The sequence below is a fragment of the Suncus etruscus genome, chromosome 14 (assembly GCF_024139225.1).
Source record: "Suncus etruscus isolate mSunEtr1 chromosome 14, mSunEtr1.pri.cur, whole genome shotgun sequence".
NCBI lineage: Eukaryota > Metazoa > Chordata > Mammalia > Eulipotyphla > Soricidae > Suncus > Suncus etruscus.
Window position 1 is genome coordinate 31,510,393 of NC_064861.1, and position 70,691 is coordinate 31,581,083.

The 70,691-nt window shown below is 45.9% G+C and overlaps 2 protein-coding genes and 1 non-coding gene across 4 annotated transcripts; 2 read left to right on the forward strand and 1 right to left on the reverse strand.

Annotated features, from left to right (window-relative positions):
- The first annotated feature begins 6,429 nt into the window (after positions 1–6,429).
- On the forward strand, positions 6,430–42,558 carry VDAC1 (voltage dependent anion channel 1). Of its 2 annotated transcripts, none has more exons than XM_049786784.1 (9): positions 6,430–6,548; positions 19,130–19,202; positions 19,849–19,898; positions 21,035–21,187; positions 21,292–21,344; positions 31,776–32,003; positions 37,024–37,174; positions 38,996–39,053; positions 41,566–42,558. In XM_049786784.1, exons 2-9 carry the CDS (start codon positions 19,136–19,138, stop codon positions 41,655–41,657), a joined length of 852 nt encoding a protein of 283 aa, XP_049642741.1. In that variant the 5' UTR covers positions 6,430–6,548; positions 19,130–19,135; the 3' UTR covers positions 41,658–42,558. The 2 variants fall into 2 exon arrangements, with proteins under 2 accessions (XP_049642741.1, XP_049642740.1); XM_049786783.1 differs by lacking the exon at positions 6,430–6,548 and adding an exon at positions 6,664–6,779.
- LOC126029071 (U6 spliceosomal RNA) lies at positions 27,338–27,444 on the reverse strand. Its single transcript, XR_007502727.1, has one exon. It is a non-coding gene; the product is annotated as a U6 spliceosomal RNA (small nuclear RNA).
- Positions 42,559–47,865: 5,307 nt separating the features above from the next.
- On the forward strand, positions 47,866–58,875 carry C14H5orf15 (chromosome 14 C5orf15 homolog). Its single transcript, XM_049786828.1, has 3 exons — positions 47,866–48,046; positions 55,178–55,701; positions 58,596–58,875. Exons 1-3 carry the CDS (start codon positions 47,905–47,907, stop codon positions 58,725–58,727), a joined length of 798 nt encoding a protein of 265 aa, XP_049642785.1. The 5' UTR covers positions 47,866–47,904; the 3' UTR covers positions 58,728–58,875.
- Positions 58,876–70,691: the final 11,816 nt, after the last annotated feature.

Below are 70,691 nucleotides of genomic sequence, written 5' to 3' on the forward strand. Positions count from 1 at the left end.
GTATCATATGAAGTGCTGGGGATCAAACTGTGTTTGCCACATGCCAGGCAAGAACCTTACCCAATGTACTGTCTCTTCGATCCAAGTCTATTTTTAAATGTGGTTGCAGTGATCCTGTGTATATTGTGTCTTTAATTAGCATCGCCACAGAGATTTCCCCCACCCCCCACAGGAAGTCCCTGTGACTTTTCTCAAAGCGATGCATACTCCATAGAGGGACTGGACTTCAATTTGCTACAGCTGGAAGACAGACTATATTCCGTTTAGGACTATTAGATAACTTCCGAAGCTCCCATTTCCCGCTGCCAATGATTGTCTGAACATGTTTCCAGGAATTGGGCAAAGGGAGTGGAATAGGTTTCTAGTTCTTACACATATTGCCTAATTGCTTTCCAGAATTGTATCCATTTATACAGTCTCTGCTGAGTAACATAATTTAGCTGTCTTTATTTCTTTGGCTGGTGATGGGGTGAACAGTGTTAAATCGTGTACAAGGATCACTCCTGGCAGCGCTCTAAGAAGTGTATGGGCTTGGGCCGGAGAGATAGCATGGAGGTAGAGTGTTTGCCTTGCATGCAGAAGGACAGTGGTTTGAATCCCGGCATCCCATATGGTCCCCCTAGCCTGCCAGGAGCGATTTCTGAGCTTAGAGTGCTGAGCGCTGCCAGGTGTAAAACCCCCCCCCCACCCCCCAAGAAAGAAAGACGTATATGGGCTGATGGAACCAGGGTCAATCACTTGCAAAGCAATTGCTTTTACCATTATACTATATTTCTGGTCAAACTTTGTTTTTGTGGGGAATGAGGGGAGTACACCTGGCAGTACAGGGTTTTTTCTTGGCTCTGTGTCAGGGGTCTTGGTGGGCCTCAGGGGACTATATGGTACCTGGAATCAAACTCTAGGTTGGCTACACATGAGGCAATTCCCTTTCTGCTGTACTACCTCCCCAGCACTCCTCACTTTCTTGAATAAAACAGTAGTTCTTTTTATAGCAAAGGCATTATATTCTCATTCAAAAATATTTGGGAAACATAACACCAAATGAGGGGGATTACACCTAATCCATTAACTGAAGTACAATTTCCACTAACATATAGTGTATTTCTTTCTAATCTTCTCTCTGTAAGTACATATAAATTTAAAATAATAGATATAATGTTGGGACTTCTTGAAACAACTTTACATCTAAGGTAATTTATTGTTTTGAATATGAAAAAGGACATTTTTAATACTCTTGTCTTGGTGGTTTTCTTATACTCCACCTAAATCAGAACTTGGAGGCCAGGCCAGGACCTTGCTTGGAGAATGAGTATCAGGGCACAGTGTGGGCAGAGGGGCTAGAGATTGTGACTCAAATCCTCAATCCAGAGTTTTCTGGAAAAGAGTTAGAAAGATTAGATTTTATAATTCAGCTTTATTATCTCATTCATTATGCTGGTTATGAGGAGATTGCTTTTTCTTTAAAAATATTGGGGGGGGCATAGAGATAACACAGGGATTGTATGTGGCCAACTTGGGTTCCATCCCTGGCACTGCATTGTCTCCTGAAGACTACTAGGAGTAACTCTAGCCACAGAATTGGGAGCAGTTCTTGAGCTCGGCTGGGTGTGGCCCGGAAACCAAAAAGAATGGACCCACAAAATGACTCAGATTAAGCGTAAAATCTTGAGTTTATTCCAGATGCTTAAATCCAGGCTTTAAAACCAGACCTGGATTAAAAACAAAATAAAAGAAAACAAAAAAAAACTCAAGTCAGGGGAAAAACAAATTCATATAATACATTTATCCTTCCGTAGGGATCATCTTCAAGTTGTGGTTGCTTCAAAAAGTCACTATTAAGAAATCAGGTTGTAGTATAGAAACATCTGACCCTGGAAAGAGAAAACTGGGGAAAGTTTCAACATGGTTTCTTTTGGAAGGTGATTGGCTGTTTTGTATCTTGGTAAATATTTGTCGTAGAAGCCCTATGGCTCTAGGTAAAATAAAGGAAACAAAATGAAAAGGAGAGTGAGTGAGAGAGAGAGTGAGTGAGAGAGAGAGAGAGAGAGAGAGAGAGAGAGAGAGAGAAAGAAAGAGAGAGAGGAGAGCAATATAATCAAATATATATTTATATATATGTAATATATATATATTCAAATATAATCAAATATATATATGGATATAATGAAATATTCTTAATTCTCACACTTTAATGTGGAGTGTTTTTTTTTGTGGGGGGGAGGGTGCCACATCCAGCGGTGCTCAGGGGTTACTACTGGCTCTGTGCTTAGAATTTAACTTCTAGCAGGCTTGGGGGGACCATATTGGAAGCTGAGGTCGGACTTGGGTCGACCACGTGCAAGGCAAACGCCCTAACCGCTGTGCTACTGCTCCAGCCCCTAGTGGGGGAGATTTGTTTTTCTTCTCTTTTCTGGATGTTGTGTCCTGTTCTTCTAGAATAAATAGAGTTTAGATCTGGAAGAACCCCAATCCAAACTGAATTAAACAGAAGGAAAATTTCTTGGCCCAGATACCAGGAAGGGCCAGGGGTGGTCCGAGACACAGAGACATAGGTCAGTTCCAGAGCACGCTGTCCCCTGAGTGGGCCTCTGGATCTCTGCGGGCTGGCTTCATTTGCACGGCAATGGCTGCACTTAAAGAGCAGCAAGAGTGATATGCTGCGCTCTGATTGGTCAGCTTGGAAGCCACGGTCACGCAAAGGCCAGATCTGGAATCACAGAGAGGAATAAGGACCCAGAAACTGTCAGACTAGAACTGAGCGTCCGATTCAAATTTTCAAGGGAGGAGCTGATTGGCCCAGTGTTGCCCAATCAGTTGCTGCAATCGGATGGGGGGGTGGGGTGTAGGGGTGAGGTGGGCCTGGTCTGCCTCAGAGACAGTCAAGCCTCTCAGGCCTCAGGCTCGCACATCCTAGCCCATTTTTTCACTGCCCAGTATTTACCTGGGACTTGTTCCTTACATGTGGTTTTCATATTTATATTTTGTATTTTGGGCCACATTTGATGGTGATCAGAGCTTGCTCCTGGCTCAGCCAGGGATTATTCCTGGTCTGAAGTTTCTCATCTGATTCCTCAGGTGTTAGGTAGCCAACCTAGGTTTGGTCATGCAAGGCAAGTGTCCTGCTTATCTCTTGGGCCACCTGTGGATTTTAGTTTATTTATTTATTTATTTATTTATTTATTTATTTATTTATTTATTTATTTAGTTTTTGGGTCACACCCGGCAGTGCTCAAGGGTTACTCCTGGATCCACGCTCAGAAACCGCTCCTGGCTGGCTGGGGGGACCATATGGGATGCCGGGATTCAAACCACCAACCTTCTGCATGAAAGGCAAACGCCTTGCCTCCATGCTATCTCTCTGGCCCTGGTTTGTTTATTTATTATTTATTTATTTTGGTTTCCTGGTGGTGCTCAGGAATGCTGGGTATCCAACCCAGGTCAGCTTCATGCAAGGCAAGCACCCTATGTGCCTTACTCTCTTTCCCATACCCATGTATTTGAAACTCACAACAGAGAAGCTGAAAGGTGGGGCCTATTGCCCAGGGGTACAAAATCTTTAAGAGGATTCAAAAGGTACTACTAGGGTGATTCACCTGTAATCTGGGGAGCCCCAGAAGGGCTGTGGAGCTGGAGGGACTGAGTCAACTCTCCCCTGGGTGAAGATGTTCAAAGGAAGCTTGACAAGGAGTCCCTGGGGTGGGGAGTAGCACTTTGGTCCTGTAGTCCTACCTCCTTCTACCTGGAGTCCCTCACCCAGGGCATGCTCTCTGGGCAGCTTGAGATTTTGGTCAAAGCACCCCTGAGTGACTTAGTGGCTTTCTCTCCTGGACCTTCTGAGAGTGGTCTTTATATGAGGGGGTCAGGAAGCTTGCAGACCCCAGCCTGCCCTGAGTTCTAGCATGAACCTCCATTTTCCTGTATCCCAAAGAGTTTAGGGTTGAGGCCAGAGCAATAGCACAGTGGGTTGGGCATTTGCCTTGCACGTGGTAGACTCAGGCTTGATCCCCAGCACTCCATATGGTCCCCCAAGCCTGCCAGGAGTGATGTTTTTTTTTGGGGGGCCACACCTGGCGGTTCTTAGTTGTTATTCCTGGTTCTGCATCAGGGGTCATTCCTGGCAGTGCTCACGAGAGTCAGCTGCATGGAAGGAAAGTGCCCTATACAGCTCCGGCCCAAGGAGTAATTTTTGAGCACAGATCCAGGATGGATGGTGGTTTGAATCCTGGCATCCCATATGGTTTCCTGTACCTGCTAGGAGTGATTTCTGAGTACAGAGCCTGGAGTAACCTTTGAGCGCAGCCAGGTGAAACCCCAAAACCAAACCAAACCAAACAACAACAAAAAACATGTTCTCACCTTTTTCTTTCTTTTTTTGGGGGGGGGTGTTGAGTCATACCCGGCATCACTCAGGGGTTATTCCTGGCTCTGCACTCAGAAATGGCTCCTGGCAGGCACAGGGGACTATATGGAATGCCTGGATTTGAACTACCCTCTGTCCTGGGTCGGCTGCCTGCAAGGTAAATGCCCTACCGCTGTGCTATTGCTCTGGTCCCTCCTCACATTTTTCATCCAAAATGGTCCTCCACAACTAACTTTTTACTACTGTGGCCCCTCTTTGGCCTTGTTTTCTTCCTTTTGACCTTGTGCAGCACAAGACCTATTGTTTGGTTCTCTGATTTTTTGCTGTGTCACCCATTGATGATATTCACTGTGACCCCTTTGGAATATCGTTAGGCCTAGAGTGGCCCTATGGCCTCCAAGTGAGAAACACTACCCAGTTGGACCCATGACTCTGTCCCTCTGCCTGCTGCCCCTCACCCCCACGACTCCCTTCAACAGCCCACAGTCACCGGCTCAGCAGTGTACAAGATGAGCAAGCACCTTACCCGCTATACTATCTCTCAGGAATCTTACTGGAGCCTCTTTCCAGCACCTGTTCTCATGGCCAAGTCACACCCTCCAGTTCATGCCACAGTTGTTTGTGAGCGATGGAGGTGCAGATTTTGCAGCCCAAGACATTTCAAGGGTAGGGCATGAGTTGGCCAAAGGCAAAGGGTGTGGCAGAACCTTCAGCCACCCACAAATCCATTCCTTTGACTAGAGCCCTTCTTTGGATGCCTGAGTTAGTGGTGAATGAGAGACCACCTGTTTAGGGACTGCTGGCTCCTGAGACAGGGCTCCGACGCTTACTCTACACACGTTTACGTGGCTGGATGCCATTTCCTGGGGCAAAGGATTGTGTGTGGGGTGAGTGTGTGTGCGGTGGCACTGGCTGACCATAACCACGCCGCACCATCTCCCCTGACTCAGTAGAGGACACAAAGGATATTCATGTAAATCTTGCTTTACTAGAGCCAGCAGACTCTTGCCTTACATGCTGACAACTTGGGTTTGATCCCCGACATCCCATATGGTCCCCAGAGCATCGCCATGCTTAATATTTGAGTGCGGAGCCAGGAGTAACCCCTGGCATTGCCAGATGTAAAGCCCCCAACCAAAAAACCAAAACAACCCCCTCCAAAATAAACCTTCAGAACATCACTTTAGTTTTTCACTTTTTTTGGTTTTTGGGCCACACCCGGTGACGCTGTGTGTGTGTGTGTGTGTGTGTGTGTGTGTGTGTGTGTTTACTCCTGGCTATGCGCTCAGAAATCGCTCCTGAGCGTCCTAGGCTAGTGCGTACAAGGCAGACGCCTTACGCCCTGCGCCACAGCTCCGACCTCAGACTTTTTCACTTTTTTTTTTCTTTTTTTTCTTTCTTTTTTTTTTTTTTTTTGGTTTTTGGGCCACACCTGGTGATGCTCAGGGGTTACTCCTGGCTATGCGCTCAGAAGTTACTCCTGGCTTGGGGGACCATATGGGACGCCGGGGGGATCGAACCGCGGTCCGTCCTAGGCTAGCGCAGGCAAGGCAAGGCACCTTACCTCTAGCGCCACCGCCCGGCCCCACTTTTTCACTTTTAAAGGTGCTAAAAATGACTGCTTAGCAGCTGGATATAGGTAAAACACCAATGACTGGCATCCTAAACTGGGAACTTTTCCCAAGGGCCACCGCCGGGAGGTCCTGGACGCAGGAAACATTGTGTCACTAGCAGGAAGCGGAGCAACAACAATGTATTCGTGCTGCCTACATCTCCAAGTCTTCCAGCCAGCCCAGGCACCCCGCACGGTGTCTGGACCACCCTGACCCCCCACCCCCCCCATTGCATCAACTCCTGGGGCTGGGGTGGGCTGGAGAGTGAAGTCTTTGCGTTCAGCCAGAGGCACAAGAACCCCGTGCGCCTTTGCCTCCAGGGTCCCCAGCGCAGTGACCCGAAAGCGCAACCCCCTTCATCCCTGAAGGCTAAGCGACCACGCCGGGCGGGAGGTGTCCAGCAGAGGCTGCGGGAGAGGGCGGTGGACACGCGTGTCCTTGTGCACGCACACCGGGCGCACACGTCAGCAACACGCCACTCCGCGCTAGGGCGCACGCGGGCACCCCACGTGGTGTCCGCATTCGCCCCCGGCACACGCGTCCGTGGCGGGCACCGAGGGGCGCAGCGCAGTAAGGTAAGAGGGCAGGGCGCGCAGAGCGGGCCGCTGCGGTGCCCTCGGGCCGGGGCGGTGTCCGGGCGGGCTGCAGGGGCGGAGCTCGGCGGGCCCGGCGCGCCCGGGTCGGGGCGGGTCCGCGCCGCCGCCGTCCGCGCCGCTCCGCTCCGCCCTTGGCCCCGCCGCGCGCTCCGTTCCTCCCGCTGCAGCCCCCGCCGTAGCTGCTGCGGAGCCCGCGCCACCACCTCCGAGGTAGGCGCCGCGGGCCGGGGTCCGGGCTCGGCGTGCGCCCCAGGTTGCACGCGGGATTCCGGGAGAGCAGGCGGGGAGGACCTGGGAGAGGGCGTGGGGCCCGGGATCCGGCGCGGCCCGGCCCAGCGGGGCAGCAGTAGCGCAGGCCTCGTTGCTTCTCCGCTGCGGACAGGGCAGGCCGCGCGGGCCGGCGCCGAGCGGGCTGGGCGGGGAGCTGGAGGCCGGACATCCGGAGGCGCCCGCGACTGGCAGCCAGACCCGCGGGGACACGCGGAGTGAAGGGTGGCGGCCGGCTGCGGGTCTAGGTGACCTTCCCGGCGGCGCCCTCTGGCCTTGGAGCCAGGGATCTGCCGCCACCCCCGCAGCGCGCGCCATGCGGTGGCCGCTTGTCACCGCCGAGGCCAGCAACCCCAGGCCCGGCCGGTGCGCGCCTGGCACTGTCCGCGCGGGCAGTGCCTGCCGGGGCGGAATAGGAACCTGGGAGTCGACTTATAGGCCGCAGGGCCTCACGCTCCGGCCTCGGCCTGGGGTTCTGCGAGGGGGGAAAAGGAGCCTAGCGGGGAACGACGTGGCTTTCTGGGCTCTAGGAGGGATCCCTGGTTCGCTCGGTCATTCATTCACCAAAAGCTCCAGTGCGTCTTGGGAAATGGGCTCCGAGGCCCCGGGAACTTGTCCAAGGTCATACCACTGCCGGGAGCCCAGGCCTCGGTTTTCTCATCTGTGGAGTGGGAGCAGTGTTTTTCTCTCCCTCGCTGAAGCATTGCGAGCATCTGTGAGCCACGTTTTGGGCCACTTTCAGGATATTTCGGGAGCAGGAGGGAAGGCCTTTTTTTAAGTTTGCAAAAGACAAGGTCAAGACTGCAGTAGCAGATCTGAACTAAGAGCTGGTTTGAGGGCCCAACTGTAGACCCCTCTCGGATCCAGGACTCCTTCATTCCCCTGCATGCTGTTGACCAGACCAGGTCAGACTAACCAGGCGCGTCTCCATTCTCCGCTTCAGCTCTGGAACGAATTCCTACAGGGTCAGGCCCAAGCCCTTGACGTTTTGCGTTGGCTGCACCCCCGTTAGGCATTTGAGAAGGGGCCGCGTGGGTGACCGCTCTCTGGCTTTTTATGGACAGGCCGCTCACCCTTTTGCCAGAGAGATAGTTTTACCATGTGGCCTGTCCCCAGCGCTCGAGTACTTGTGGGATTAATGAGTGGGAAGGAGGGGGTGGCTGCAGGCTCAGACCATTGTCCTTCTGTCCTGGATATCCGCTTTGAGGGACCCACACTGCACATCCGCTTCCTGAAAACAGGCATGCCCAACTGACCCACAGATCTTCAGTGAGTCAGGCACACTGCAGCCGGAGGCAGAGCTGCTGGAGTTTGGAGTCACAGCTTGACATGTGCTATTTGCCTTCTTGCCTTTTTCGCACTGCCAGCCTGAGCCTCAGGGGGAACTCGTAGAACTGGTGTTTCTGGGCTTGAAGGCTTGGCGATCTGGGAGGAGGATTCTCCACACCTAGATTTCTTTCCACTGTGATGGTGGTTGGGTCTCTTATTCTCTGCGAAAAAGGAGCCCTGAATGGGAAAGTGCTCAGCTGTTGGTAGGGTGGGAAGGGCCTACCCTGAGGTTTTCTTTTTTCTTTTTTTGGGTTTTTGGGCCCAGAGATTACTCCTAGCTCTGCAATCAGAAATCGCTTCTGGTAGGCTCAGGGAACCATATGGAATGTCAGGGATTGAACTTAGGTCTGGCCCCATCATCCACGTGCGAGGCAAATGCCTTATCATTGTGCTATTGCTCCGGCCTTCTACCCTGAGTTTTTTCTTCGTCTCTTTTCTGCTTCTCTATAGGTTGCATACACGGTCTGTAGACACAGCCCAGGGGGGTATTACAGGAGGGAGTTGGGCTTCTGTTCCTGTTGGATTTATGGGGGATTTTCACCTCTACTGATGGTGGTCAGACCCCTGGGGTGCTGAAGTCCATCTTGGCCTTGATGGAGTTTTCTCTGTGCCCCATGTTGCGTGGGAGGGACTCAGACGCCTTTGTGGGGTGACCTCCTTAGGGTGCTTATGCCTCAGTGATAAGGGGCTAGGGATACGATTCAGAGATCTAGCACAAACCTCACAGAGATCCTGAGATTCTGAGGTTTATCGTTGACACTTCCAGAAAAAAAAGGGCCAAACTTCAATGGTCTGACTGCATGCTCTGCATATGGGAGGCCTGGGTTCCATTCACTATATCCTCTGCCCCTCTGAGTATGGTCCAACAACAACAATGGCAGAGTTGGCATTTCTCATTTAATTTTGTTATTGTGGGAGTCACACCTACAGGTGTACAGAGGACCAGGGCTACTTCAGACTGGTGTCCGTCAGGGTGCTGGGGTACCCTTGCCCCTGCTAGCGTTTACCTGGTCTCTGAGTCCCTGTATATGTGTGGTTGTAAGTGATCATTCATTGTTGAGAGTGTTCATTCCCTCTCGGGGCTTCATCTGTGTTGAGGCCCTGTGCCTACCATCCCAGCTCTGTATGAGAGGTCTGCACCCTCCCGGTTCACAGGTCAGGGGTGGAGCTGTCGGGCCACCCTACGTTCCTCTCCCACTCACAGTTGTAGTCACTGCAGGGAGCTCCTGGGTGCGGATGTCCGTGGGGAGTAGAGAGGGGAGGGGGTGCATGGCTGGCTGCAGGCTGGCTTGCTCTTGGACATGGTGGTCTGGGGAGTCGCGCATGTCTGTTGTGTGGTTAGTGGCACGGGCTCTCTTTGGGAAGGGTCCACTCTCCAGGGTTGTGGTGGGAGGTGTCCTCTCAGGCCCTGGCTGGGCAGTGGTGCTGAACAATGCCTCATTGTGGCTGGGGAGGACTTTGGACCCTGGGACTCAGGGTGACCTTTCGGTACCCTGCACAGCAGCCATGACTGTAGCGAGAATTAGATTCCACATAGCTATCCTCTATCTTGCCCCCACGTGGTCCCTGCCCTTGTGCTAAGCGGTCCGCCCTACAGTCTCATTCCATGCTCAGCCACGAGCTGTAGGGAAACGAGATTCAGACAGGTGGGGACTTGCCCAAGGTCACACCCAGAAATCGGTGGTGTTGGATCTATTTGGCTGGTGAGTCTACCTGCCTATGCACTGTTTGTACCCCATGGGGTTGAACCTGGCAGCAGGTTCTGGGAAACTTGTGCCCGAGGTCAAACAGGAGCCTTGGCAGTGCTTCTGGGACCCGGACCCAGACCCAAACCTGCTGCCCCCTCAACCCAGGCCTTCTCCCCTGGGTAGGGGACAGGCTGCCCCATCAGCAGCATTCTCTTGAGCCATAAAGAAGGTGTGCTGGCAGCAGCCCAGTCACAGGGAGTTTAAAATAGAAGTGACGCCTGGAAAGCTCTGTGTGTGTGTGTGTGTGTGTGTGTGCGTGCGTGCGTGTGAAGGACAAGTGCTGAGGGAGAGACAGACAGAGATAGAGATAGAGAGTATGCTGACCCAGGAGCAGTGCAGAGGAACTACAGGTTTGTGTGTGTGTATGGTGACCCAGGAGGGGACAGAGGAAGAGGACAGAGGGATAGAGGAAGGGAGGGAGGGGGAGAGAGAGACAGACAGAGATAGAGAGAACACGCAGTTCTGCCAGTATCTGGAGGGCACAGCAGGCTGTTCCTGGCTGCCTCCTTCTGCTGAGAAGTGCAGGTGTGAAGCTCCTGGAGGGATGGGCCCCATACCCTGTTTGCAGAGGCTGACTGGCCTCTGGCAGGGGCAGTGTTACTTTTAGTACAGGTGCTTCTGTGCTCAGTTCTGGCTGTCCTGATGTTCCTCCCGTGTCACAGCTGTTACAGCTCTTGTAGAAGATCGAAAGTATTCTACAGATCTCCCTTGATAAGGGGGAACCAAGGGACTCATGTATTTGTGTGTGTGTGTGTGTGTGCGTGTGTGTGTGTGTGTCTGCACTGTGGGTTGTGTCTTGGCAGAATCAGGTGCACATTCCCACAGGCCATCAAAGCTATTGCAGAGGGAATCGTGTCCAGATTGGACAGAGTGTCGGTTCCTGAGTCCTTACTCCCTTGGGCCTATGTGTGGACACCTGGGGAGATCTGGGAAGGACCCTCCTGGTAGAAGCTGGAACTTGAGTAGTCACTTAAGAAGCCCAGCAGCAAGGGCCCGCCAAGTCCTGTCAGTGCCTCTCTTTGGCTGACTCCTACCTTAAGATGAATAGATAACAAGCTGATCTGCTTTTGGGGTACAGAATGGATTGGAGGAAGAATGGGGTACAGAAGGGCTAGACAGAAGTTGACACCCTCCTCTGGGCAGTGCTCCTGGTGTCCATGCTGTGTGATGCCATGCAGAAGGTGCTGTCATTATCCACTGCTCAGAGGAGCAGAATGAGGCTGTGAGAGGGAGTGAGTGCAGAAGAGGCCACAGTCCCATGACTGACCTCTTCACTCCCTATTCTTAGTTGTTTTATTTATTTATTTATTTAGTTATCTATTTGTTTATTTATTTTTTGGTTTTTTGGACCACCCCCAGCAGCGTTCAGGGGTTACTCCTGGCTCTGCACTCAGAAATCACTCCTGGCTTGGGGAACCATATGGGATGCTGGGGATTGAACCCACATCCATCCTGGATTAGCAGCATGCAAGGCAAATGCCCTACTGCTGTGCTATCACTCAGGCCCCTCCCTACTCTTCTAGAAGGGGCCTGGGCTCCTTCCATTCTTTGTCTTCGGTCACTTTGGGTATTACTTTGTGTGGGCACTTCTGAGGGAGCATTTGTGGATGTGAATACTGGACTGGTGACTTATGTGTCTTGAGATGACAGGATGTGGCTTTTGAACAGGTGCCTTAGGTGGTCTTCTGTACATTAGGCACAGAAATGTTGGTGCGGGAGTTACCTGGAGTGAATGTACCTCCCCAAGGCCCTGTTACCTGTGTGTTTGAACCTGAGAATCATTACACAAAGCTGCTCCCTCAGCTCTTACAGTGTGACTTGTTGCAATAAGGGCACTATATAGCTATAACTATATATATATATATATATATATATATAAACTATATAACAGATATAATGGGTGCATTAACATCCCCCCCTTTTTTTGTGTGTGTGCGTGTGTACTTGTGTGTGTGTGTGTGGGGGGCTTTGGGGCACACTGATGGTGCTCAGGGCTTACTCCTGGCTCCATCTGGTGATGCTCAGAGGTTACTCCTGGACCTGTGCTCAGAAATTATTCCTGGCAGGCTCTGGAGACCATATGGGATGTCAGGAATTGAACCTAGGTTGGTTGCTTGTAGGCAAACGCCCCTACCTGCTAGCTATCTCTCTGGCCCCCTAATTTTTTTCATTCTTTTTATTTTATTTATTTATTTTTTTGGTTTTTGTTTTTGGGTCACACCCGGCAGCGCTCAGGGGTTACTCCTGGTTCTACGCTCAGAAATCGCTCCTTGAGGCTTGGGGGACCATATGGGATGCCTGGATTCAAACCACCATCCTTCTGCATACAAGGCAAATGCCCTACCTCCATGCTATCTCTCCGGCTTAGAATGCCCTATCTTAACCTCCTTTACTTTCCCCAAACAACCCTGAAACTGCCATAATTGATTTATTGGACTTTCTTCTCTCTAGCCATTAAGTTCTATGAATGTGTAGATGTAGAAGTTAAAAGGTTTCCTTCTAATTCCAGGCATCACAGATTTTCTTGACTTGCTTTTTTGTCTTACTGTGTCTTTTTTTTTTTTAATGCCACCATATAAAAATCACCACACTTTCTTTTGCCTAACACCAGGGTCCCTCCTCATGATGTTTGGGGAGACATGTATGCAATGCCAGGTGTTAAATATGAGGGCTAGTACATATAAGGCAGTTGCTCTACTTATATTGCTTTTTAACTCCCTTATCCCCCATTTATGTTACTTTTTGATGAGGGCCATATCTGGTGGTACTCAGGAGTTATTCCTGTTTTTAGGAATGACTCTACCCTTATATGTGGTGTCAGGGCTTTCAGCTAGAGTCAACATCCCCTTCTGTACTAGGTCTCTGGCTGGTACTTTAGTTTTTTTTTTGTTTTTGTTTTTGGGTCACACTCAGCAGTTCTCAGGGGTTTCTCCTGGCTTTACGCTCAGAAATTGCTCCTGGCAGGCTCGGGGGACCATATGGGATGCCGGGATGCGAACCACTGTCCTTCTGCATTCAAGGCATGCCTTGCCTTACCTCCATGCTATCTCTTGGCCCCTTTACTTTAGTTTTTATCCCTATTGGTGGACGTTGAGGGTGTGTCTGGAACTTGTGTTACCACCCACACCGTTGAGCACCCTGTGAGGCCCTGTTTGGTTGACTTGGGAAGTGCCACAAAAGTGGGTCTGAGCTGAGGAATTGCCGTGGGGTTGTACCCACTCAGCTTTGCCTGGATCTTTCTCCAGAAGGATAGTGCTATACGTAGCTCTTGTTTGGTGTGAGGTAGCTCACCCCACCTTTTTCTTTTTTCTGTTTTTGCATTTGAGCCACACTCAGTGATGCTCAGGACTTACTCTAGGCTATGTTCTCAGGGCTTAACTCTTGGTAGGGCATTGAATCCAGGTTGACCCTGTGCCCTCCTGTTGTCGTGTTTCTCCAGCCTGTTTTACTTCTTTTTCTTTTTCTTTTTTTTTGGTTTTTAGTTTTTGGGTCACACCTGGCAGCAATCTTGGGTACTCCTGGCTCTGCACTTAGAAATCACTCCTGGCAGGTGTGGATGACCATATGGGATGCAGGGGATCGAGCCCTGGTCTGTCCCAGATTGTATGCATGCAAGGCAAATGCCCTGCTGCTGTTATCGCTCCACCCCTACTTCTCCTTCCCAAGTGAGACATACCAGTCACCATTGAGGGATTTTTCTGAGCTCTTTGAGCAAAGTTCACGCTCAGCTCTGAGTCAGCAGTGGCATAGCTCATTTCCAGGGTGTTTGGTCTCAGGACTACGCCCCTGAATTCAGCTATCTTTAGGCCAAAGTGGGTTTGGGGGTGCACATGGTGGGGTTCCCCACCTCCACCCGGCTGATGCTGCAACTTCCCTGCAGAGGGAGCATCTACTTCTCCCAGGTCTGTCATCTTTCCTGTACTTAGTCATCGTCAGATCCCATGTTTCTGTTTGTTTTTTTCTCTTAGAAAACCATTCATATCCCTAGAAGATGGTCTGTCCTTATGGGATATTCACCCTGCTTGGCCTTGGCATCCGCACACTGAGCCTTTCCCAGGCTTTGGGGGTGTGTGTGCCTGATGGGCCCTGGGATGCTTTGAATTCAAGGGCGTGGTTTTGGGGGTGCCTGTGTGTTGGTGGCAGGGAGGCTGCAGTGAATGGAGCAGCTGTCACTGCCATGTAGCTGATGAGTCAAGGCAGCTCTGTCCCACCCTGACAGGCTTCGCTGCATACAGTTATGTAAGTGTTACCTAGTGCTGAGCCTGGTCCACTGTTCCCTCCTAGTTTCCAGCCAGCACTGGCTCCTCATAGCTCAGCTAGACTGGAACTTGCATAATCTGCTCAAGGACAGCCCTGGGGTGGGGGTGGTAGTGGTGGTTGGCGGGAGTTGGGGGGAAACCAGGTCTCCCCTCTGCTTGTGTGAGTGTTGGATTGATCCTTTTCAAGTCTGTCCCTGCCCTACATTCCCCTCCTCCTGGTGGGGAGTGTTCGGTTCTCTTCCTGCCTGGTGCCCACGAAGCTGTCAGAGGGCACAGGGTTGGCTGTTCTGAGACAGGTGAGCAGTTTGGAGCACATCCCGGTGGAGGGAGTGGCCAAGGCCAGGGTTTAGCCTCCAGAGGATTGTAGGCCTGATGGTGTGGAGAGAGAAGCTAGGTACCTGATTATCCTTCCAATTTTGGATTGAGAAAACACCAAACACCGGGAAAATTATTGTTGTTTTGTTTTGAGGCCACACCTGGTAGTGTTCAGGGCTTATGCCTGGGTGTGCACTCAGGAATCACTCCTGGTGAACTTGGGAGACCACTTGGAGGCTACGCAAGTGCCCTACCTGCTGTACTATTGTTCTGGCCCTGACAAATTGTTGTTTTGACTATTCAGTTGTTTGGGAAGCAAGTCCCAAAACTGGCCATTTTTTTTTTTTTTTATGAGTAGTGCTAGGAATTAAACTTCTACAAAGCTGAGACACTTCCGTGGCTTGAGCTTGTGAAGTTGCAGGATCCGGAGTGGCTGGGATGGATAGTGCTGCCTTGGTTCTTTGCTCTGTCCTGTCAGACAAAGGCAGCAGGAGGGGAGAAGGGGAACTGAAAGAGGAAGATGCACAAAAGCCGAAGCAATTGGAGGAGGGGGTCTGTGACGAAAAGAGGTTGATTCCGGGTTGGTGGGTACACTGGCTGGGCCCCCTGAGCCCCATCTGAGCTTCATCTGAGCTTTGTGCAGTGAGGCTTAGTGTCATGGATTTGGGGTGAGGTTTGCTGCGGGAGGAGTGTCTGATAGAGGCTTTGCTTCTTTAGATTTGGGGAGCCATGAAATGATGCGCATATCAGCCTACATATACAAGCTGGGGGTTCTGGGAGGTGCGACCTGGAGCTGAGATGGGCCTTCCTGTGGAGGATCGTTGGGTCTTGTGGTCCAGCTCTTACTTCTGAGGATGGGGTGATGGGTGTGATGGGGTTGGCATAGCTCAGACTTTGTGCCAGAGTGGCTGGAGCTCCTGCTGTCAGGATTCCTGTTCTGTGACTGGGACTGCTGCAGGGTTTGTTTGGAGAGGAAGAAACATTGAAGGAGGAAGCCCCCAGACTTGTGGGAACAGCATTTCCCTGGGACAGTGATCACCTTCCTTCCAGTCAGGGTTCTCAAACTCGAGGCCCACGGGCCGTAAATGGCCCTCTACAACATTTTGTGTCCCTGTCCTAGAGGAATCTTTTTGTTTTGTTTTGTTTTGTTTTAGTTGTTTGGGTCACACCCCCCAATGTTCAAGGCTTACTACTGACTTTACACTCAAGGATCACCCCGACTTTGCCTCCTGCGGCCCCCAGGTAAATTGAGTTTGAGATCCCTGCTTCCAGTGGACCCCATCCCGTTGCTTAATCCCAAGGTCTTGTACTCTAATCGCCATTTACATGATTTTCACCTGTAGCCCGTTGGCATATTCTGGATCACCACAGAGGTTCATAGGGCCCCCAGTTGAGAAACACTGGACTAAAGGACTCAAACCCCCCCCCCCAGGGACTCCAGGCTTGTGACACTAACAGGACTAAGCTCTCTGCAGCTCCCATCATTTGCAGGAAATGACAATAGCAACAAAACTAGGGCATTGTAAACAGCTTCTGGGCAGCTTGCATGCTCAGGCGATTAGTAAAATCTCTCTCTCTTTTTTTTTTTTTTTTTGGTTTTTGGGCCACACCCGGCGGTGCTCAGGGGTTACTCCTGGCTGTCTGCTCAGAAATAGCTCCCGGCAGGCACGGAGGACCATATGGGACACCGGGATTTGAACCAACCACCTTTGGTCCTGGATCGGCTGCTTGCAAGGCAAACGCCGCTGTGCTATCTCTCCAGGCCCCTAGTACAATCTCTTGAGAAAAGCAAAATAGGGCCTGGTCTATGACTTTAAAGCCATGTGCATTGATAGCAGCTTCTTTCTCTGTGAGTTCGCTTACTTGTTGGGTTTCTGCCTTGTCTTTGAAGTGGAAACTGTTATCAGGAATATAGCTTTTAGGAGCTATATTTTATGTATAAAATATTTATTTATTTTATATTTTTTTAGAGAGATAGCACAGCGGTAGGGTGTCTGCCTTGCATGGGGCTGATCCAGGATGGACCTGGTTTGATCCCTGGCATTTCAAATGTTTCCCCGAGCCAGAGGTGATTTCTGAACACAGAGAGCCAGAACCCCTGAGTGCAACTGGGTATGGCCCACCCCCTCCCCAAATAAATAAAAGGAATACCACTTTTAGCCTGCGGTCCCAAGGACCATTTTGTGGCATAGGGAACTGAGTTGTAAAGTCATGTATGTGCATATCACTGTGCTGGTCAGGGACTTGCCAGGTGCTGCTTTGTTAGTACACATATGTGATCTGGGAGCAATGGGATCCATTTAGGAAGAATGTAGTTAGAGTGGATGCAAAGGTACTCACGTATATTGGGTTTCTGGCTATTGGAGGATAATGACTGCAGAAATGGGGAATATGAAAGAAGGGGCTTCTCATAATCGGTGCTTCCTGCATAGGTGTACCACCTTGTGCCCTGCAGGCTGATGCTCTTAGTTCTGTGCACCCAATAATGAAGGCCAGGGCAGTTTGATTTATTTACAACTTCCTTGAATGTTGAGGTATTTTCTTTTTTGGGGGTCTGTTGGGGATCTGTATGGGGTGTGGGCCAGAATTGAACTATGCTCAGGGGCTGTTCCCAGGAGTGAACCCCGGGATGCTTATGGAACTATGTGTAGGGCTGAGATTTGAACGAGGGCAAGAGCTTTAACCCTTGTGCTGCTCTCCACATTGAGCTGTTTACAACATTCTGCTTGACAGGCTTAATGCTGTGCAGTAATCCCGAGTAGTACTTGATTGTTGATTTAAGAACATAAAGGTAAAAGAAAAAAGAAAAAAGAACATAAAGGTGTTGGGGCTGGAGTGATAGCACAGTGGGTAGGGTGTTCTCCTTGCACACTGCCAACCCGGACTTGATTCCCAGTATCCTGTATGGTCCCCTAAGCCTGCCAGGAGTAATATCTGAGTACAGAGTCAGGAGTAATCTCTGAGTGCTGTTGGATGTGGCCCTAAAACAAACAAAACAAACAAACAAAAAAAGAAAATAAAGGTTCATACATGCCACTCTACTATCCTGTATCTCCCAGTTTGGTGTGTGATTTCTCTGCTCTGTCACGTGTCCCAGATAAAATTATTACAGTATTTTTTCGGCGTATAAGACGACTTTTGAAACAAAAAAATAAAGTCAGCCGAAAATCGGGGGTCGTCTTATACGCTGAGTATATCCTGAAAAATGTTTCAATATGCCACTAAACGAAAATTGTCTGAATAGTGCCACAAAACGAATTTTTCAGCTCGATCCTGCACCAATCACTGCCAGGCTGCTCGGACCGCCTCTCTAGATCAGCCAATCCGAGCAGGCTTTTGATGCATGCAGATTATACAGTGTTCTATATCCGAATCTACACTGTAAAAAGCCTGCTCAGATTGGCCAGAGTCAGAGAGGACATCTATTATAGTATAACCTTTGAACCTTTGCTTGTTGTGATTGGCTCACTGTGGTACATGAGCACAGGAACACATGTAGCACATGCAGCACAGAAACGTTCTGTTTGGTACAGCGAATATAGGCCTAAACCTATGTTTTAACTGCAAAATTAGGGGGTCATCTTATATATATAAGCCTGGTTGTCTTATACGCCGGAAAATACGGTACTTCATTAAAAAGAAAATCAAGTCACACTGGCATTCAAAAACAGTTTGAGTTAATTTGGGAAGTAGACATGGATTTTTGTTTGTTTGTTTCTTGGGTCACACCTGGCAGTGCTCCGGGATTACTCCTGGCTCTGTGATCAGAAATCACTCCTGGCAGGCTCAGGGGACCATATGGGATGCCGGGATTCGAACCACCATCCTTCTGCATGCAAGGCAAATGCCCTACGTCCATGCTATCTCTAAGGCCCTCGACATGGATTTTTTTTTTTGTCCATGTGAAGGAAGAGTTATTGCCTAATGAATCAGGCTTCCCTGTATCTCTTGGAGAAACATGATGCTCAAAAAGTGCATGCCCCTATAGTTTAAAAGGGGGGCTCTCTCCTACAGGTACTAGATAGGCACTCCATGCATATGGAAAACCTGAAAAGCTCTGGGTTTTGTTTAGTGCATTTAATGTCTTCATGCTAGACATTTTGAAAGGAGATACCAGGTATTGGCCAGACTCCTGTAATCCAGTCAAGTAGCTGGCTCATGGGAATGTGTCTTTGACAGTTAATTCATTCGGCAAACATTTACTGACTCCTACTATCTTCCAAGTCTGTGCTGTTGCAGGTTGGCCAAGAGTTCAGGTTGAGCTACTGTCAACAAAGACTTAGGGGTGGGGCCGGGAAGGTGGCGCTAGAGGTAAGGTGTCTGCCTTGCAAGCGCTAGCCAAGGATCAAGACCGCGGTTCGATCCCCTGGCGTCCCATATGGTCCCCCAAGCCAGGGGCGATTTCTGAGCGCATGGCCAGGAGTAACCCCTGAGCGTCAAATGGGTGTGGCCCAAAAAACAAAAAACAAACAAAGACTTAGGGGTGTCAGGGAAAGGAACCTCCTTGCCTGGCAGGGTGAAGTGCCTGGAGCTCATTGCTAGTGATTTTATGAGTCGCTAATTACATATAACCACCTTTATTGAAAGAAAAGCAATTTCCCTCATTACCAAAACATTTATTCTAAGGGTTCTTTTGTTGCAGCAGAAGATGGCTGTGCCTCCCACGTATGTCGATCTTGGCAAACCTGCCCGGGATGTCTTCACCAAGGGCTATGGTGAGTGCTGCCCCTGGGGTCTGCCAAGCATAGCACTGGCATGCGGAGTGGGAGGATTACCAACTACAGTGATTGTGGCTTTGGTCAGTCAGCTCTCAGCACTTTCAGAGAAAGAGCTGAGCTCACTGTGTTGGGTAGAGCACATGAGTGATATGCCCAGAGCTGTTGGCTCCTGATTTGTCCATGCTGCCTCTGCGGTGCTCTGGCAGCTCTGTGCAATGCACTGCGAAGGAGCCCATGTTCTAAATTTAGCCGGCCCTTGGGTGGGTGCCCGACTGTCAGGCACTTCCATCGCAGACCCCCTGGGAATTCATGTGGGGCTCATATGGGGCCCGGGCCCTTTTCATCTGCCACTGTTCCCCAGCAACCGTGCTGTGCACATAGGCAGGTCAGCAGTGGCAAAGAGGCAGCCCACACCTTTGATGGCATTTTTTGTTTGATTTGTTTGGAAGCCATACGTGGTGGTGCTGGGTCCCCTCTTAGTGATGCCAGGGATCAAACTGGGCTCCAGTTTGCATAGTGGGAGCACTAGTCCTTTGAGCTGCCCCATGGCTTCCATTGGAGACAGTTGTCAGGAGCCAGCTGCAACACTTGCTGATGTAGTAATAGTTGTTGTCTTTTTTTCTTTTTCTGATTTTTTTTTTAGGGTTTGGCTTAATCAAACTTGATCTGAAAACAAAATCTGAGAATGGACTGGTAAGTTGTCTGAGCCATGCAAAGCAATGCTGATTCCATGAAGAACTGCTGTTTTCTGTATGGTTGGGTCCCACAGAGGATCTTTCTTGATTCATGGCAGTTTTGGGCTGTCACCTTTATTGTATATCTGTGAGATGGGTGGGCTGAGGGGACCATGCCCTGTGGCCTCCAAAACAGCAGCTGTGAGTGACTAGGGCAGGCTGCAGGGTTTGTTTTCTTTGTGTTTCTGATTTCACACTTGGCCTGTGTTCAATAATGCCACATAGTTGTTAGGCAGAAAAAAAAGTGGTGCCCTTTAAATTGTGCCTGTGGTTATTGTTGGAAGAGGCTTGGGGGTGGATTTCCTGCTAAGTGGCCTTTGCTAGAGGCTTTGCTCTGGCTGGGCTGGAAGTAGGATGGAAGCAGGGGAGCCTCCTCTAGGTCCAGCATAAATTGCTCCACAGGAGGAGAAGAGAAGGCACCTCCACATTCACTAAAGATGCCTTTAACCAGCAGCCAGCTTGAACTGCTTCTGCACTCACATATCTTTTGTTTGTTTGTTTGTTTGTGGTGCTTGGAGTTATTGTTGGCTCTGCACTCAGGAATCACTCCTAGTGGTACGTGGGGGACTATGGATGCCAGGGATCTATTCAGGTTCGCTTCATGCAAAGCAAGCACCCTACCCACTGTGCTGTCTCTCCAGCCTCTCACTCACATATCTTTTTTCTTTTTGGTTTTTTTTTTTTGGGTCACACCCAGTGGTGTTCAGGGGTTACTCCTAGCTCTGTGCTCAGAAATTGCCCTGGCAGGCACTGGGGACCAGGATGTGAACCATCGTCTGTCATGTAACACTCACATATCTTATAGGCACATATGGGCACGTACTCTTCTGTCAAGGGCTGGAGAGATAGCGCAGCGTTAGGGTGTTTTCGGTGCATGTGGCCAACCCAGGACCAATAGTGGTTTGATTCCCGGCATCCCATTTGGTCTTTTGCCAGGGACAACTTCTGTGCGCAGAGCCAGGAGTAATCCCTGAGCATGGCCGGGTGTGATCCAAAAACCAAAAAACAAAAGGAACCAGATGGTCCGTTTGGGGTTGGCTTTATGCCAAGTGGGGAGTGGCCTGCAGGCCCCGTGACTTTCCGTCTCCTTTCTAGGAATTTACAAGCTCAGGTTCAGCCAACACAGAGACCACCAAGGTGACAGGCAGCCTGGAAACCAAGTACCGATGGACCGAGTATGGGCTCACATTCACCGAGAAGTGGAACACGGACAACACACTAGGCACTGAAATCACTGTGGAGGATCAGGTACGAGGTTTTGGGGGTGCCTGGGAGAAGACCCCACCTTGACCCAGCACCTGCAGACCGGCCCCAAAACTAACCCTGCCGGCAAATGTTCTCTTTCTGTTCAGCTCGCACGTGGCCTGAAGCTGACCTTTGACTCCTCCTTCTCTCCAAACACTGGGTAAGCATCTGCTTTGCCAGGATACTTTGTGGAATTTTATGCTATGATTTGCTGTTCTCTTGGTTTCTGCTTTCATCCTGAAGATTGTGGGGTTTCTGGTTCAGTGACACCCCATTTCCTGGGAGTATGGTTGCTGGAGAGGCGGGTGACTGGGTCTGTAAGACATTTGGAGTGAAGGTGGGAAGCAGGGCCAGCCGGCTGTCAGCTCCATTTTTCAGGCTTGGAGCATCCTTCCTACAGCTTCCTGTTCAGGGACACTCCAGACCTGAGGATTCCAAGGATTTGCTTATTACTGCCTTGGGACTCCAGCCATGGGCATTTAAAGCTTGAGGTTACATCCTCGTGTTGGGAGGCACGAAGTGTGTTGACATGTCCAGATCCTGGTTTTTTCACAGTGGCTGTGATGAATCATCTGTTTCTAGGGCTTGGGAGATGGTTCAAAGGGTTGAGAGTGAGCATGTAGGATCCCTAGGCTTGTTGTCTCGCGCTGCATGATGCCCTGAGCCCCTCAAAAAGAAAAAAAAAATAAAGAATTCTTCTAAAATATACTCTTACTTTATTGCCAGAGTAGTGGTCTTATAAGCCTGGGAAAGTTGGGTTTTTGTTTATTTGCTTTTGGTTTTGCCTGTGATTCAATTTCTCTTGGCTCTGCACTCAGGAATCACTTCTAGTAGGCCTGGGGTGATGGGTGCCAAATAGGATGCTGGGGATAGAATTTGGACCACTATTTGGACCACTAGCAAGATATGTATCCTACGCATATTATTGCTATACTCTTATACGTATATATAATATATTAATATATTATATGTATATGATATGTATACTATTGTATACTATTGCTCTAGCCACTGAAAGTTGTCTTTCAGTGACAGGCTCAAAAGCATATACTGACCATTTTGCAGTTTTTTTTCTTTCACACCCAACTGTGCTCAGGGATCATATTTGGTGCCAGGTGTTTGTTTTTTGGGCCACACCCAGCAGTGGGATTACACCTGGCTCTTCATTCAGATATTGCTCCTGGCAAGTTCAGGAGACCATATGGGATGCCAGGGATCGAACCTGGGTCCATCCCGGGTTAGCAGCGTACAAGGCAAATGCTCTACCACTGTGCTATTGCTCCAGCCTCTGGTGGTTGTATGCATGGCAGGTGTCCTATCTGCTGTAATCTCAGTTAATTTTGTGGGGGATGGAGGCTTATACTTAGCAGTAGTATTGAATCCAGCAGCACCTACAAAAAAGAAAAAAAACACAAGCGTCTTGATCCCTGGTTCCTCACTTTTTATTTTATTTTTTTGCATTGGGTAAAATACACATATAAAATATAACCTTCCTTAAAAACTTAGTTTTCGGGCCCGGAGAGATAGCACAGCGGTGTTTGCCTTGCAAGCAGCCGATCCAGGACCAAAGGTGGTTGGTTCGAATCCCGGTGTCCCATATGGTCCCCCGTGCCTGCCAGGAGCTATTTCTGAGCAGACAGCCAGGAGTAACCCCTGAGCACTGCCGGGTGTGGCCCAAAAACCAAAAACAAAAACAAAAAAAAAAAACTTAGTTTTCATCAAAAGTATCTTTTGTAGAAGTCAATAGTGTGGGCGGCATATGGGGATAGGAACATTGGTAGAGGGAAGGGCTCGGTTTTGAAGCATTGTATACCTGAAACCCACTCGTGAATAACTTTGTAATTTCTCCGTGGAGGCAGGAGAGAACAACAGGTAGGGCACTTACCTTGTACAACCTGACTGCAGTTTGATCTCTAGTACCTGCCTATAGGATTCCCAAGAATGATCCTGGAGGGGCTGGGGTGATGACGCAGCAGTAGGGCATTTGCCTTGCACGAGCTGACCTAGGACTTATCTTGGTTTGATACACCCACGTCCCATATGGTCCCCCGAGCAAGGAGCGATTTCTGAGCACTATCCAGGAGTAACCCCTGAGCGCCACTGGTATGGCCCAAAAAGCAGAAACCAAAAAAAAAAAAAAAAAAGAATGATTCTGGAATGATCCCAGAGTACAGAGCCAGGAGTAAACAACCCCTGAGCATCACTGGGTGTGGGCCTCCCTCCCCCGCAAAAACAAAACAAAACAAAACAAACAAAAACCCTTTCTGGACACATTCAAGTGTATGGTTTAGTAGTTTTATAAATTTCATTTTTCACCATTGTGTTAATTTATTTTTTCCCCCACCCTACCCTCAAAAAGTATTTAAGAGAGGGAGAGAACCTGAGTTTAGACTCTCTACTGGGTTGCAGTGTGACTACAGGACTCTGGACTTCTGTCCTAGGCAGACGTAGGCTTTTTTGTAAGTTGGGTAAGTTGGTAATGGGTGGTCAGAATGCTGTTGCTGGGTGTCTTCAGACTTTCAGGTATCCTCCAGGTTAAGAAAAGCTGCCACAGATCTTCTGATAGAATGGGGGGCCTGGGTATGTGCCTGCATCCTTGAGTTTGCTGCTCTGATAAGGCATCCTTGGAATTTGTGTTTTTTTGGTTTTTGGGTCACACCGGCACCACCCAGGGGTTACTCCTGGCTCCACACTCAGAAATAGCTCCTGTCAGGCTTGGGAAACCATATGGGATGCCAGGATATGAACCAACGTCCTTCTGCATGGAAGGCAGATGCCTTACCTCCAGGCTATCTCTTCGGCCCCATCCTTGGAATTTTTAAAGGATTTCGCACACTCCTGGGAAGGCTTTCAGAGACATTCTCAAGGCCCTGTAGGGATATCCATAAAAGAATATTTTTGTATATTTGTTTTTGGTTTGTTTTTGGTCATACCCACTAGGGAGCTCAGGGATTTCTTGTCTTTGCTCAGGGGTCACTCCTGGCAATACTGTGGGGACCGTATGTGATGTAGGGGATCAAACCTACTCGACCCATTTTATATCTTTACTTTTTTTTTTTTTTTTTTTTGGGCCACACTTGGTGGTGCTCAGGGGTTACTCTGGCTATCTTCTCAGAAATAGCTCCTGGCAGGCACGGGGGACCATATGGGATGCCAGGATTCGAACCAACCACCTTAGGTCCTGGGTCTGCTGCTTGCAAGGCAAATGCCGCTGTGCTATCTCTCTGGCCCCATCTTTACTTCTTTAATTTTACTTTTTGTTTTATTTAGTTTATTTTCTTGGGCCACAGCTGACTGCTCAAGGACTGATGGGTGACTTCCCTGGATGTAGGGTTAAGGTTTGGTTATTCCACAGTTCCCAAAAGGGAAAAGGAAGGATAGGGGAAACTGTTCTAGATATATTCATCTGCAGTAAATAATTCACACAGATATGAGGGTAATAGGAGGCAAAAAACTAGTATTCAAGCAACTCACCAACAAGCCAGCTGCTCCAATCCATGAACGAACCCACAAGCCTGCAGGAAAAAAAAATGCTCTCTCCCTCAGCTCCCTGCTTCCCATTTATTTAGATCCAAAAACGTAACCCTCCCTTCAGGGGAGGAGAAAAAGCTGGCACTGAGAACAGGTACAAAAGAGAACTATTAAAGACTTCTGTATACCTAACAAAGGACCACTCCTGTTAGTACTGAGAGACCATATGGGTCAATGGTGATCAAACCTGGGTTGGTCACTTTTAAGACAAACCCTACTGTGTGCAGTTTCTCTGGTCCCTTAATTTACTTTTTATATATTTATTTTTGGATTTTGGGCCACACCCAGTAGTGCTCTGGTCTTACTTCTGGCTTTGCACTCAGGAATCATTCCAGACAGTGCTCAGGGGATCATATGAGGTGGTGGGGTTAAAACCCAGGTTGTTGGTAAGCCCTCTGTATTATGGCTCTGACCTACTATTTGGAAATTATTGTATAATTATCATGTTATAAGCAGTGTTGTTCAAATAGCACGTGTGGTTCTCTTATGCCCTTGACCTGGCTTCCCCTAATGTGCACATGTTACATAACTATAACCTGATCACAAGCAGCGGATTAAGGCTGATGTCATGTTGATAGTAACTAGTCTGTGGTCCTTCTGGTGCCTTATTTCTAGTCTACACTTAAGTCCAAGAAACTGCCTTGCATTTTATACTGTTACCTTTATTTCCTGTGGTCTGGGATATTGTCTTAGTCTTGCTTTGTCTTTCATGAGCTTTGTACTTTTGTGGGGCACACTTAGCAATGCTCAGGGCTTATTTCTAGCTCTACACTTAGGGATCACTTCTGGTGATGCTCAGGGAACCAGGTATAATGACAGGGATCAAACCTGGGTTGACTGCTTGCAAGGCAAGTACTCTACCTGCTGTATTGTCTCTTGCCCAGACCTTTGCACTTTTTTTTTTTTTTTTTATTAACTAGTTACTTTGTAGAATCTTTCAGTGTGTTCCTCATACTGGCAGACTTGGGGGACCATATGGGGTGCCAAGGATCAAACCTGGGTCAGCTGTATTACAAGGCAAGCATCCTACCCGCTGATACTATTGCTTCTGCCCCAGGACTCACAAGTTTGACTGTACTAGAAGTGGTGTGTTATGTTCTTAATGCATGATGTCAGGAGGTGTCAACAATAAGGAAAAGCTCTTTCTTTTCCTCTATTCATATTGTTGTGGATTCATGGACATTTGTAGGTTGTTCATTATTAAAGTTTGATACTTATTGTCCCAAATCTAGCCATTGGGTGTGTCTTTAAGTTGACATCCTGAGTGCTTTGTCATGCCCAGACTACCAGCTTTTTGAGTACCTCTTTAAAGCTGATCTTGGCTCATTTTCTAATTTCTCTTGCCCATTTGTATGGTTATTCAAGGAGTCCTGAAACATTTTACTGAAGAAAGATGTTTAGAAACCAAGTTTGTAGTTCCAAGATGCACACATTTTGGGAAGCTTCTGGAAAAAAAGTTTTGAACATTTGATGGAAATTGAAAACAAAGCAGTTTTCCAAGTGACTGAGGACATTGGCTTGAGCATGCACCCTGACATCTGGAAGGAGTGAGCATAGACCACATCTGGATGATGTTCTAGGGCTCATCTCAGGACCAGCAGCTGCACTTGGTAACTACCACAGATAAAGCCAGCTAGTTAACCACAAATCAAGGTCATTCCTTTCTAACTTAGCACCATCATTTTAATAGCAATAAAAAGCCTCACTGGTAAGTGAAAAAAGAAAAACGCCAAAGGTGGGAAATGTTGTACTAGAGCAGAAATCTGGTGCAGACCTGAAACTTTGCTCCAGCTCTGTCCATTTGCCTAGAACCTTGAGCCCTTGGCCAGGTACCAATGGAGAATTGTATATGGGTTTACCATGTACCATGGTGCACACCACTGCTCACATTTTGTTGTCGTCAGCAACTTTGTATCTGTTAGTTCAGAGAGACCTGATTTGGGCGTGGGGTGGGGTTGTATGTATTTGTGGACTACATTCAATAGTGTTTAGGGGTTAGTCCTGGCTCTGTACTTAGGGATCACTCCTGGCAGGCTCGGGGGGGACCATCCGGAGTATTGTGGGTTGAACCCAGGTCGGCTGCATACAATAGATGTGCCCTACCTGCTGTGCTATTGCTCTGGCCCCATTTTTTCCTATTCTGGTCTCCCTTTCCTTTCCAGTGTCAGCCACTGAGGAGATGTCTTTTTATTACTCAGTACATGCAACATAGAACTTTTGGATACTTGGCCAGAACCCAGGTTTGGAGCAGGCAGATCACGATAGGTTTATTCTGAGTTTTCTTTTTTGCCAGGGAATTTGTTTGGCTCTTCATTGCTCAGAGTTTGTGAGAATGCATAGAAGCATTTTGAGCAAAAGGTGCAAATGGTCACTTAGGAAGGTAGGTTTGTGGGTTTTTTTTTTTTTTTTTTTTTTTTTGATTTTTGGGTCACACCCGGCAGCGCTCAGGGTTTACTCCTGGCTCTACGCTCAGAAATTGCTCCTGGCAGGCTCGGGGGACCATTTGGGATGCCGGGATTCGAACCACGGACCCTCTGCACTTGAGGCAAACACCTTACTTCCATGCTATCTCTCCAGCCCCTAGGAAGCTAGGTTTTTTTTTTGTTTTGTTTTGTTTTGTTTTTAAATATGGAACGCTTCACGAATTTGCATGTCATCCTTGCGCAGGGGCCATGATAATCTTCTCTGTATCGTTCCAATTTTGGTATATGTGCTGCCGAAGTGAGCACGAAGCTAGGGGTTTTTGTTTTCAACTGTGGCCTCTATTATTTCACCTAAACTGTGAGTTCAGTACCTGAACTGTCTAGCCTTTACATTTCTTACAAGGGAAAATTTTATCTTTTGTGTATGTGTGTGTGTAATTTTAGACTTGGAAAAGAATGCTTTGAAAAGCGTACTAAGTACAGTCCTAGTTCTTGTTTCTCAGCTTCAGTAATTATCACTTATGGCTAATCACATATTATTTGTAAGTCTATAATCACTGCCTGTCCACTTTAGATTATTTTATATGATTTATTGTGAATAAATTGTAAATAAATTGTGGATAACAGAGGTTTTTTTATTCTTTTTTTTTTTTTTTTTTTTTTTTTTTTTTTGGTCACACCCGGCGATGCTCAGGGGTTACTCCTGGCTGTGTGCTCAGAAATAGCTCCTGGCAGGCACGGGGGACCATATGGGACACTGGGATTCGAACCAACCACCTTTGGTCCTGGATGGGCTGCTTGCAAGGCAAACACCGCTGTGCTATCTCTCCGGGCCCGGTTTTTTTTATTCTTTAGTGAAGTAATATTGCCTGGCCACTCCTCCAGTCTGGCTGTGCAGGCCTGAGGGGTCCATTCATTGCTCAGGCCTAGCTGGTGTCAAGGCTGCTAGAACCCAATGATACTTGGGAACAAATCCAGGGCCAAACCTACAAGGTATTTTCTCTACCAGTGGGCCACTTTCCTGGCCCAGTACTTTTTTTTTTTTTTTTTTTTGAGATCAAAGATGCAAAGAAAGAAGACAAGGTAAAGTTACAGTGGGAAGACAACCACCCATAAACAGAATTCTCAGAAGAAATCCCCTTGCTGACACCTTAATTTTGAACTGTTTTTTTTTTTTTTTGGTTTTTGGGCCACACCCAGCGGTGCTCAGGGGTTACTCCTGGCTGTCTGCTCAGAAATAGCTCCTGGCAGGCACGGGGGACCATATGGGACACTGGGATTCGAACCAACCACCTTTGGTCCTGGATGGGCTGCTTGCAAGGCAAACACCGCTGTGCTATCTCTCTGGGCCCCCAATTTTGAACTTTCAGCCAAAGAGCCTTAAGAAAAATGAAAACCCATGCACAATTACTTTGTCCCTCAAGTCCTCAGATTGTAGTACATTATAACATTTCTTAGCAGCAGTACACAAAGCAAACTAAAGCCACAAAGTTTATGTAACTCCTTTAACATTGAAGGCATAGTGTTTTTTTTTAACCTCTATAGTTTAAGTGGTTTTCTAAGGATTAGAGTCAAAGGAGCACAGCTAAAATGATGTTAGAGTGGCAATTTATTGTTTGCATAGGTCCAGCAAAATATGGGGGCATGGAAAGGAAAAGCCTTGGCCTAAATACAGGAGGCCTTACCCCTGAAGTTTTCTGGCAAACTCTGGGCTCCAGGCATACTAGGTTGTCCAACCCAAGTCATTGTCTGTAGTGCCAATACACTTTTCTTTTTCACATAGTCACTGTTGTTGGTGTCCAGTTTCTGTAAAGATCCTGGAATCTGTGCATATTCTACATCAAAGTCAGGATGTTGTGGAGCGTCCTCTAGCTTCACATCGCAATTAGAGGGCAATGCAGAAAGCCCTGACCTGAAAGCAGGTCTTTGTTGTTGTTAAGTCTTCTGGGTGTTAAGGGAAGTCTCTTTTGAGTAGGTTGATGTGAGAGCAGTGGTAGTGTCTTCCCTGGTAGAGGATTGCTTCCAGGTTATGTTATAGACAACCTTGGTTGTTTTGTAGATCTGGCCCAGTATTATTAAAAACAATTTTTTTAGGGGTCTGAACAACAGGAGTTTGCTTTGCAATGGCTGACCTGAGTTTGATCCCTGGCATCTCATGTGGTTCCCTGAGCCTGCCAGGAGTGATTTCTGACTGCAGAAACAGGAGTAACACCTGAGCTTTGCTAAGTGTGACCCAAAAACCAAAAAATAATTTTTTTTCTTTTTAAATTTTATGTATTTACCTTTTTCTGAGCCACACCTGATAATGCTCAGGGATTACTTTTGGCTTTGTGTTCAGGAATCACTCCTGGTGGTACTCCGGGGTACCATATGGGATGCTAGGGATCAAACCGAAGTCCTCATGTGCAAGACAAGTGCCCTACCTGCTGTATTATCACTCTAGTCCTTATTTATTTACTGGTTTTTGGGCCACACCTAGTAGTTCTCAGGGTTTTTTATTTTCTGGTTTTGTGCTCAGAAATTACTTCTGGCTCTGGGGACCACAGAGGATGCAGGGGATTGAACCTGGGTTGGCTATGTGCAAAGCAAGTACCCTACCTGTTGTGCTATTGCTCCAGTCCTTTGGTACTAGTTTAAGGTTTTTTTAGGGTTTTGAATCATACCTGGCTGTTCTCGTGAATTTTTTTTTCTAGTTCTGAGATTGGGGTTATTCATAGTAGGGCTCAGGGAACCAAATGGGGTGTCAGGGATTGAACCTACTCAAGGTAAGCACCCTTCCCATGTATATGATTACACTCCCAGACCCAGTATTATTATCAATGCTCACGTTTTCACACAGATTCTCTTCTGGTTAGTAGTCTTGGTAGACTTTTGATGGCCTTGAAATATGTCTCACCATGTATATTTCATGTCCTACTCTGTTATCAGCTATTTTTCAGCAGGGATTTGGGGGCTACATCTGGTGATGCTCAGCACCTACTCTGTGATTAATTTCTGGCAGTGCTTGGGGAACCATATGCAATGCCTGGGATTGAACCGGGGTCAGCCCCATGCAAGGTAGCAAACACTTTATTCCTTGTGACCTGCACTGATTTCCACTAGAAGGAAATGGTGTTTTGAGCCCTCAATACTGGGAAGAAGAAAACTGGAATCTCAGTGTGAGTGAAGTGGGCTGGAATGAAAGAATGCAGCTTGCTTGTGGGAGCTATCTATTGAATAATTGAATGACAGAGCAGAAAGGAAAAAAAAAGTCTTGTGTTTTATTTGATTGTATAATTTTGTTCTGCATTATTTTATTTTATTTTTTTGGTTTTTGGGTCACACCTGGCACAGCTCAGGGGTACTCCTGGCTCTATGCTCAGAAATTGCTCCTGGCTGGCTCAGGGGACCATATAGGATGCCAGGATTCAAACCAATGACCATCTGCATGAAAGGCAAAGGCCTTACCTCCATGCTATCTCTCTGGTCCCTGTTCTGCATTGTTGACACTCAGTGTTTACAGCTGATTCCACTCTTTTATTTTGTTTGTTTGTTTTTGGTTTTTGGGTCACACCCGGTAGTGCTCAGGATTTACTCCTGGCCATATGCTCAGAAATCGCTCCTGGCAGGCTCGGGGGACCATATGAGTTGCTGGGATTCGAACCACCGACCTTCTGCATGCAAGGCAAATGCCTTACCTCCATGCTATCTCTCTGGCCCCAGGTTCCACTCTTTTGATCTTTTTTTTGTTTTATTTGCTTTTTGTTTTTGGGCCACACCCAGCTGTGCTCAGGGGTTAGTTCTCCTGGCTCTGCGCTCAGGGTTAATTCATGGTGGTGTTTAGGAGGACCATATAGGAGGCTGGGGAATCAAACCTGGGTTAGCTGCATGCAAGGCAAACACCCTACCTGCTGTGCTGCTCCAGGACCTCTCTCGCTCTTCTTTTTTTTTTTTTTTTGGTTTTTGGGCCACACCCGGCGGTGCTCAGGGGTTATTCCTGGCTGTCTGCTCAGAAATAGCTCCTGGCAGGCACGGGGGACCATATGGGACACCGGGATTCGAACCAACCGCCTTTGGTCCTAGATCGGCTGCTTGCAAGGCAAACGCCGCTGTACGCCGCTGTGCTATCTCTCCGGGCCCTCTCGCTCTTCTTAAGACAGACAGGTCAGGGAAGCATCCCTGGTCAACCCTGCAAATCAGTCTGGCGTCTTCAGATTCAACTGAGTGCTTGTTGGATTCACAAAGCCTTCTGTGTGGGGCTGGGGATTGATCCTGAGTCAGTTGCTTACAAGAAGAGCACTTTATTCACTGTATCTCTCTGTCTTCATTGAGCCCCCTAATCCCCTCCTTTTTTGGGGCCACATCTGGTGGGTTCTGGGGACCATATGGGATGCCGGGGATCAAACCTGGATTGGCTGCATGTAAGGCAAGTGCCATACCACTGTACTATCACTCCAGCCCCCAGTATTCCCTTTTATTATTTGTTTTTAAAATATCATTTTTTTTTATTTTCTTTCTTTTGCCACACCCAGTGATGCTCAGAGTTTATTCCTGGTTCTGTGCAGGGCAGATACACTTTATACCATCACTCTAACCCTAACTTGCATTCCTTGGCTATGCACCACTTCTGATTTTAATCATAATCTCTTTTCTTTCAGGAAAAAAAATGCTAAAATCAAGACAGGATACAAGCGGGAGCACATCAACCTGGGCTGCGACGTGGATTTCGACATTGCTGGGCCTTCCATCCGGGGTGCTTTAGTGCTGGGGTATGAGGGCTGGCTGGCTGGCTACCAGATGAACTTTGAGACTGCCAAGTCGAGAGTGACCCAGAGCAACTTTGCGGTGGGCTACAAGACTGATGAGTTCCAGCTTCATACGAACGTGTAAGTATGTATGGATGTGGTTATGCATAGGGGCGCGGTAGGGGTAGAGGCAGTGGTGGATCGCCTTCTTTTTGTTTTCTAGGCTCTTTTTAGTCCCTGTGAGTGTGTGGGAATCAGAGAACACAGTGGCCTGCTAGTCTTGTCCCATTTTCTGAAGAGACTTTCTTAGGTGCTTTCTTTCTTTCTTTTTTTTTTTTTTTTTTTGGTTTTTGGGCCATACCTTGCAGTGCTCAGGGGTCACTCCTGACTGTCTGCTCAGAAATAGCTCCTGGTAGGCACGGGGGACCATATGGGACACCGGGATTCGAACCAACCACCTTTGGTCCTGGATCGGCTACTTGCTGGGCAAACGCTGCTGTGCTATCTCTCCGGGCCCTATTAGGTGCTTTCTTTTAAGGAATAGTCACTGGCCACCCTCTTTGACTGTTGAGCTAGAGCAGGGCATGCTTTTGGTTAGCTGTGGTTTCTGGTTTTAGCTAAAGAAACAAGGGAACTGGAGAGATAGATAGTACAGCAGGTAGGGCTCTTGCCTTGCACACTGCTGACCTTAGTTCGAACACTCCAATCCCATATGGTCCCCTGAAAAACTGTCAGGAGTGATCCCTGCTCGAAGAGCCAGGAGTGAATCCTGAGCACTGCTGGGAGTAGCTCTCCTCCGCCCCCCAAAGAAAAGAAATGAAAGGAGAGAGGGACCCAGGGAAAAGGCTCGAAGGGTTGAGTGTGTGCAGGAAGCTCAGGTTAAATTCCTGGCACCACAGAGTCTGCTGAGCAGCTCCAGAAATGACCCCCGAACAACATATTGAAAGTAGTTTCCTGGAAACCACTGAATGTCACCCCGAAATAGCAAAATGAAAGAAATTGGGGAAAGATGCATTGCTCTGTTGCTGCAGGGTTCCCAAGGATCAGCACCTACAGACGGGAAACAGATTAGGAGAGAGTCCTCAAGGTGCACAACTTTTATTTGTTTTTGTTTTGGGGCCACAGCCGGCGGTGCTCAGAAGTTACTCCTGACTCTGTACTCCGAAATCGTTCCTGGCAGGCTCTGGGAACCATATGGGATGCTGAGAATCAAACCTGGTTCCATCTCATGTTGGCCGAGTGCAAGGCATATGCCCTACTATTGTGCTATCGCTTCGGCCCCACAACTTCTCTTTTCTCAGCAGTATGGAGCTTTATTAACCAGTGGGCAGTAGAGTGAAGGGAAGAGAAAATTACAGGGTAGGTTAGCAAGAGTCTTTGTCATTTCACTGGAAAATGGAAGTTGAGTGGTGATTTTGGGTGAGGGTGACAATTTCCTCTATACAATCCCTTTAGATTCAAGAAACTGACTTGTCACACAACCTGGAAACATCTTACTAACCTTCTTTCCTTCCACTAGAGGTCACCAAAGAGGCGGTTTAGTAAACCAAAAGGTTTTGGTGTCTTGTAGCATTTCATTAATACTTTTTGCAGAGAATGTTTGTAATTATGAAAAAAGAGTGCTGAATTTTTTAGGAAGTCACAGAAAACCTTTGAGGTGGAAGGTTCAATGGTTTTGTATAGGACTGGGAAGTGGGAACTAACTTCCCAGTGTCCTGGAAACTTTTTTTTTTAATTAATAATTTTTATTTTGACCAAAGTGGCTTACAAATTATTCACAGTAGTATTTTAGGTACATAGTGACATTGAATCAGGGGCATTCCCACTGGGAACGTTTTTATTGGGCATTTTTCTATATCCTATTCTATATTCTGGATGTGATGGGCCCACAAATTTCTGCATGTGTTTAACTGTATAACTAGACAAGGTCAAAAGAGATCATGTAAATTTACCAAAGGTGAAATATGAGCAAGTCATTGCAAAGATACCACAAGCATGATTTTTTTTTTTTCTTTATAATTATGATCAAAGAGCTAGAGTGATAGTGCAGCTGGTAGGTTGCTTCCTTGCATGTAACCAACCTGGATTCAGTCTCTGACACTTCATGGTCTCCTGAGCCCTTCTGGGAGTGATCCCTGAGTGCAGAACCAGGATTAAAAATGAAACAAGGTACCATATGGGATGCTAGGGATTGGCAAAGGGCAAGGCCTACCACTGTGCTATCTCTGCGGCCCAAAATAGAACAAAATTCTAAGGACAGGAGCATTATTATCACAGTGCGTAGGGTATTTGCCTTGTATGCAATTGACCCGAGTTTGATCCCTGGCATTCCCATATGGTTCCCGTAGCATTTTGATGGATGATCCCTGAATGCAGAGTCAGGAGTAACCCTTGAGCACTGCTGGGTATGGTCCTCCAAAAACATTCTAAACTGAATTCTAAAGCTCATGGGCTCTGCCTTGCTAGTGATGGTATTTCTACAGCGAATTCCCCATGTGATGAGGCAGGACTTGTTATTACTTTATGTCAGACATAGACATACAAACAAGAAGAAGGAGGCTAGAACCATTTTGGTGTGTTTGGGGGAATGGAAGGCATTTGCTTAATTGAGTTTCATTTCTTATTTACTCCATGCTCCCCCCCTCCCCCGTGGTGCCAGGAGTGGACTCAAGGCCTCAACATACAAAGCATACACTTAGCCATTGAAGTACATCCAGGCTCTCATTTCTCCTTTTTATTTTATTTATTTATTTATTTATTTATTTATTTATTTATTTATTTATTTATTTATTTTGGGGCCATACATCTGGTGGTGCTCTCAGGGGTTACTCCTGGCTCTATGCTCAAAATTGCGCCTGGCAGGCTCGGGGTCTCTGACACTTCATGATCTCGTGAGCGCTTCTGGGAGTGATTCCTGTACAGAGCCAGGATTAAAAATAAAACAAGTGCTATCATTTCTCCTTTTTAAAAAATAATTTTCTCCCCACCCCCCTTCTCTTTATTGTTGTTGCCATGCCCATGTGGTTGCACACACACCTGGTGGTTTCACTGGGGTTAGCACATTGAGTTGTGGTACCTGCTCACTTGACCACATTGCCCACTGAACCTTGTACTCTTTTAGTTATGATGCTTGCCAGGGCTTAGACTTCTTACTGTGGTACTGAGCAAAAGACTCCTGTGGTGCCAGGATCTCAGGGAGCATAGCTTGTGGGACCTATGGGCTTTGAACTCATTCGAAAAGCCTTTGTGCTCTTCTTCTTGGCCCCCACTCCTTCAATTTTTGGAAGCTAGAGACATTCTTTTTTTTTTTCTTTCTCTCGATTTTTTGGTTTTTTGGGTCACAGCCGGCATGCTCAGGGGTTACTTCTGGCTCTACACTCAGAAATAGCTCCTGGCAGGCTCGGGGGACCATATAAGATGCTGGGATTAGAACCACCGTCCTTCTGTGTCTAAGGCAAATCCTCTACCACTGTGCTATCTCTCTGGCCCAGCTAGAGACATTCATTTTTTTGTTTAGGGACCATACCTGACAATACTCTGGGGTTACTCCTGACTCTGCACTCAGAAATTACTCCTGGCAGGGCTCAGGAGACCAAGACTGAGGTTTGATCTCAGATTGTCTACTTGTATGGCAAGTGCCTTACCAACTGTACTGTCTCATCAGCCTGATAGAAACATTTTGTTTTGTTCTGTTTTTGGGCCACACCCGGTGATGCTCAGGGGTTCCTCCTGGCTGTGTGCTCAGAAGTCGCTCCTGGCTTGGGGGACCATATGGGACGCCGGGGGATTGAACTGCGGTCCATCCGAGGCTAGTGTTGGCAAGGCAGACACCTTACCTCTAGAGCCACCACGCTGGCCCCAGAAAGAAACTTTTTTTTTTTTTTTTTTTTTGTGGTTTTTGGGTTACACCCGGCAGTGCTCAGGGGTTACTCCTGGCTCCATGCTCAGAAATTGCTCCTGGCAGGCACGGAGAACCATATGGGATGCTGGGATTTGAACCAACGACCTTCTGCATGAAAGGCAAACACCTTACCTCCATGCTATCTCTCCGGCCCCAGAAAGAAACGTTTTGTAATATAGCTAGTAAATCCTTTTAGCAACCTACCAGGTCTATAGGTACTGTAGTGTGGCACTTGGAGAGCTGGGGTTGGAAGGAGAACTTTTTTTTTTGGGCCACACCCGGCGTTGGTCAGGGGTTACTCCTGGCTGTCTGCTCAGAAATAGCTCCTGGCAGCCATGGGGGACCATATGGGACACCGGGATTCGAACCAACCACCTTTGGTCCTGGATCGGCTGCTTGCAAGGCAAACGCCGCTGTGCTATCTTTCCGGGCCCAGGAAGGAGCACTTTTGCAGTAGCTTTTTCTCAAAGAAACCTGGAGCAGTTCTGGCTGGCCTAGTGCTTCTAAGGACACCTGCCCTCTGAGGAATTTGAGTGGCCCAGCCTTTCCTGTTTTCTTGATAGAAGTACGTATAAAGGAAGTAACATAAACACAGAGAGAAAAAGATTGCTTGACATCCAGAAACTCCATTGCCCTTGTAGCTAATTCTGTCTCAAAGACTTTTTTTTTGGTTTGTTTTTATGGGCCATACCCAGTGGTACTCAGGAATCTGGGTCTGCACTCTGGTGGTTGAGGGGTATCATGTGGGATGCTGGGTATCAAACCTAGGTCAACTTACCCAGGAGGCAAGACCACTACCCACTATCTTATCTCTCTGGCTCCACAAAGACTCATTTTTTTGGTTTCTTTTTGGGCTACATTCAGTGGTTCTCAGGTTTACTACTCTCTTTGCACTCAGGTATCACTCCTGGTAGGCTTAGGGCATCATATGGGATGCTGGGACTCAAACCCAGATCAGCTGCATCCAAAGTGAACATCCTAATTACTAACTATCCTCTCTCTCCAGCCACTCAGACTATTTTTGGGAACAAAATTTAGGTTCTGTATAACCTGAGACGTTGGCTGGCTGCCTCATAGGATTCCCTATGAGGTCAAAATAGCCTTATTCTGCCAAATTTTCTGGCCTGAAGTGTTCCTTATCTCAGTTTCTATATAATTTGATGCCTGTTTTGTGATCCTTTAAGTCCATTTATAAGACCCTTGGCCGCAGGAGATAAAGTCGGGCCACCTACCTTACTCTTTTGTGTTTTTTTTTTGCAGAAATGATGGGACAGAATTTGGTGGCTCCATTTACCAGAAAGTGAACAAGAAGTTGGAGACAGCCGTTAACCTTGCTTGGACTGCAGGCAACAGTAACACTCGCTTTGGAATAGCAGCCAAGTATCAGATTGACCCTGATGCCTGCTTCTCGGTGGGTGTCTGCAGCTTGGGTCTCTCCCATGCTCCATGGGATTTGGGTTGAAGTCTTGTACTGGGGAATTTTGTCCTGTAACTAGACTTGGTCACCTTAACAGTTGGCCTAATGCAGGCTGGACACTGTGGAGCCAGCTCTTGGGAAAATGTATTGAATCCTCATACTATGTGTTTATGTTGGCTTTGTTTTTCTTCTAATGATTCCATTCTTGGTTTCAAAAATGAGCTGAAAGTATAGGGAGGTTGAATCATTTGCTCCTAAAAATGCAGAAAGTAAAGTGCTGGGTCTGGATCTGATTGAGGCTGCGTAGCATCTTCGCCTCCTTCCACCAGTTCCCATTATATGTCTGAAGAAGTAAAGAGGCTTATCTGAAGCCTAAGTTTCTCTTTCTCTTTACATTTTTTTGGGGGGGGGGTCACACCAGGTTTTGCTCAGGTATTACTCCTGGCTCTACGCTGACATTGCTCCTGGCTCAGGGGACCATATATGGGATGCCAGGGATTGAACTTGCATCCATCCTGGGTCAGCTGCATGGCTCTCTCTTTTTAAATAATGTAATTTAGGGCCAGAGAGATAGCATGGAAGTAAGGTGTTTTGCCTTGCATACAGAAGGACAGTGGTTCAAATCCTGGCATCCCATATGGTCCCTCGAACCTGCCAGAAACGATTTCTGAGTGTAGAGCCAGGAGTAACCCCTGAGCACTGCCGGGTGTGACCCAAAAATACCAAAAAAAAGTGTAATTTAGGTAGCATAATTACAATAGTGTTATTTATGGGTCTTTTTTTGTTTCGTTCTGTTCTGTTTTGGTTTTTTGAGGCTACTGTTATGTATGCCAAGGATTAAACCCGAGTTGGCTGTGTGCAAGCCTAACTAGCTTTCTGAGCCCAAAAAGAACTTTCTTTTAGGTGAAACATTTTGGTGTGAAAATATAAACACTTGAAAATGGATTGACACTGAATTTGCCTTCTAAGATCTGATACCTCAAATGGTGGACATAAGTGAATCTCCTCTCCTACCACTCCCTCTGCCCTTTTATGTGTGTGTGTGTGTGTGTGTGTGTGTTTGGGCCACACCCGGTGGTGCTCAAGGGTTACTCCTGGCTCTGGGCTCAGAAATCACTCCTGGCAGGCTCAGGACCATATGGGATGCCAGGAATCGAACCCATGTTGGCCATGTGCAAGGCAAATGTCCTACCACTGAGCTACTACTCTGGCTCCTCCCCATGCCTTTTTCTATTTTTCTTTTTCCTTTTGAAAAAAATTCCCCTGCCACCCTGCCTCCCCCTGCCTTTTTTTTTTTTTTTTTTTAAATTTTGAGCTACATCCAGGGTGGTACTCAGAGCTTACTCCTGCCACTGTGCTCAGGGATAACTCCTAGCAGTGCACATTATGGGGGTGCTAGTGATTGAACTCGTGTCAGCCATGTGCAAGGCTTCAGAAAGCCTTACCCCACTGTTCATCTCTCTGGCCTTGAGTGAATGTCTTAAATGAGACTGTCTTGAAGAATGAGAATTTGGTTCTAACTTCGTTTGTCTTTTTAGGCCACACACAGCTGTGCTTAGGGCTTACTTCTGACTCTATACTTGGGGCAGGGCCATACTGGGGGCTACTTTATGCATTGGGCAGGGCTCTGGGGTTCATTTGGTGGGATGCTAGGGATTGATCCCGGGTCAATCATGTATAAGGCAAATAAGTGCCTTATTTCTCTAGCCCCGAGAATTTGTTCAGAGCTGATTGATTAAAAACTTCTTACTCAGTTTGGGAAATGGAAGTATGAAGAACTAACAAATTCTTCTATCTTGTCATTTTCTCCACTAGGCTAAAGTGAACAACTCCAGCCTGATAGGTTTAGGATATACTCAGACCCTAAAGCCAGGTATGTGCTCTCTGTGTGTATTTGGGTTTCCTGTCTTAAGAACACTGGTGGTCTTACTTACTGCTTTATGTTTGTTTTATTGTTCACAGTGCCTGCAAAGCACTTTATAGATGAGCATCTATAAAAGTTTCTAGTTAAATGTTAATGAGGAAGTGAGGAGTCATTCTGAAGCATATGAGGCTCAGAGAACAGAAAAAATGGTCAAGGCTGTTAGAGATCACACGTTTGTATATCTGTATAGATACATGTATGTATATATATTGTATATATGTCTATATAGACAAATATTGTCTATATATATATATATATATATATATATATATTTTTTTTTTTTTTTTTTTTTTTTTGGTTGGTTCACACCTAGTGGTGCTCGAGGGTTACTCCTGGCTCTGTGCTCAGAAATCCCTCCTGCAGGCTTGGGGGACCATATGGGATGCCGGGTATTGAACCACCGTCTCTTGGGTTAGCCGGGTGCAAGGCAAATGCCTTACCTCCGTGCTATCTCTCCGGCCCCTTTGTCTATCTTTTTATTCAATTGTTAGAAGTAAAGAAATAACTGTAGTAAAACAAATGAATCTACAACTGTAGTAATGAAGTTTATTTACACTCACCAAAAAGACAGTTCATAAATGGAAAACTGAACAAACATGTAATGAGACTTTGGAATTACTGTATTTAAAAATATTTTAACTTTTTAATTAAAAATTCAAAAAAAAGATTTTTTTCCCCTGGGCCATATCTGGCAGTACTCAAGAGTTACTCCTGAGTCTAGTTTCAAAAATCACTCCTGATGGGGTGTGCATGACCATATACGGGCTCCCGACCTGCTGGATTCCTGCTCCAGTCCCTATATTTAAATGTTTTGTTATTTTTTATTTTTCGTTTATATTTCTGGTGGAGCTCAGGGGTTACTCCTGGCTCTGCACTGAGAAGTCACTCCTGGCAGGCTCGGGGGACCATATGGGATGCCGGGATTCGAACTAGGATTGGTCGTGTTCAAGGCAAACGCCTTACCGCTGTGCTATTGCTCGAGCCCCAATTTAAACTTTTTATTCTTGGAGCCAGAGAGATAGCGTAGTGGTAGGACATTTGCTTTGCACACAGTTAACCCAGGAAGACCTGGGTTCAATCCCCGGCATCCCGTATGGTCCCCAGAGCCTGCCAGGAGCGATATCTGAGCACAGAGCCATGAGGAACCCTTGAGTGCTGCTGAGTATGGCCCAAAAGCCAAATTAAAAAAATATTATTCTGTGGGGCAAGGTATCAAAATCCTGGTCATATACATGCAAAGTAAGTGCTCTATCCTTGAGCCACAACCCTGACTCTTGGGGGTGTATTGTTTTAAAGCAGTAAGATAATGAAGAACAACTGGTATGTATTTCACCATGATTGGTTAGAATATAGGAATTTTTTTACACAATAGGCATCTGGTTAGAGGTGACCTCATATCAATTTTTGGAGACAGATTAAGTTGTGCTTATGATTTCTAGAAGCATAAGCAAGAAAAGACCCAGGTCAAGTTTGTCTTGCAAAATAAGCTAAATTAAGCTTTGCTTGTGTAACAAAACTGGTTTTGTCTGCTCAGGAGATTCAAGGCCAGACTCCATTTGTCTTTTGTTATTTCCAGCACATGTGAGGCCTGCTTACTTATATCTAGCAGGTTCTCAAACCTGGCTCAAAAATCATCTTACAGGAAAAATTTTTGAGATAGGAACACAAGTTTACTGGTTTCCTCCACAGATAGTAAGGCTAGACCATGGTATGTTAGAGCAATAGGAGATAGTATTTCCTTGGGGTTATTTTTGTCAAGTTGGACCTTTGCAACCTGAAAATCTAAGATTACATGATGTCACAATCAAGCTACTCAATAGGAAAGGGAGGGGCAGGAGGTAGAGGGAAAAGAAGAGGGAGGGGAGGAGGAGGAGAGATGAAAGAGAGGAGGAAATGGGAGAAGAGGAAGGAGAGAGAAGGAAAGGAATATATGGGGGCCGGAGCAATAGCATAGCCGTTTGAATCCCAGCATCCCATATGGTCCCCTGAACCTGCCAGGAGCAATTTCTGAACGTAGAGCCAGGAAGAACCCCTGAGCACTGCTGGGTGTGACCCAAACACTAAAAAAAAAAAAGAAAAAAAAAAGGGTGTGCATTTTTGTGAGTGTATGACCTTAAAAATATGATTAAGATTTGGAGTTTGTTTCAAGGAGGCAGTTGCTGAAAAGGCTTATTGTGTGCTTCCTGTAGTAGACAGACTGGCTGTAGTGGGCAAGTGGGATTGTTTACGGTGCAGCTGGATCGGCTGTTGAACAATGACTGTGTCTAACTTCACTCCAGATCCCTGTTGATCAGGTGGAAGTGAGACACGGGGATTGAAGGGCCACATGGCAGGGCCCCCATTGTGGTTTTTGACGTGTGCTTCAGCATTTCTCATTGTGCTAATCTTTTTCTCTTTTCTTTCCTCTGTGCCCTTTCCTCTGTTCTTGCCAATCTGTACCCACCCTCCTTGCCCCTCTCAGGTATCAAACTGACACTGTCAGCTCTTCTGGACGGCAAAAATGTCAACGCAGGTGGTCACAAGCTTGGTTTAGGACTGGAATTTCAAGCATAAGTGGATACTGTACAATCATTTAATTTTAAACTATTTTGCAGCATAGCTACCTTCAGAATTTAGTGTACCTTTTAATGTTGTATGTCTGGGATGCAAGTATTGCTAAATATCATGTTAGACCTCCAGGTTCAAGATGATTCAGCTTTAAGGTGTTATCCTATCGAAGGTACAGAAAAATCCAATTCCAAAACAAAAGATCCTTTCAGCTGTAGACTGTGGGGGAGGGGACTTGGCAGCCTCTCTTGAGATGTCAAGTTCTTTTTAAAAATGTAGAAATGGTTGCAAGTGGAAGCTGTTAATATGTAGGCCCTTTGTAAATGCACATTGAGTAAACGAGTGAAATTGTGATTTCCTGAGAATTAAACTTTGATTCCCTCACTTAATCTAATCGAGGAGAGGCTCCATCTGAAGTTCAATGGTCTGTACAAATTTCATCTGAAAGGGACTTTTTTTTTTTCGATAGATCTTCCTGAACTGTGTTCCACCCAGCTCATCATCTCTTTTACACCAAAAGTTGTTACAGGGTGTGGTAGCTGTTTCTTCTGTGCCATTTTGGGGTGGAGAAGGGGGATATGATGAAGCCAATCATTCAGGACTTATTTTCGTCTCACGTTGAGGTATTTTTCGCCTTTGCGCCAGACTATGAAATAGCTTCTGAGAGCTCCAGCTGTAGGCTGGGAATAGCTCTGACTAATCACACGGGGGCAGCCCTTGGGATCTAAATTGGACTTCTGTTGTATTCTCACCACTCGGTTTTTTTGTTTTGTTTATTTTTTTTTTTTTAGCAATTTCATGGGTACATTTTAGAGTCTTCCATTTTGTGTGGAATTAGATCCTCCCCTTCAAATGCTGTAATTAACATCACTTAAAAATAAAAACTTGAATAAAATATTGAAACCTCTTCCTCCTGTTGTCTTGATAAAAGTATAAAAATATGACATGATAAACAGCATTGGTAGCGACTATGCTTTTGGCTCCTAGAGGTGTACTCTGTGTGTGTGTGTGTGTGTGTGTGTGTGTGTGTGTGTGTGTGTGTGTGTGTGTGTGTGTGTGTAGCCACAGGAAAGAGTTAAACAGAAACTGCTTTGGCTGGAAAATTGCCAATCAGAATGCAATCCAAGGACTGCATGGCTTCTCTGTAGTTACGAGAAGTGAACAGACTTGTTCCCAAAATGCTTGGACCTTTATCTTGTCATAACATTGAAGATTAATGCTTGCTTGCACATGCCTTTGATTCTATATATCTTAAAGAAGTGCTGCTTTCACTAAGACAGGTTCCACTCTTGTAAAGAATCCAAGGCTCCTTGCTCAAGTGCCTCAATATCCTTGTCATGGTGACTGGTTGAAAAACTGCCGCAAAGTGATTTTCAGTTTTCTGTTGCTGCATCACAATTTGCCATTAAGACCAGGAAGAGTGATAGCATGTGTCTTGCATGTGTGAAGCCCTGGGTCTCATCCTTGATAACACAATATTCTTCCCTCAAATGATCAAAAATGGTGGTTTAAAACAATTTGCTTTATAGCTCTGTAACTCAAAAGTCTAACCATGGATTTTTGAGATTTTTTTTTTTCTTCTCAGTACTGAATTAGAATGCTAGTTAGTGTGGGTTCTCATTTGGAGTTTGGGTTCTCTTCCGGGCTCCTATGGTGGTGATAGAATCCCATTTTCCTTTCTGCTAGTGGTCATCTCAGCTAATTACCATTCTGACAGTAGTAGATCCCTGGACACATGGTCCCGTCATTTTTGAAGCTAGAAATAAACCCCCTCTCACTGTCATGACTTACCTGGTTAGGTGAGGGCCACAGAGAACAATGCCATTCTCAAAGTTAAGTGTGCCACATAACCATGTCATTAGAATGATGTCAGATTTCTTCCACACCCCAGGGCTGTGAGCAGACAAATGCGTTCATAGGAGGGGTCCTTCTAGAATTCTCATCGTTATCTTTAATAAATGATTGAACAGTGCAAGCATTTCTAAAGTAGAAACAAGCCCCATATATGTTTACACAGTTTGAAAAATAACATTTTCCTGCTCCATGATAGAATTTTGGAGTGTTTCTCCCCATATATTTGAAATTTTCTGTTTATAAGACTTTACATTTTGTATAAATGATTCTCCAAATCTGCTGACCCCAGTATTTGTCAGACTGTCTTTAATTTATAACCATGCAGCAATTTCAAAGTGAACTCTGGGGCCTGGAAGGGCGGCAATGGTGCATATAGGAATTCTGTGTTTCATTCTCCAGGATCTTATGGTCCTGTAAACACAGTATGTCGCTTAAAAAAAGAGCCACTGAAGTCTGTTGAAAGGAAATTCAGCACAATCAATATTGGGTACATCTAGTCAGCTATAATACTAGTCTTGAAATTTAATAAAAACCCTTTTGTAAGTGCAATTTTCCTCCCTGTTTACATAGAAAATATTATGTAGCAGGTCAGAATAGTTTACATAATGCCTTCAGTTCATGATATATCACCAGTAAGTTGAAATCTGGTATGGGGACACGTGAACAAATGAGTTGCTTGAAGGTGTCCTCATTACAGAAAACAGTTTGTTGAATCTCCAACGAGCAGAAGTTAGGATTTAAAGGCTTATTTTGTAAACTGGTTGTTTCTGTGCTCAGGAAGTAACTTTGAACCCTGGTACCCTGGAAGCTGGGCAATAAGGGTATCATTCAGTCTCTCTGGACTTGTGGTGAGCTTACTTAAGTGAACAGATGAATGATTTCTTAGTTTCAACACAGAGTATGTGTGTTTCCTAGCCAGATAAATGTTAAGGGAAACCAGATTCTTGAGAACACAAGCCCTTCTCTTTAGAGGGGCAGCTCAGCTGTGTCTATGGGAAATAGCAACCATCACTGAGGGAATCTCGAGGGCAGAGCTGTGAAGCTATGAGGGCATAAATACCTTGCTTCATGTCACACTAGTTTTTCTGCAAGTTAATGGAACATTTATGACTCAAAGCCAATTCACATTTCTTATTAAAGAAACATTTACCTAGCACAGACTAAAGCACTGTGCCTGGGCCTTTGGGAAGTTCTTGGAAGTTTCTCAATTTGCAGTTTCATAGCTGGTGGTTTTACCTTACAAAACTTAAAAACAGAACGCTACTGTAAGAAATGTGCAAGCTGTATGTTTTCCCTTCAAAATACCTTTAGTGATGTGTATAGTGCATATATTTTATGCTGTAGTTTCCCTATAAAGCAAAATTTGTTTTGTTCACTGTTGTATAGTGAGATATGGAGTGACTCTAACCTTTTGTTGAAATTGTAAATTATTATAGGAAAAGAAAAACAAATTTATAAGACAGAGGCTGGAGCTGTGGTGCAAGCAGTAGGGCATTTGCCTTGCTTGTTGCTAATCTAGGACTGACCACAGTTCAATCCCCTGGCATCCCATATAATCCCCCAAACTAGGAGCAATTTCTGAGTGCATAGCCAGGAATAACCCCTGAGTGTCACAGGGTGTGGCCCCAAAATCAAAACAAAACAAAACAAAAAAAAAAAACTTGGGCCAGAGCAATAGCATAGTGGGTAGGGCTTTTGCCTTGCATGTGGCCAACCAGGGTTCAATTCCTGACATCCCGTATGGTCCTTGGGTCCTGTCAGGAGTTTCCTGAGCTCAGAGGGAGTAGTTACCTTTGAGTGCCACCTGATGTGATACAAAAACAAAAACAAATTGGTTTAAAACCATCTGAAACTAAGATGTGTTCCTCACATATAGAGGTATTATAAGAATGGCAAATAGAAAATCTTGAACCTTCAAATTGGAAAGCCAAGCCTAATAGTGCAACTGGGAAAGTAGTGTCTCGTTTTTCACCATTTGTTATTCCAAAGAGATCTCTTTGGGAGATGGAATGATAGCACAGCGAGTAGGGTGTTTGCCTTGCATGCAGCCAACCTGGGAGGGACCCTATTCAATTCTAGGCATCCCATATGGTTCCCCAGCCTGCCAGGGGTGATTTCTGAGTGCAGAGCCAGCCAACCTGAGACAGACCTGGGCTCGATCCTCAGCATCCCTTAGAGTCCCCAGAGCCTGCCAGGAGCAATTTCTGAGCACAGAGCCAGGAGTAACCCCTGAGTATCACTGGGTGTGGTCCAAAAGCCCCCCGCCAAATCTGTAAGACAATTTCACCACTTGAAAGTTGAATTGCATGTGCTCTTGGTGGGTGCAGGAGCAAGATCTCTGCTTTGCTTACTGTGCTCCAACTTGAACAGTTATATATATATATATATATATATATATATATATATATATATATATATATAAAATATATATATATATACACACACACACATACACACACATATATGTATATATATTTCCCCCTAACACAGGTTATGTTAAAGTTTTACTCCTGGCTCTGTGCTCAGGACTCCTGGCAGTGATCAGAGAGTGCTGGGGAATTGAACCCAGGTAGTCCATGCGTGAAGTAAACACCTTTTTATTCATTGTACAATCTCTTGGCCCAGGCTGTTAGATCTTTTAAGAAAGTGGTTTTTTGTTTGTTTGTTTGTTTGTTTGTTTAGTTTTTGGGTATACCTGGTGAGTCTCAGGGGTTACTTCTGGCTCTATGCTCAGAATAGCTGCTGGCTACTCAGGGGACCATATGGGATGCTGGGAATCGAACCATCGTCTGTCCTGGGTTGACTGTGTGCAAGGCAAACGCCCTACTGCTGTACTATCTCTTTGGCACCTAAAAGTGTTTCAAAGGGGCTGGAGTGGTGGCATAATTGGTAGAGCGTTTGCTTTGCACATGCTAACCTAGGATGGACCACGGTTCAATCCCCCGATGTCCCATATAGTCTCTCAAAGCCAGGTGTTATTTCTGAGCTCATAGCTTGGAGTAACCCCTGAGCGTCATCAGGTGTGGCCCTAAAATAAACAAAAAGTATTTCAAAGCAGCTTTTCTCTACTTTTCCCCATCCCTGTTTCTTCCTGAAACCTGCTGTCCCACTGTCCTACAGGCCCCCTTGGAAAATCCTTGGGGCAACATAGTTCCTGGCTGAGAAATACATACATACATGCATATATGTATATTTATATGGTTACAAGGCTGTTTATACTACATTTTTTTTTATTTTTTATTTTTGGCGATGCTCGTTCCTTTTTCTGTGCTCAGAAATCACTCCTGGCAGGCTGAGAGACCATATGGGATGCCATGTTGAATCCAGGTCAGCCACATGCAAAGCAAATGCCCTACCCAAAGTGCTATCAGCTCTGGCCCATCTACATTCCCCCCCACCCCCAGATAAAGGTGTTAATGATTGAGTTACAGTCATACAACGTATCTTCAGTGCGCATTTCCTGCCACTAATGTCAAATTTCCGTCTCACACGGATGTCCCCCTCCCCACTTCTGAGACAGGCATTTTACTTCTCCCCCTCTCCTTTTTTTCTGACACGGTGCTTTGCATTACTGTTAATGAAGGGGTGCCACGCATGTCCCTTTCACAATAGACCCTTCTCTACTCTCATTGCACTTTCTGCTCTTTGTGGCAAGCTTCCTACCATAGATGGGTCCTCCTAATCCTCATCTCTATTGTCTCTGGGTATCATCATCACACTGTCTTTTATTTTATTTATTGTTTTTTGGGCCACACCCGGTGACACTCAGGGATTCCTCCTGGCTCTGCTCAGAAATCGCTCCTGGCTTGGGGGGACCATATGGGACGCCGGGGGGATCAAACCCAGGTCCATTGTAGGCTAGCTCAGGCAAGGCAGATAGATGCCTTTACCACTTGCGCCACCGCTCCGGCCCATTAAAACACTTTCTCGGGCCCGGAGAGATAGTACAGCGGCGTTTGCCTTGCAAGCAGCCGATCCAGGACCAAAGGTGGTTGGTTCGAATCCCGGTGTCCCAGATGGTCCCCCGTGCCTGCCAGGAGCTATTTCTGAGCAGACAGCCAGGAGTAACCCCTGAGCATTGCCGGGTGTGGCCCAAAAACCAAAAAAACCCCCCAAAAACCACTTTCTCAGCTGTCTCAGGCGCTGAGTCCACCAGGAGGCCGGTGGGTCGAAGCTGCACCTTCTCACACTGCACCCAATTCACACTTAGCGCAACACCGAGTTTGCAAAGAGGCCTCTAAGCCCGGGCACGCGCAGCACTTGCACCCTAGTTCCTAACGCGCGGCCCCAGGCTTAGACGTCATCACGCGGGGACGTAAGCAAAAGGTCACGACCTCACGCGGGGGTGACGTCACGACGCAGCGCCTCGCCACCGCGCAGGCTCGGCGGCCAGTCCGTTATGGCCGCTGCCGCTCGGGAGAGGATGAGGCTGGCGGGGCGAGTGACGCTGCCCCCCGGGCCGGGCATCATCCCGAGTGCTGGGCGGTTGGCGCGGCCGCTGGTCTTGGCGCTCCTGCTGGCGTCCACCGCCGTGGCCAGCGGTAAGGGGGGCGCGTGGGCGGCGGGGAAGACGCGGGAGTCAGCCGGGAGGCGGCTGGACGGGGCAAAGGGCGCTCGGGGAGCCGGGTGGGCGCTGACGTCTGCGTGGGGCCGGGGCTGTGCGGGAGGTGTTGGGGGGTCTCCAGGAGGCCCGAGAGGCCGCGTTGGGGGACGGGGGGCTGCGGGGACTGGAGTCGTGTGTCTATGGGAGGAGGAGGAGCAATGGGAGGAATTGGGGCGTGTGTAGTATTGAAGACTGGATCTCCCCAGGAATGGCGGTGGCGGGCTTTGCAAAATTTGCAAAATTCCTCGAGCGGGGCATTTAGGGGAGTCCAGAAGAGAAGACGGGGGGCGCGGGGGAGGCCGATGTTGGGTGTCCAGAGACGAGTTAGGGGCTCCCCGCAGGTCTTGAGGCCGAGTGAGCGAGGGCTAAGGCTGCATTGAGTGTTTCTGAGCCGAACCCCCGGGGAAAAACGCACCCCTGGGAAGAACTGGTGCACATATCCGATCTGGAAGGCTCTTGGTGCACTTTAGAAAGCTCAACTAGAGGCCCTGGGACCGACCCTTCGAGGGGTGCTAGGAGAGGAATTAGGGGATCAGGAGATTGTTTGTAAACACGCTACCCTTTTTCTTGGGTTCTTGCACCGCGGTTCCTCATTTTTGATCGTGGGGACATTCGTAGGAGATGTTTGCTTTGTTCGGAAAAGGTTACAGGTTGCATCAAGGCTTTGATTCTGCCAGAAAGAAGTTAGTCCTTCAGGAGCTGACATTTAGGGAGAAGAACGTGATTCTCTATTATGTTGAGTGAAAGAAGTCAGAGGGGCACACGCACGCACACACACACACACACACACACACACACACTCGTCTCACTCTTCTATGGGTTTTCAGAAATTATTGTAATAATCCCAGAGACAATAGAGTTAAGGGTCGGAAGGACCGGCTCACAAGATGAAGGTCACCACAAAGAGTGGTGAGTGCAGTTAGGGAAATAACTACACTGACAACTAGCTTGACAGTGTTAATGGTGAGAGAAATAGGATGCCTGTCTCGGATACAGGCAGGGGTGTGAGGGCATTGGTAGTGGGAAGGTTGCACTGGTGAAGGGGTGTTGTGTTTATGACTGAAACCCAACTACAATCATGCTTGTAATCATGGTGCTTAAATAAAGGTTTTTTTTTTTTTTTTTTTGGTCTTTGGGTCACACCTGGTGACGCTCAGGGGTTACTCCTGGCTATGCGCTCAAAAATCCTTCCTGGCTTGGGGAACCATATGGGACGCTGGGGGGGGTGGCTTAGGGAACCATATGGGACGCTGGGGGGGGGGGTGTTGAACCGCGGTCTATCCAAGGCTCGCATGGGCAAGGCAGACTTGCACCACCACTCTGGCTCCTTAAATAAAGATTTTATTGGGGCCGGAGAGATAGCACAGCGACGTTTGTCTTGCAAGCAGCCGACCCAGGACCTAAAGTGGTTGGTTCGAATCCTGGCGCCCCATATGTTCCCCCCCCCCCTACCTGGCAGGAGCTTTTTTGGTTTTGGTTTTGGTTTTTGGGCCACACTCGGCGGTGCTCAGGGGTTACTCCTGGCTGTCTGTTCAGAAATAGCTCCTGGCAGGCACGGGGGACCATATGGGACACTGGGATTCGAACCATCTACCTTTGGTCCTAGATCGGCTGCTTGCAAGGCAAACACCGACGTGCTATCTCTCCGGGCCCCACCAGGAGCTATTTTTGAGCAGACAGCCAGGAGTAACCCCTGAGTACAGCCGGGTGTGGCCCAAAACCAAAAAAAAAAAAAAAAAAAAATTTATTAAAAAAGTATAAAAGGACGTTATTCGAAGATAGTTTTGTTTTTTTTTTTTAAAGTCCATCTGGCCAAGACACGACCCTGCTTTCCTCTCTAAATATTTTCCGGAGGAATTGGGTGAAAACCAATATGAAAGGGATAGTGTTTTCTTGTGCCTGGGGTCATCTGACTGTGCTGCATTCTATACCGCTGCCCAGCCTCTTAGGTCCTTGCATCTGTAGTAAATGAGCCGACTGATGTTTCGCTTTGTTCTTAGGGTGCATCTAATCATCTAGGACAGTGGTCGACAACCTTTTTTTTTTCCAACTGAGCCAAATCTCGCCAAAACCACGATTGAAATTTATTTTGAGAGCCACACAGGGCGCGCACTGACAGAGGCTAGGAGCAGAGTCCTGACTCTAGGAGCAGCCGCTGGGCACACAGAAGAGCCAAATTAAAAGTGTCAAGAGCCACAGGTGGCTCGAGCCGCAGGTTGCCGACCACTGATCTAGGAGAAACAGCATCTGAACATACTTTCGATTGGAAGGCTGAAGAGAGACGGCGTGATTAACTGCAGTTTTAGAAATTACACCCCCCCTCCAGTCCCCCAAAGAGATGGAGTCAATCAGTGAAAGGGAGCATAGACCCCCGCCTGTTCCGTTGCTGATTTGCTAAAAATCCATACACATAGCACTAGTTATGTCTTTTGTTTGTTTTTTGTTTTGGGGCCTCACCCCAAAACGTGCTCATGGATTTACTATTGGCTCTGTACTCAGGAATCACTCCTGGCAACTGCGGTGGCGGTGGTGGGTGTTGGTGGTGGGAAACCATGTGTGATCCTGGAAATCCAACCTAGGTCTGCATGCAAGGCGAGTGCCCTAGGGACCCACTGAATTCTCTTTTCAACGCCCTCTAATTATACTTTTTAAAAATTAGGATAATGCTGGTTTATAAGACTATGTTGAATTTTTATTACTATTAAAATAATTTATTGGATCACCGTGAATTAGTTACAGAATTATTTATGACTGTATGATTGAGTTTTAGAGAACAGTGTTTTAGCATCAGACCCTTTACAGGTGTTCACTTCCCTTCACCAATGTTCCCAATTTTTTTTTTTTACCACCACCACCACCACACCCCCTCCCACTTGGCAGGCACTTCTGTTTTCTTTTTCCTTTTAGTACTGTGGTGCTACTTACAGTGCTGCTCCTGATAGGGTATCATGCATATTACTTTATCTCCTTTCAGAACCCAATCCTGAATTGACCACTTCTCTGTCTTTATCTTAGTGGTCCCTTCCCTGATCTATTACCTCTATCCCTACTAGTGGCAAACTTTCTATTAAGGGGCCCCTTCTCCTGCCTTCCTTTGTATTATTTTTGGGCATTAGTTACTATCCTCCATGCTATTTCTCCAGACCCAATGAACGGATTCTTTTTTTTTTCTTTTTTTTGGTGCCACACCTGTTTGATGCTCAGGGGTTATTCCTGGCTAAGCGCTCAGAAATTGCCCCTGGCTTGGGGGGACCATATGGGACACTGGGGGATTGAACCGTGGTCGTTTCTTGGCTAGCACTTGCAAGGCAGACACCTTACCTCTAGCGCCACCTCGCCGGCCTTGAATGGATTCTTTTTTTTTTTTTTTTTTTGGTTTTTGGGCCACACCCGGCAGTGCTCAGGGGTTACTCCTGGCTGTCTGCTCAGAAATAGCTCCTGGCAGGCACAGGGACCATATGGGACACTGGGATTCGAACCAACACCTCTGGTCCTGGATTGGCTGCTTGCAAGGCAAACGCCGCTGTGCTATCTCTCCAGGCCCTCGAATGGATTCTTAATATCAAATATCAAATGGGTAATATCGAATAGAAAAGGAAAGGAACCGGTTATTTAGAAGTCTAAAAATATATGTTTTGTTTGTTTGTTTGTTTTTGGGCTACACCCAGTGATGCTCAAGTGTTACTCCTGCCTCTGCTTGGGGATCATTTCCAATAGTGCTGGAATTTGACTCTGGACTTCCTGTATGCAAAGCATATGCTGTATGTCCTCAAAGAACCACCTTAATTTGCTTCTTATTTCTGTCTTATTTGTTGGTTTTTGGGCTACTACTGGCAGTGCTCAAGACTTACTTTTGACTTTGCTTTTGGGGATCATTCTTTTTTATTTATTTATTTATTTATTTATTTTTGGTTTTGTTTTGTCTTGTTTGTTTGTTTTTGGGCCACACCCGGCGATGCTCAGGGATTACTCCTGGCTATTTGCTCAGAAATAGCTCCTGGCAGGCACGGGGGACAATATGGGACACCGGGATTCGAACCAACCACCTTTGGTCCTGGATCAGCTGCTTTCAAGGCAAACGCCGCTGTGCTATCTCTCTGGGCCCTATTTATTATTTTTATTTTTGGGTCATGCCCAGCAGTGCTCAGGGGTTCCTTCTAGCTCTACACTCAGAAATTGCTCCTGGCAGGCTCGGGGGACCATATGAGATGCCGAGATTTGAACCTCTGACCTTCTGCGTGCAAGGCAAATGCCTTACCTCCATGCTATCTCTCTGGCCTCTGGGGATCACTCTTGACAGTTCTGGAGTGACTGTATCTAGAACCAGAATGAATCTTGGTCAGCTACTTGCAAGCAAGTACCTGACCTGCTTTATTATCTCTCTGATCCCAGTTTCTCTCATTTTTGTCATTTTAGAGTATGACACAAATGGAATCATATGGTACCAATTCTCTTGGTATTGCTCGGGCCATTTGTAGTGATTTTAATTTGTGTCTTCCTAATAGCTGTTATTTTTCCATGTACTTATTTGCCATGGTTTTCCATTTGTTGAATTTTGGGGGGTGGGGGATTCAGGCCACACCTAGTGGTATTGGAGGTCTTCCTTGTGCAGTGCTCAGGCATCTCTCCTGGTGTTTCAGGGGGTGGAGTGGGGTGGAAATCATGGTGTGTTGGTGATTGAACCTGAGCCTCTCATGGAAAACAGATACTCTGCAGTCATTTGAACCTCTGCCTGACCCATGAAGTGTTTGTGTTTTTTGTCCATGTTCTGATAGAATTGTTCACCTTTTAATATGTGAAGAAATTTTAGAGTTAGTTCTTCGTGATAGCCCTGTAGTTCTAAAAACTTGTTATTTGATGGATATGGAACTTACATATTTTGCCACTCTGTTTCTTGTTTCATCTTCAGAGAAAAGTTATAGAGCAATTTTTTTTTTTAATTGATGAAATCCAGTTTCTGAGTTTGTTTTTTTGGGCCACACCTGGTGATGCTCAGGGGTTACTCCTGGCTTGGGGGACTATGTGGGATGCTGGGGGATTTAACCATGGTCTGTCCTAGGCTATTGCTGGCAAGGCAGACACCTTACCGTGCGTGCCACTGTCGTTCCAGCCCCAGTTTCTGAGTTTTTAAAGAATTACTAGTTTGGTGTCAGGTTTAAGATTAGGGGTTGGAGCAATGGTATAAGATCTGATCCTACAATATTCTCTAAGTGATTCTATTCATTACTATTGAGACTAACCACTTTTTGTTTTGCATGAAGTAGATATTATGATATAAAAATTAGAACTATTGTCTTGTGCAAAGATATGTCTGTTAGATTATTAATATGTTTGCATGCAGACATATATTTAAAAAGTCTGGGAGCAATTTATTTTAGTCTTGTTCTTATAAAATAGTTTACTTAAACTTGGTAGACTTTAGTAATATTTGAGGACCCATTGGTAGAGCACATATGTTGCTTGTATGAGGTTTGGTTTTAGCCCCTGACAGTCTGCCCACCTCCACTTTAATTATTACTGATCATTTTAGGTCTGTGTGATTTTTTTGTTTTGTTTTTGTTTTTGTTTTTGGGCAATGCTCAGAGGTTATTCCTGGCTCCATGCTCAGAAATAGCTCTTGGCAGGCACGGGGGGTGGAGGTGGGGTGGGGTGGGGACTATATGGGGTGCCGAGATTCGAACTGATTACCTTCTGCATGAAAGGCAAACACCTTACCTCCATGCTATCTCTCCGGGCCCCATGTGTGATTTTTTTCTTTTAAGTAAATGGATATTATTGAAATTCCTTAGCAGATTCTATATTCTATTATAAATTAGAAATATCTGCCTTCCAATTCTAGCAACACTTAGAAGTACTATCTGCAGCTAATATGTTTTGGAAGTATTTAGATTCAGATTCCTTATCAAGTAGACTTCCTGGGTCATTTAGACACCAAGTAGACTTCCTGGGTCATTTAGACACCTGTTTTTCTTTTCTGGGGATAGGTAGGGGTTTGACAAAGACCACTGTGTCCCAACCTTTGTGAAAGCTGTTGTAACACAAAAGTGTAATCTTGGGCCTGAGAGACAGCATGGAGGTAAGGCATTTGCCTTGCATGCAGAAGGACGGTGGTTCGAATCCTGGCATCCCATATGGTCCCCCTAGCCTGCCAGGAGCGATTTCTGAGCGTAGAGCCAAGAGTAACCGCTAAGCACTGCTGGGTGTGACCCAAAAACAAACATAAAAGAAAAAAAAAGTGTGATCTTTATCTTTTGGTGGTCAGCTATATAATGCAGTAGGTGTTATGTGTGTGTCTCTTTGTGTCTCTGTGTGTGTGTGTGTGTTTTGGAGTGTGTGTGCCATACCAGTAGTGCTTGGGGTTCCTCTCTAGCAGTGCTCGGGAGACCAGGAGTTTCTGGGGATTCAAACTCACCTTGTATACTTTTGTTTTATTCTATTTTATTTGGCTTTTGGGCTACACCCAGCAGTGCTCAGGGGTTTCTCCTGACTCTGTGTTCAGAAATTGCTTCTGGTAGGCTGGGAGACCATATGGGTTGCCGAGGATTGAACCTGGGTCCATCCCAGGTTGACAGTGTGCAAGGCAAACTCCCTACTGCTGTGCTTTTTGCTCCAGCCCTGCACCTTTTATACTTTTAAAGTTGTTTTAACAGTTGACTAGCAAGAAAACTGTTAGCTGATGAATAATTAATTGACTAAGAACTGTTGCTGGCTATTGAGACTTACTATTTCTCAAGAGAAAGTTACAGGAATCTATTAAAGAAAAACATTTGTGGACCAGGTAGGTGGCGCTGGAGGTAAGGTGTCTGCCTTGCAAGCGCTAACCATGGAAGGACCGCGGTTCGATCCCCCGGCGTCCCATATGGTCCCCCCAAGCCAGGGGCGATTTCTGAGCACATAGCCAGGAGTAACCCCTGAGCGTCAAACGGGTGTGGCCCAAAAACCAAAAAAAAAAAAAAAAAAAAAAAAAAAAGAAAAACATTTGTAAAAATTTATATAAGTAGGGGCTGGAGAGATAGCTTGGTGGAAAGTTAGAGATGTTTGTTTCATGTTCTTCATTTGTTTATTTTAGTTTTATCAGAGAATAATTCATCCAACCAAACTGTACCCCGGTCAGAAGTTTCAACCACAAATATGAATGTTTCAACACAGGAAAACCAAACCAAACCTATTTCCCAACCCAGCCCCACTCCCCGGCTCATGACCAGCACAGAGAAAAGTGGAAGGCCATCCACTGCCCCTCATCCCTCGTCCACTGCTGCTCTGTTCCAAGAGGAAGTTGACAACAATGAAGAGCTTAGCATTGAGGAAGAAGACTTTCTCACTCTGAATAGTTCCCCTTCCACGGCCAAAGACAATCTGGACAATGGAGACTATGAAGAGCCAGACTATGGCTGGCCCACCAGCCCGAGAGACGATGAGTCCAACGAGGCTTTGGAAGAAAACAGGGGCTACGTGGAAATTGAACAGTCAGTGAGGTCCTTTAAGACTCCATCTTCACATGTAGAAGAGGAAGATAGCCATTTCTTTTTTCATCTTATTATTTTTGCTTTTTGTATTGCTATTGTTTACATTACCTATCACAATAAAAGAAAGGTAAGTTTGGAGTTTTTCTTAAGTGGTGTTTCTGTACATTCAGCAGTGCTTAGTCTACTCCTGGCTCATTGGTCAGGGGTTTTTCTCCTGGTAGTGCTCTGGGGACCATGAGGTGCTGGGAATTGTTCCCTACCCCCATCACTGATATTTTGGGGGAGGGGTTTATTTTTGGGTCACACTCAGTGGCGCTCTGGGGTTACTCTTGGCTCTGCATTCAGAAATTGCTCCTGAGGGCCAGAGAGATAGTATAGAGGTAGGGTATTTGCCTTGCATGCAGAAGGATGGTGGTTCGAATCCTGGCATCCCATATGGTCTCGCAGCCTGCCAGGAGCAATTTCTGAGGGCAAAAAAAAAAAAAAAAAAAAAAAAAAGAAATTGTTCCTAGCAGGCTCGGGGGACCATATGGGGCTGGGATTCAAACCACTGTCCTGGATCCACTACGTGCAAGCAAGGCCAACACCCTACTGCTGTGCTATCTCTTCAGCCCCAGTCATCACTGATATACTGATATACATCTTTTTTATTTTTTGGTTTTTGGGTCACACCTGGCAGCACTCAGGGGTTACTCCTGGCTCTATGCTCAAAAATTGCTCCTGGCAGGCATGGGGGACCATATGGGATGCCGGGATTCAAACCACCATCCTTCTGCATGCAAGGCAAACGCCCTACCTTCATGTCATCTCTCTGGCCCCTTAATATATATTATAAACAGTTTAAGAGCCAGAGATATGAGTCAGCAGTTGAGTATTTGCCCATGTGACTAAGGGCCTTGGGTTTAGTCCTTGACATGAACATAAAACAAAACAAAACAAAAGCCAAAGCCATTAATAATTGTGTAATGACTTAATAGTTACATTATTTAGCTATTTTCCTATTGTGTATTCACATGGTTTCTAATTTTTAGTTCCTAAATAATATTGTAATGATCATTTCTCTGCTGGGTCAGCTTGTTGAATTGCACGAGGCAGAGGAAGCTCAGAGAACTATTAGAGAGTGTGTTGAGAGGGGATTCTGTGACGTGTACTCCCTGATTAAATGAGCCTTGCAGATCTGTCAAGGGAGAGTGCACCCCGAGTCCTTTTTTTCGGTTTTTGGGCCACACCCGTTTGACGCTCAGGGGTTACTCCTGGCTATGCGCTCAGAAATCCCCCCTGGCTTGGGGGGACCATATGGGACACTGGGGGATTGAATCGCGGTCCATCTTTTTTTTTTTTTTTTTTTTTTGGTTTTTGGGCCACACCCTGTGACGCTCAGGGGTTACTCCTGGCTATGCGCTCAGAAGTTGCTCCTGGCTTCTTGGGGGACCATATGGGACGCCGGGGGATCGAACCGCGGTCCGTCCTAGGCTAGCGCAGGCAAGGCAGGCACCTTACCTCCAGCGCCACCGCCCGGCCCCATCGCGGTCCATCTTAACGCTAGTGCTTGCAAGGCAGATGCCTTATATCTAGCGCCACCTTCCCCGCCCCACCCTGGGTCTTTTTTAGGACTGGTCAGTATCTCACTTCTTTTGTTTTGTTTTGTTTTGTTTTGTTTTGGGGCTATACTGGCAGTGATCAGGGGCTGCTCCCAGCTCTACAGCTGGCTTACTCCTGGCAATACTCAGTGGCCCATAGTGGTCCCAGGAATTGAACCTGGGCCTCCATCATACAAAGCAGGTGCTTGGCCATTTGAGATCTCTCTAGTTTAAGATCCTAATTCTTTGTTTTTGGGTCACACCCGGCAGCGCTCAGGGGTTACTCCTGGCTCCATGCTCAGAAATCGCTCCTGGCAGGCTCGGGGGACCATATGGGATGCCGGGATTCAAACCAATGACCTTCTGCATGAAAGGCAAACGCCTTACCTCCATGCTATCTCTCCAGCCCCAGATCCTAATTCTTTGTTATTGTTTCTTTTGGAGCCACATTTGGCAATACTCAGGGGTTACTCTTGGTTCTGCACCAGGAACTACTCTTGACATGATGGAGATTGAACTAAGGTCAGCAGTTAGTAAGATAAGCACTGTACTAGCTCTCCAGCCCCCAGGATCTCAGTTCTTCTCCTTACTACAATTTGATTCCTCCCTCCCTTTGGAGCTAATTTTCTTACCTGAGGGGGGAAAAAATCAAACTACCCACTATACTATCACTCTGATTCCAGAATCAATGATTCTTTTTTTTTTTTTTAACTTTATTTATTGGTTGATTGATTGATTGTTTTTGGGCTACATCCAGCGTTGCTCAGGGATTACTCTTGGCTCTGCATTCAAATTGCCCCTGGCAGGTTTGGGGGACCATATGGATTTCTGGGAATTGAACCATGTCCCTCCCGGGTCAGACACATGCAAGGCAAATGCCCTACTGCTGTGCTATCTCTCTGGCCCCAGAATCAGTGATTCTAGTGTCTTGGTTGTATAGTGTATTTTCTTTTACACTGGTAGTTTGCTGATGGATAACAAATGCTTGAACATCTGGTCATTAGACTACACAGGATCTTTTTTATGGTTTTGAGTTAGAAAATAATCAAAAAAACATTTTTGGGGGCCGGAGAGGTAACATGGAGGTGGGACGTTTGCCTTGCATGCAGAAGGATGGTGGTTCGAATCCTGTCATCCCATATGGTCCTCCCGAACCTGCCAGGAGTGATTTCTGAGCATAGAGCCAGGAGTAACCCCTGAGTGCTGCTGGGTGTGACCCCAAAACCAAAACAAACAAACAAAAGACTAAACTCAGTTTTTACAAGTACTATGTGTACATTGAAGTTTGAGAAGTACTATAATTATCTTTGTTTATAAGATGGAAAACCCAAATAGCCCTTATGTGGCTGATTTTTGCCTCTGGATACTTAGAAGAGGGAAATATTTTATTTATTTAAAAAAATTTTCTCTTGCATATCTAACTTACGTTGTTCTATTCCAGATTTTCCTTCTAGTTCAAAGCAGAAAATGGCGTGATAGTCTTTGTTCCAAAACTGTGGAATATCATCGTTTAGACCAGAACGTTAACGAAGCAATGCCTTCTCTGAAGATCACCAATGATTATATATTTTAAAGCACTGTGATTTGAGTTTGCTTATTATGTAATTTCATTTGCTTGACTTTTTATATGTTATCGTACAGATGTTTGCCTGGGCAATTAATTGGTACTTAATGAGAGATGGGTCTCTCTTTATTTTGCCTTGGTGCTTTGGAAATTTAATGTCACAAACAATGAGTATATAATTTTTTATCTACATTTTTAGAGTTAAAGTCAATCACATTTCCAAAATGTAGAGCTAAACATTACCTGTAATTTTTTAAAATTGTTTTAAATACCTTTATTAGACTTATTTTGGAAGTATTAGTAATGCTACTTTTAAAAGATCTCAACTTTTATCTGAATTTTACCAAAACTGGTACCACTAGTTCAGATTCTCTTTATGCCACCCAAAAACTATTTTTTAGCCACACATTTCTTTGTGCTTCCAAACTATAATGTATAAGGATGTATAATAATCTTTTGCATATAAATGACTATTTTTTTCCTTCCAGGAAAATTACTTTGGTTGTTTTTGGATAATTTAAGCCTAATATTAAGATAATGACATGCTCAAGCTGACCACAGTTTTGGGGAACATAACAATATGTTTTAGGAATTTTTGAAATAGAGTCCAAAATTTGCAGTGGACATAGCACACTCTGTCATAGTGCATATTGAGATGCCATTTTTGGATTAAATTGCTGAATTAAATTAGAGGTAGAAATTGAGCCAAAATATTAAATATGTGCACAATTACTTTTAGTTAGCCATTCACTATAGCACAGGCTTGTCCCTTCAAAAGGTCAAGCAAGGGGCAGAATTAAAAATCATCTATGAGGGGCCGGCGAGGTGGCGTTAGAGGTAAGGTGTCTGCCTTGCAAGCACTAGCCAAGGATCAGGACTACGGTTCGATCCCCCGGTGTCCCATATGGTCCCCCCCAAGCCAGGGGCAATTTCTGAGCGCTTAGCCAGGAGTAACCCCTGAGCACCAAACAGGTGTGGCCCGAAAAAACAAAACAAATCATCTATGAGATTTGTTCACTTTATTAGATTGTAATTTTGAATAAATCTTAGGGGCTGCTGTCATTTAAATAATATTGTATCTTGGATCTTCAAATTGTCCTTGAATGAAGTTGTTTGTATATGTAAAGAATATATGTGTGCTCTGGTAATCTGACTTTTTATGTTTTCCAAACAACTGGTAATTATTTACTGTATGTTATTTTAACCCATCTTTCAATCATAAGATAATTGATCAACATGTAAATATATGATTTGAATGCTAGTTGAGTAATGAGTTATTTCTCAACTTTTTTAGAAAGTATGGCCCCTAATAGCCACATCAGGCACTCACTTTAGAATGTGGTTGGCCATTGGACATGGTGTGTATAGAGCTGACAAGCAGCCGCCCATTGTTTCCCTCGGGTGGACGATGCACTGTCCTGGGAAGGAAGGGGTAAGGACATGGAAAAGCACCTGAACTGTTTTATTGAGAACATTTTTTCATCTCTGAAATTGTATTATTTAATATTTTGAATAAGATTTTAAAATAAATGGCAAAGATGAATTCATGATTTTATAAGTGTGTTTTGTTTCTATTTTGGACCTTCTGTGTATTATTTATGGGGTGTGAGTATCAGTTCCAATGATTATTGGCCAACTGGGCTAACAGTTAAGTGCAGGGTCCAAGGTACACTGCTGCTTGGACTATGCGGGAACCACTAGGGCCTCCTGAGAATAGTGCAGGGACCTCCAGGACCATGCATACTAGTGGTTGGGGTCTCCAGTGCTATTCTTGGGATACTTGGTGGGGGGCATGTGGTGCTGGAGGTCGAACATGAGATGGCTGCACGTAGGGCATATGCCTTAACTGCTGTGCTCTCCAGCCCCAAGTGTATGTGCGTATTAGTGATGGTATAGGGCCAAGGCTTTTTTGCTTAGATGGTTAACAGAGAAGTAATGCTGTGTCTGGGCAGAAGTCAGTTAACTTAAATTTTTGTTTTTTAAGCAGTGGGATGCCTTCTCTGTGAATTCCAGTGTTATTTCCAAAATCTCCTTTAGGTCTCATTTAGGTCTCATTTTTGCTTGGTACTATATTCATAGAAAACAAATGGTAGCAAAGAAGGCTAAAACACTGTTTTGTGGCATCCCAGCCTCCCTGTTTCCATTCTGTTGAAGACCAAAGAATCCCAGCCTGGAGGATCATCCACCATAATGGATCATAACAGGCTGGTTGACCCAAGTTCTAGTGCTGCAATCTAGTTGCCCCTGACTTTTACAGCATCAGAGTGTAGATTAAATTTGCTGGGGTCTGGGGGCATGGAGAGATGCCCAGTGCTGAATGTGCATGCTTTGCATTGTATGGTCCCCTGAGCAAAGTTGGGAGTAGTGAGCAGTGAAGCACAAGTAGCTTTGAATACTGTGGGGTATAATCCCTGAACCAAATAAACTGCTGAAATCATACAGGAGCACCCAAGCTCTTGGTCTTCAGTATGTAGATAACTCAGATGCGTATGCATAATACTTTGTAAATGAAATATGACCTTGCATTTGATCTTTTGTTTGGTTTTTTGCACTTAGAAATCACTCCTGGCAGGCTCTGGGGACCATACAGGCTCTGGGGATGTCGGAGATTGAACCCAGGTTGGCCGAAGCAAGGCAAATGTCCTACTCGCTGTGCTATTGCTCCAACCCCTTGTATTTGATTTTTCAACTAACAGCTATGAGCAGTTCCTAAGTCTTTAATATTCTTTAACATTTAATAGCTACATTATTTAGCTGTTTAACTGGTAAGCATTTAGACTTTTCAGTTTGGTTCAGAGGCAGTAGAGTGATAATCTCATGTTCTGGGATAGGGTGATTGGATGACTTGAGGCAAAAGAGTCCAATTGGGAATGAGTGACAGACATCACTGTAAACCCTATGGGGATGAAAGTATCCTCTGAAGGGAACAGAAAAGGGGCCATCCTGTGGTTTGAGGCTAATCTAGCTGGTTCTTGTTCCCTTGTATTTTGACTGACTTTGACATGCAGATGGGAAGTTGCAGGGACAGACTGTGGAAATGGATCTGGGCCCTTTGAACACTTCCTTGTTCTAGCACTCTAGGCTTTCTCCCCTTCTAGGCTGCTCAAGTGACTTAGGGAGCTTATGAGCAGCAGCTTCTGTTCTGTGAATTCCAAGTCACTGTCTCGCAAACCCTCCCCCTACCCCCAAACCCTCCCCCTACCCCCAAACCCTCCCCCTACCCCCAACTGTTCTGGCTACAAATGTCGAGTCCTTTCTCTAACAATATCTTCCCTGTGCTGCCCTCTGCTGCCTTCTCTCCAGCCCCACACTGCGGCCCAGAGCCGCTCTATTCTGGAACCCTTGACTTGTGAACTTTGTGCTTCTCTCCTGACTTCTCGATTGCACATGGGTAGAGCTGGCCAGAGTTTCCATCCTTTCCCTTACAAAAGAAGCAGTGCTATGCAGGGAGTTAGAACTAGAGTGTGTTCTGAAACCAGCATATGTGTATGTTGGATTCTGGGTCTGGGCCTCACCTCTAGATTTAAGAGTCATCCCTGTCTCTGTTGCTCCTAGGGAGAGAACAACCTTATTTCCTGACCCTGAGGCAGTGGGACGGGTTTCTGGACCAGAAGGCTAACCTGAGACTGGGCTTTGTGGCTACATAGTCATCCTGGCCCCCAGTGCACCTCCTGGATCTAAGAAGATAGACCTGAGAAGAAATGGTGGCAAAGGAGGATTGTGGGCTAAGGTCTGGCCTTAGTTTGAATTCGAATCTACTACCTACCCTGTAAAATGCATCATTGATTAGTTGAGGACATTTCAGGAAAAGTACATAGGTTTATGTTTGTGAGAGGATTTTGACTGACCCTAGAAGAACTGGTTCAAATCTTGGCCAACCAGAATGTAGCTTCCTTCCAGCCCTGCCCCAGGTTCCTTTGAGGACAAAGGCATGTATGATCCCAGCATGCTACAGGGATTCCCTGGAACTTCCTAACTTCCTTTTCTGAACGTGACTCTTTTTTGTTCTGGGGCCACACCTGATGATGCTCAGTGTTTATTACTAGCTCTAATGCCCACTCTTCACAGGGCCAAGACTATCTGAGGTGCCAGGGATCCAACACCCTACCCACTGTACTATTGTTCTATGAAAATCATTTTTTGCTTTTTGTTGTTGTTGTTTTGAGGCCACATATTTTGGGAAATACTCTGTCCTGGTTCTGCATTCAGAAATTACTCCTGACAGTGCCCAGGGGGGCCCATATGGGATACCAGAGATCAAACAAGTCAGCCTTATACAAGGCAAGCACCCTTTTCACTGTGCTATCTCTCTAGTACTATGGAAGTCATTCTTTTCCTTTTATTAAATTAAATTAAACATTTAAATATTAAATCACTGAGATATTAAATTAATTAAAAATTATTAATTAAAAAGTTGTTGATAGTTGAGTTTCATTCATACAATGTTCCAACACTCATCTCTTCACCCAGTGTTCATTTCCCACCACCAATTTCTCCAGTTACTCTCCCATCGTCCCACCCCACAGACTGCCTCTACTATGCCTATGCTTTTCTTCTCTATTTTCTTTTTTCTTTTAGGTACTTTGGTTTGCAACCCTGTTATTGAAGGGCTATCATGCATATTATTTTAGTTTCTACAAGCTATTCTTAATCCTTTCTTTATGGCCTCTTGAGTGTTCCTGAGAACCTTTTCTTACAGGTAATGGGCCCAGGACTTGAGCAAGAGCTGTGTGGGCAATTCAGCAAGCCTGTCTAATGCTCCCCTGAGGGGAAGGCTGGAGGCAGGTGGAGCTGTTTACTCTCAGGTGTCAACATTCTGCCATTATCATGGTAAGGCACCAAGACAGCACACTTGCCTGTCACTTAGGCTTTGTATTGTTTCTAGGATGGTGGTAGGTTGGCACCCTCTTCTGGGCTCACGCCAAGCAGAGAAAACAAAGTCATCAGAACATGGGAGATACCTTAAGAAGCTGAACACATACTTTATGCATGATTTCTAAAATTGAAACCTGGTGGTCCCAACCACTGTGAAGGGGGTATCTTGGGACCTAATGGGACATGACCTTTGTGTGTGGGAAATCAGTGAAATCGATAAAGGTTTACACCAGAAACTGAACTTCACATTTGTTTGTTCATGGAAAAGGTAAGTTAGACTTGGTGCTTTGATAAGCTAGCACAGTTTACAAAGGACCAGACTATTGTGTGTACCTGCCAGCCCATGCAGAAAATCACTCTCACCAGGTTCATTTCACACATAAGGGTATAGAGGCGTGAAACCAGGCATGTTGCTGAGGTCACATAGCTGTGAAGAGAGCTGGGATACAAGGTTGGGTTTGAATCTGCTTACTGATTGCCCACTTGAATGAGGCGCCTGCAGAAAAGCAAGAAGAAAACTACTCACTCTTTTCTTTTGTTTGTTTTTGTTTTGTTTTGGAGCCACATTTAGATGTTACTCCTGGCTTTGCACTAGGGAATACTCTGGTCATGCTTGGGATCCCATATAAGATACCAGAGATCAAACCCAGGTTGGCTGTGTGCAGAGAAGGTGCCTATCCATTATCTCTAGCCCCTACCCATTGTCTCTCAGTCAACATTTAGGTGTATTTTTCTCTTAAGATATTTATTATGAAAACAATATACATATGAATACAATATGAACTCATACAATATGAATATAATATAGGAAGATGCATCAAACCAACATGCAACATTAGTTATATAAAGTCTAATGTTTGTTCAACCATCATTCATGTAGAGAAATAGAACTTTGCCAGCCCACCACTCCTGGGTCCCTCTTCTTGTGAGGGAAACAACTATTGTGACCTTTTATATATTTTTATTTATTTTTATTTTATTTTTTTTGTGGTTTTTGGGTCACACCCGGCAGTGCTCAGGGGTTATTTCTGGCTCCAGGCTCAGAAATTGCTCCTGGCAGGCACCATATGGGGCGCCGGGATTCGAATCGATGACCTCCTGCATGAAAGGCAAACGCCTTACCTCCATGCTATCTCTCCGGCCCCTATTTTTTGGTTTTTGGGCCATACCCGGCGGTGCTCAGGGGTTCCTCCTGACTGCTCAGAAATAGCTCCTGGCAGGCACGGGGGACCATATGGGACTATGGGATTCGAACCAACCACCTTCGGTCCTGGATTGGCTGCTTGCAAGGCAAACGCCGCTGTGCTATCTCTCCAGGCCCTTTTTTATTTATTTATTTATTTATTTATTTATTTATTTATTTATTTATTTATTTTTTATTTATTTATTTATTTATTTATTTATTTATTTATTTATTTATTTATTTTGGGTTTTGGGCCACACCCGGCGGTGCTCAGGGGTTACTCCTGGCTGTCTGCTCTGAAATAGCTCCTGGCAGGCACGGGGGACCATATGGGACACCGGGATTTGAACCAACCACCTTTGGTCCTGGATCGGCTGCTTGCAAGGCAAACACCGCTGTACTATCTCTCTGGGCCCATCTTTTTATTTTTTATTTTTTATTTTTTTTTTTTTGGTTTTTGGGCCACACCCTGTGACGCTCAGGGGTTACTCCTGGCTATGCACTCAGAAGTTGCTCCTGGCTTCTTGGGGGACCATATGGGACGCCGGGGGATCGAACCGCGGCGGGGGATCAAACCGCGGTCCGTCCTAGGCTAGCGCAGGCAAGGCAGGCACCTTACCTCCAGCGCCACCGCCCGGCCCCATCTTTTTATTTTTTATATTTGTCACTGAAGTACACATCCATGAATACTCTGAGTTTCTTTTGGATTTTTTCAAATAAACTCAAAGCCAGAGCACTTACCTTGTACATGGCCAGCCTGGGTTTGATCCCAAGCATCCCATATGGTTCCCCAAGCACCACCAGGAGCAATTCCTGAGTACAGAGCCAGAAACATTAAAAATTATCATAAACAGAACCAGAGAGATAGCATGGAGGTAGGGTGTTTGCCTTGCATGCAGAAGGATGGTGTTTCAAATCCCAGCATCCCATATGGTCCCTGAGCCTGCCAGGAGTGATTTCTGAGTGTAGAGCCAGGAGTAACCCGTGAGCGCTGCTGGGTTTGACTCTAAAACCAAAAGAAAAAAAAAGATTATTATAAACATAACAGAAATTAAGACACTGAAACATTCTATTAGTAAGCACTATATTGGGAGTCTACATCCTGCAACTGCTTTTCTGTTGGTAAAAATGTTAGAACATTAGTATAGACATCTCTAAAGTGCATTTAGTTAAACATCCACTAATTTAAACAGCTGTATTTGTAGCAACAAGTTTCTTTGAAGTATAAAAAGGAATATAAGATGCTGAAGATTTTACAGATGAATTATCTATTTCTGAAACTTCTTTCTTTGGGTCACTCCCAGTGGTGCTCATGGGTTACTCCTGGCTCTGCACTCAGGATTTGCTCCTGGCAGGCACAGGGATGAGGGTGGGGGGACCATATGGGATGCTGGGATTGGAACCACTGGGATTTGTCGTGGATTGGCTGCTTGCAAGGTAAACACCCTACCGCTGTGCTATCTCTCCAGCCCTATATTTCTGAAACTTCTTGATCATCAAATTTAAACTGTTTTCTTGCCATATTTTTACAATAGGCTGTGCAATGACTCTTTTCCATTTCATCATAATGGTTCAAAACAGAGAATGATTTGTTTTCTTCATGGTTGTTCTTAGAGTTCATAGTATACTGTGATAGATCAAAGTTTTCTAAAGGAAAGTCCATGTAGGCCTGTAGTTTTTTCATCTTCTTGCCATCTTAGAAGAAGCATTTCAAATGTATTACGAGCACAGGTAGTAGTTTCCAAATTTCTGTCCTTTTAAAGGAACCCTTCTGTGTGTTGCAGTGGCTGCAATAAACCCTATTATTGTTTTTCAGTTCTTTTTCTTTAAAAAACACTTTAAGTTAACCTTGTAGCATACATTTATCTGTTGATGTCCAAGGCAAGAATAAATGAGTAAAGATCTCTGATGTCTGAGAGTCTTGGTGGCAGACTGTAGATTTAAGCTGACCTTGGAAAAGTGTAGCAACAATACTCATTAAACTGCTTGTGTTCCTGCCAAGCTTGTTTTTTTGTTTATTTTTTTTAATAATTTTTATTCTGATCAAAAGTGAATAACAAATATTTCATAGTAATATTTGAGGTACATAGTGACAATGAATCGAGGCCATTCCCACCACCACCACCTTCCTCCACCCCTTTTCCGAGCACGTGTCCCATATCTCCCTTTTGCCCCCCGGAGTGCTAGTGTAACTGCCAAACTTGTTTTACAGCTATTGAGTCAAGAAGATCTCTATTGGGGCCGGGCAGTGGCACTAGAGGTAAGGTGCCTGCCTTGCCTGCGCTAGCCTTGGACGGACCGCGGTTCGATCCCCCGGTGTCCCATATGGTCCCCCAAGCCAGGAGCAACTTCTGAGCGCATAGCCAGGAGTAACCCCTGAGCGTTACCGGGTGTGGCCCAAAAACAAAAACAAAAAAAGAAGATCTCTATTTTCCCCTATATGTCTATTCTGCATATCCGCTTTGTTCAAGTCCTGATAAAGATCCTCCATCAAGAATAGAAGTAGTTTGGGCCGGAGAGATAGCATGGAGGTAAGGTGTTGCCTTGCATGCAGGACAGTGGTTTGAATCCTGGCATCCCATATGGTCCCCCGAGCCTGCCAGGGGAGTAGAGCCAGGAGTAACCTTGAGCGCTGCTGGGTGTGACCCAAAAACAAAAAAAAAAAAAAAAAAAAAAAAGAAGAATAGAAATAGTTTATGTGGATCCAGTTGACTGTCTCCTGCAAACTGATTATCTTTCCAATGGTCATCTTAAAGTCTTTTGGGTTGATATACCTATGCTGTCCTGCTCATAAAGCTTTTATAATCATACCAAACTCTTCTGCCACCTTATCTTTCTGTCCCAATGGATTTGATCTGTTAATGGTTGGCCTTATAATGTTAATGGTTGACCTTATAATGGTTCTGGTAAAAAAAAAACAAAAACGGATTTTTTTTTTTTGGTTTTTGGGCCACACCCGGTAACGCTCAGGGGTTACTCCTGGCTATGTGCTCAGAAGTTGCTCCTGGCTTGGGGGACCATATGGGACACCGGGGGATCGAACCGCGGTCCGTCCAAGGCCAGCGCAGGCAAGGCAGGCACCTTACCTTTAGCGCCACCGCCCGGCCCAAAAACGGATTATTATATAGGCATTATAACACTGAGTTCCTAATAACAAGTGTTTCCTAAATTATGAAATCCAGTGAAAGCAGGGCCAGTTCCCTCATTTACAGAATTGAGATTCTGGATTTCCACCCTGATAGTCTTTGCCTCATAGTGCGGTGTCAGCTCAGTATCCCAGTTACCTGTTGAGGTCACAGTTTGTTGCCTCTCACATTGTTTTTCAATCATCTGTGTTAGTTCTGAGAGGAGGTTTATACTCTTATCATGTATTTGTGTGTGAGTTTTTTCATTTGTGAGAATTCTGCTTTTCACACCTCAGGCAAAGACTAGGTGATTTCCTTGAACGAAAGCCACTGATCTGATTCCCTGGAGTTTGCACCTGAATAACATATGTTGTTAAAAGTGCCGAGGTGGGAGTGGGGGATAATTATAAGTTCCAGCATTTCTACAAGCATGTAGAAAATCTCATGACATCTTCTCTCTCCCTAATAGGATGTAAGATGGCATGACAATATTCATTGGCAATATCAATGACTAAGGTTTTCGTCAAGAGAATTTGAATTACTGTATTTTTAACCTGCCTTATAATTGCCTCTGCAAATTTCTCCACAAATTCTGCATATGGCTCCAGAGCTCCTTGAATAATCTTTGCATAGCTACCCTTAAGTCAATCTTTTCCCAAATCATCAATGCAAGTTTCCTGACAAGCCTTAAAACAGCACAGGGTAGTCTTACCTGCCTATTTACTTCTGTGTACTGTTCTTCCCCTATCAGCATTTCATAAGATGTGACTCTTGCAAACCTCCTTCCAGAGTGATCTAGACTATTAATTTTACTCTTAGAATTTTCCTCAAACCACGTCTTCATTGCAAATATAGATCCCACCCTCGGGTGGAGTATTCATAAATATTGATTAGGGTGGGACTAGTAATCCAACAATCCATAATTTTTCACTGTTTGTTTTGGATCTCCTTTGAGAATAAATTGACTCTATTGAGCCATGGCTGCATTTGAGGGACATGGTTTCAGTGGCCAAAGCCATGGATTTTTGTGTATTAATTTTGCAGCCTGCCACTTTACTATACAATTCTAGTGTTCCTAGAATATTTTTGTAGGGTCTATGATTTTCTAAAGATGACTTGACCTCTTTTTTTTATGTGGATGGCCTTTATATATTTTGCTTCATTGAATAGAAGTGGTGAGAGCAGGTAACCTTATTATGTGCCAGATGTCAGAGAAAAAGCTTTTAGCTTGTACCCACCGAGTATATAATGTTTGTGTGGGTTTGTGGTAAATAGCTTTGACTAGATTTAAGAAAATTCTTTTAATTTCCATATTGAGGTTTTTTACTTTTTAAATTATTAATGGGTGCTGAATCTTGTCAAATGCTTTCTCTGCATTTATTAATTATATTTTTTCCTTTTATTGACATGGTGTATTATGTTGATTGATTTACATATGTCAAATTGTCCTTGCATCCCTGGGATAAATCTTATTTGGTCATGGTGTATGATCCTTTTGGTGAGTTGTTGGATTCTACTTGCTAGTATTTTGTTGAGGATCTGTTGTCTGTGTTCATTTTTTGTTGTTGTTTTTTTGGGGGGCCACACCCGTTTTGATGCTCAGGGGTTACTCCTGGCTAAGCACTCAGAAATCGCCCCTGGCTTGGAGGAACCATATGGGACGCTGGGGAATCGAACCGCGGTCCTTCCTTGCTAGCGCTTGCAAGGCAGACACCTTACCTCTAGTGCCACCTCACCGGCCCCTTGCCTGTGTTCATTAAGAATATTAGGGCCCGGAGAGATAGCACAGCGGCGTTTGCCTTGCAAGCAGCTGATCCAGGACCAAAGGTGGTTGGTTCGAATCCCGGTGTCCCATAGGGTCCCCCGTGCCTGCCAGGAGCTATTTCTGAGCAGACAGCTAGGAGTAACCCCTGAGCATCGCCGGGTGTGACCCAAAAACCAAAAACCAAAAAAAGAAAAAAAAAAAAAAGACTATTGACCTATGGGGCAGGAGAGATAGCTTGGAGGTAAAGCATTTGCCTTGCATGCAGAAGGTCGGTGTTTCGAATTTCGGCATCCAATATGGTCCCCCGAGCCTGCCAGGAGCGATTTCTGAGCATAGGGCCAGGAGTACCCCTGAGCGCTGCTGGGTGTGACCTCCCCCCCACAAAAAAGAATATCGACCTGTGGGAGCCAGAGAGATAGCACAGCGGTAGGGCGTTTGTTTTGCACACAGCTGATCCAGGACTGATGGTGATTCGAATTCCGGCATCCCATATGGTCCCTAAGCATTGATAGAATAAATTGTAGAGGATACTGAGAATACCCATTTGTATCCCCCGTGCCTACCAGGAGCGATTTTTGAGTGCAGACCCAGGAATAACCCCTGAGCGCCACTGGCTGTGACTCCCCCATTACCCCGCCCCCCAAAGAATATCCACCTGTGGTGCCAGAGTGATGGCGTTTGCCTTGCACGTGCTCCCCGGGTGTCCTATATGGTCTCCCATATAGGAGCGATTTCTGAGCGCATAGCCAGGAGTAATTCCTGAGTGTCACCGGATGTGGCCCCAAAACAAAACAAAAAACCAAAAACAAACAAAAAACAAAAACAAAAAAAGAATATCGACCTGTAATTCTCTTTTTTTGAGTAGGGTCTCTGTTTACTTTTGTTATTTGGGTGATGTTAACTTCTTAGAACTGGGAGTGTGTCTGTTTCTTCAATTTCCTGAAAGGGATTGAAAAGGATTGGCAATAGGTCCTCTTTCATGGTGAATCCATCTGGGACTGGGCTTTTTTTTTTTTTTTTGGACA

What these genes read in the sequence shown, in the direction of transcription:
- VDAC1 (XM_049786784.1), top strand. Translation starts at nt 19,136, where the DNA reads ATGGCTGTGCCTCCCACGTATGTCGATCTTGGCAAACCTGCCCGGGAT. An exon ending in AAATCACTGTGGAGGATCAG is followed by an intron (nt 21,188 to 21,291) that starts GTACGAGGTTTT and finishes CTTTCTGTTCAG; the next exon opens with CTCGCACGTGGCCTGAAGCT. An exon ending in ACCCTGATGCCTGCTTCTCG is followed by an intron (nt 37,175 to 38,995) that starts GTGGGTGTCTGC and finishes TTTCTCCACTAG; the next exon opens with GCTAAAGTGAACAACTCCAG.
- C14H5orf15 (XM_049786828.1), top strand. Translation starts at nt 47,905, where the DNA reads ATGGCCGCTGCCGCTCGGGAGAGGATGAGGCTGGCGGGGCGAGTGACG. An exon ending in GTCCACCGCCGTGGCCAGCG is followed by an intron (nt 48,047 to 55,177) that starts GTAAGGGGGGCG and finishes TGTTTATTTTAG; the next exon opens with TTTTATCAGAGAATAATTCA. An exon ending in CCTATCACAATAAAAGAAAG is followed by an intron (nt 55,702 to 58,595) that starts GTAAGTTTGGAG and finishes GTTCTATTCCAG; the next exon opens with ATTTTCCTTCTAGTTCAAAG.